Source organism: Symphalangus syndactylus, chromosome 15 (genome assembly GCF_028878055.3).
Source record: "Symphalangus syndactylus isolate Jambi chromosome 15, NHGRI_mSymSyn1-v2.1_pri, whole genome shotgun sequence".
NCBI classification, from domain to species: Eukaryota; Metazoa; Chordata; class Mammalia; order Primates; family Hylobatidae; genus Symphalangus; species Symphalangus syndactylus.
The window spans coordinates 92705181-92766020 of record NC_072437.2 but is presented as its reverse complement, the minus strand read 5'-3'; the positions used below and the strand labels follow the sequence as shown (position 1 = coordinate 92766020).

General features: G+C 44.7%; 2 protein-coding genes across 11 annotated transcripts; one reads left to right on the top strand and one right to left on the bottom strand.

The window, feature by feature from the left end:
- The first annotated feature begins 13613 nt into the window (after positions 1–13613).
- On the top strand, positions 13614–28678 carry MTIF3 (mitochondrial translational initiation factor 3). Of its 10 annotated transcripts, XM_055244261.2 has the most exons (8): positions 14072–14161; positions 14307–14373; positions 19126–19194; positions 22401–22564; positions 23229–23293; positions 23860–24320; positions 27046–27203; positions 28428–28678. In XM_055244261.2, exons 6-8 carry the CDS (start codon positions 23861–23863, stop codon positions 28644–28646), a joined length of 837 nt encoding a protein of 278 aa, XP_055100236.1. In that variant the 5' UTR covers positions 14072–14161; positions 14307–14373; positions 19126–19194; positions 22401–22564; positions 23229–23293; position 23860; the 3' UTR covers positions 28647–28678. The 10 variants fall into 10 exon arrangements, with proteins under 10 accessions (XP_055100229.1, XP_055100234.1, XP_063475339.1 ...); XM_055244259.2 differs by lacking the exons at positions 14072–14161; positions 14307–14373 and adding an exon at positions 13625–13715; XM_063619267.1 differs by lacking the exon at positions 14307–14373 and having other exon boundaries at positions 13812–14161.
- Positions 28626–40011, bottom strand: GTF3A (general transcription factor IIIA). The gene is given in 10 exon segments (XM_055244253.2): positions 28626–28888; positions 29129–29188; positions 29287–29516; positions 30100–30180; positions 31772–31845; positions 33949–34037; positions 34609–34705; positions 37381–37481; positions 39636–39899; positions 39901–40011. Coding segments are annotated over 10 exon segments (1272 nt in total). The 3' UTR covers positions 28626–28723.
- Positions 40012–60840: the final 20829 nt, after the last annotated feature.

Here is a 60840-nt window from a genome sequence, read left to right as displayed (position 1 = left end):
CAAAGCCCAAGTGAGAGGTGACAGCGTGCTGGCAGTCCTCATAGCCCTCGCTCGCTCTCGGCGCCTCCTCTGCCTGGGCTCCCACTTTGGCGGCAATTGAGCCCTTCAGCCTGCCGCTGCACTTTGGGAGCCCCTTTCTGGGCTGGCCAAGACCGGAGCCGGCTCCCTCAGCTTGCAGGGAGGTGTGGAGGGAGAGGCGTGAGTAGGAAATGGGGCTGCACGTGGCGCTTGCGGGCCAGCTGGAATTCCGGGTGGGCGTGGGCTTGGCGGGCCCCGCACTCAGGGCAGCCGGCCGGCCCTGCTGGCCCCGGGCAATGAAGGGCTTAGCACCCGGGCCAGCGGCTGCAGAGGGTGTACTGGGTCCCCCAGCAGTGCCAGCCCACTGGCGCTGCGCTCAATTTCTCGCTGGGCCTTAGCTGCCTTCCCACGAGGCAGGGCTCGGGACCTGCAGCCCGCCATGCCTGAGCCTCCCACCCCCTCCATGGGCTCCTGTGTGGCCCGAGCCTCCCCGATGAGCACCGCCCCCTGCTCCACAGTGCCTAGTCCCATCGACCACCCAAGGGCTGAGGAGTGCCGGTGCACGTGCAGGACTGGCAGGCAGCTCCACCTGCAGCCCCGGTGTGGGATCCACTGGGTGAAGCCAGCTGGGCTCCTGAGTCTGATGGGGATGTGGAGAACCTTTATGTCTAGCTCAGGGATTGTAAAGACACCAATCAGCACCCTGTGTCTAGCTCAGGGTTTGTGAGTGCACCAGTTGACAACTCTGTATCTAGCTACTCTGGTGGGGCCTTGGAGAACCTTTGTGTCGACACTCTGTATCTAGCTACTCTGGTGGGGACGTGGAGAACCTTTGTGTCTAGCTCAGGGATTGTAAAGGCACCAATCAGCACCCTGTCAAAACAGACCACTCGGCTCTACCAATCAGCAGGATGTGGGTGGGGCCAGATAAGAGAATAAAAGCAGGCTGCCCGAGCCAGCAGTGGCAACCCGCTCGGGTCCCCTTCCACACTGTGGAAGCTTTGTTCTTTCACTCTTTGCAATAAATCTTGCTGCTGCTCACTCATTGGGTCCACACTGCTTTTCTGAGCTGTAACACTCACCGCGAAGGTCTGCAGCTTCACTCCTGAAGCCAGCAAGACCCCGAGCCCACCGGGAGGAACGAACAACTCCAGACGCGCTGCCTTAAGAGCTGTAACACTCACCACCAAGGTCTGCAGCTTCAGTCCTGAGCCAGCGAGACCACGAACCCACCAGAAGGAAGAAACTCCGAACACATCCGAACATCAGAAGGAACGAACAACTCCAGACGCGCCACCTTAAGAGCTGTAACACTCACCGCGAGGGTCCGCGGCTTCATTCTTGAAGTCAGACCAAGAACCCGCCAACTCCGGACACATAAGCTCTTTCCCATGTTGTCAGGGAGCTGCTGTTCAAGAAACATGCTGGTGGGAGGCAGGGCGGGAGGACCCTCAGGCCCAGGAGAGCTGCTCAGTGTCCACCCCTCCAGGAACGCCATATGCACACCATGTTGAGTTTGTCTGTTTTCCTAGGGAAGAGCAGCAGAAATGGCAGCCACTTGGCAGTGCAAGTAGGTGTCATCTAGGGCATACTGCCAAAACTTGAGCTTTCTTGAAGCAATATTCTAAGAGGAATGTTGTTTACTTCATTTTCCTCCTCATGTGCCTCAGACTTTGGACAGCAGTGATCAGAGCCGGACCATCAGTTTCAGTTGTGGATTATTACCAATACTCAGCAGAGACCTTTACCAGTCACCCTAACTCAATCATGTTCAACCAGAGCTCTCATTATCCTAATAATGAAAGTCACGGAGCCCTTTTTCCTTTAATTTTTTTGAGACAGGGTCTTGCTCTGTCACCCAGGCTGAAGTGCAGTGGCACCATCATAGCTCACTGCAGCCTCAGCCGCCTGTGCTCAGACAATCCTCCTATCTCAGCCTCCCAAAGTGCTGTGGGCTGGGCATTATCCTAGTAATGAAAGCTTTGGTTGAACATGATTGAATCTGCTCTATAGATTGAGAATTTTATGCCATTTATTACATAGTCTGCTTAAATTAATTTTATATAACAAACTACAGTGATAGGCGTTGTGAGGTTCATTATTATTTCTCTTTTCAGGAAGGCTGGGTGGAAACCCTTTTCGGCCTGGACTCTTCAGTTTACACACAGAAGTCAAAAATCCTCAGATTAAGTATTTTAGAGAGACCTGGGATCAAGAGATTGACTCTCTTACATTTGTGTATTCCTTTACAGTTTCCAAAAGAGTTTATCTTTTTGACTGTTGCAATTCCGTGACATTATTATCTCATTTTATGGATGAAAAAGCAGGGGACAAGACCATCAAAATTACCTGCTCAAGGACCCATGGCAGGTGAAATATGGAGTTGGGAAATAAATCCAGGTCCTCTGATTCCCACTATGGAGTTCTTTCCTCCACACTAGACACAATTTTGAGAATAAAGGAAATACGGTATAAATATTCCTTCACAGTAGGTGATTTCCAGGATCACCTTTCTAACGTATTTTTGAGATGTCAAGGAAGTTCTGGAATTATACTCACTTTAAGAAATACCTAGGTATACATTCAGTTGAATAAGAATATATTATTATTATTATTACACAGATAACATAGGACACTATTTTTTAGCTACCATTTACAGAGCAGTAGCTAACAGCATACACTCTGGAGACGGATTCCCTAAATCCTGATCCCAGCTCTGCTACCTATTAGTTGGGTGACCTTGGACAAGTTACTCAATCTTTCTGGCCTCAGTTTCCTTACCAATGAAAGGATACATAATAAAAACAGTACTACTAAATTATAGATCTTTTAATGAGAACTAAATGAGTCAGTATATGTAAAGTGCTTGGAAGAGTGACTGACACACATGGTAAATACTGTATGCATTGCGTGCACATGGATGTGTAATGTTATTTATTAATATATGCCCTGAAGCCATTTTGCTCTTAGGCTGGGGCCAAGCGGGATCTGTAGGAGGCCTTAATTTAGAGTGGACTCCTGGGCGTTGAGGCCCAGTTTTCTGATCCAGAATTCTCTTTCCCACAAACAAGACAGAATTCCTCCATCAGAAAGACCAGAGAGGTAGTGCCCCTGAAAAGGCATGTCAGGAATGGCCTGACCTAGCCCTTGTCATAGAGGCAGGACAAGGCCAAAGGCCCCCAGGGGGAGCAGACATGGGGGAGCCGTGCAGGTGGGGAAAGGCCAGGCAGTTCCTGCTGGCTGAGCACCGTAATCTGCTGCAGCTCACTTCCCTCCAATGTGTACACGTTGCTGGGTCATGGGAGGTGTGTGGCTAAGTGACGGTATCATTTCCAAGAAGATGGTGAAGCTGAAAATTAGCCCGCCAGCAAATGTGCACAGCACAGAGTATACAATACTACCACCCAGAGCACCATGTGGTTCTGGGCCGCGTGTGGCTCCAACCACAGGCTGCTGGGCTCAGAGGGCTGCTTCTCCGGGTTGATGGGACCCTGGTGTCCCCTGTCCCAGGGCCTTTTGCTACCTGTTGGTGCCAGCTGACAAGTCCTTTCTGTTGGCAGTTCCTGTCCTGCACAGATTTCTCATTTGTAGCTTTCCAACGGCTGTGTGTGCTGCCTCCTCAGGAAAGCCATGGGTCATTTGTCATGGAATTAGGGACAAAGGTCACCAAATCATTTCGCTTCTTTCCTCAGAAGCCTAATTCGCATTTAGTACAGTATCTTATGGGCAAGTAAGAATTATTCAGTAGTAGCACATGCACCCCCACACCCTAAACTAGAGAGACAGGACGTTCACTAAAGAGTTGAATGGAAGAAAAGAAATTCTAGAGGATTCTAGGACAAATTTCCAGACCCATCTTCTACAGAGCACCTCAGACACTCCAACACTTTACTTAGGAGTAATTTGTATAGAAAGTGCTAGCTTGGCCGGGCGTGGTGGCTCATGCCTGTAATCCCAGCACTTTGGGAGGCCAAGGCGGGCAGATCATGAGGTCAGGAGATCCAGACCATCTTGGCTAAGACGGTGAAGCCCCGTCTCTACTAAAAATACAAAAAATTAGCCGGGCGTGGTGGTGGGTGCCTGTAGCCCCAGCTACTCAGGAGGCTGAGGCAGGAGAATGGCGTGAACCTGGGAGGCGAAGCTTGCAGTGAGCTGAGATCGCGCCACTGCACTCCAGCCTGGGTGACAGAGCGAGACTCCGTCTCAAAAAAAAAAAAAAAAGAAAGTGCTAGCTCTAGTCCAGCCCCTCTCATGAGAATATTTTAGACAATTGCCAGTAAAAAACAGAAATCTGTATTCTTGTGAAATAGTAAGCTTTATTGTGTGTGTTAACAAATAAAACAAATTCCATTTGCACACCGACGGAATTTATAAAATCTCTCTCACCAAAATGGATATACAGTCTAATGCAATATTAGCTATGTTTTCATTTTCGTTTTCTGTAATATTACATCAGCAGTAAGCAAAATAAAGTTATGACATCTTTTGAACATAAATGTCGTGAGAATCAACTGTTTTTCTAATTGCTAAGGCCAAAGTATAAAATCTGAGCACCCTCAATCCTGTGGGATATGGACTTCGCTGGGGAAAACACACCGCAGATGAGCCAGCCAAAGCCTGGCTCCAGGTCCAGCTGGCTGCCATGTGGCTCCGCAGACCTCTCCACATGCTTAGAATTCTCTACTGCCCTGTGTTTTGTCTTTGAGTTTGTTACGTAACAGTGCTAATCTTTCTCAGCCCCAGTTTTGTCCTTTTGTCCACACTTATTGCCTTTGCCTGGGAAAGCGGTTCTCACCCTGTAGGAGCAGACACACACACACGCACATGCACACACACACACGGCAAAGCTCATGTGTGGGCCCTCCTGCCACGCTCCAGGTGTCCAGGAAGCAAGCGAAGGTCTCGCCTAACTAGGTTTGGGGTAAGATGCAGCTCCTGTGATGCCAACTGTCACTCAGCAGTTCTCTCACCCATTAAAGAAGCAAGTGGGCCAGGCACCGTGGTGCACTTCTATAATCCCAGTGCTTTGGGAGGGTGAGGTGGAAGCATGGCTTGAGCCCAGGAGTTTGAGATCAGCCTGGGCAACATAGTGAGACCTCTTCTCTACAAAAAAAATTTAAAAATAAAAAATTATCAGGATGTAGTGGCATGCACCTGTAGTTCCAGCTATCAGGAGGCTGAGGCAGGAAGATTGCTTGAGCCCAGGAGGTCAAAGCTGCAGTGAGCTATGATTGCGCCACTGCACTCCAGCCTGGGCAACAGAGCAAAACCCTGTCTCTAAAAAATTAAAAAAGAAAAAAAGAAGTGAACGAGAGGCCAACTACGGACAGAATAACTTCAAATCCATTCTAATTTGCAAAAAACAAAATCAAGTAAAATCAGTGGCAACTTCTATGACTTAAACTATTAACACAAATGACACACACACACCAGTGTGTCATGACATGATGGTTGAATGTGAAAGGAGGTGTGATGAATTGCCAGTGATTATAGATTATAACCTTTAAGTGATGCATCATCATGTGAGGCACACATTTTGTTTTCATTAGCCCACATTATTCAGTTACATGCTCTCCTAGTAATAATTTGAAGTTGCAGTTATAATTACTAAAGTAAATCCATTTTATGGTGTCTGCTTTTGACTGTGAGTGTTAATACCAAAACATTTGTCCAAGTCAGTCATAAAATCTGCCTGTTATACACAGAAAATGAAAGATGTGGTTAGACTGGATTTTCTTTTTTGAGACAGTCTCACTGTGTCACCCAGGCTGGAGTGAAGTGACACCATCTCGCTCACTGCAACCTCCGCCTCCCAGGTTCAAGCGATTCTCCTGCCTCAGCCTCTGGAGTAACTGGGACCACAGGTTCACGCCAGCACATCTGGCTAATTTTTGTATTTTTAGTAGAGACGGGGTTTTACCATATTGGCCAGGCTGGTCTTGAACTCCTGCCCTCAACTGATCTGCCCACCTCAGCCTTCCAAAATGCTGGGATTACAAAAGCGAGCCACCACGCCCAGTCTAGACTGGATTTTCTAACACACTGTGAGCCAGATCTGATCTTTCTGACTTGGATGTAGAAAGCTCAACCAGAGTTACACATATGTGATCATTTAATAACCCTTTCGACAATTATTATGATTATATTGAATGTAGGTTGCAGATTATTGAGTCTATAATATAGTAACTAATGCAAGCAAATCCAAAGACCTCACTGTTTCTCCTTTATGAGACACAGACTTTCTCTATGACTTTTTCATAAATTATTTAGACTTTCTGTGCTTCTAATTCAGTTATTATATGTTACTACAGTCATGATACTTAACACAGAAGTTTATTTCAACAAAAACCCGTATTATCTCAGCAGAGCTTCCCATGGTGATTTAGGAAGTTTCCTCTTAACACTGTAGTAAAACACCTAGTGGCATCTATGCAGTACTGTCAACTCAGCCAGAAAAAGAAGAGGAAGCCTCTAAAAGACATAAAGGCCTACACCAAAGCTTATATACTCTACTCAGAGACAGCCTGTTTTCTCTCTTTTTTTTTTTTTTTTTTTTTGAGACGGAGTCTCGCTCTGTCGCCCAGGCTGGAGTGCAGTGGCGCAATCTCGGCTCACTGCAACCTCTGCCTCCCGGGTTCACGCCATTCTCCTGCCTCAGCCTCCTGAGTAGCTGGGATTACAGGCATGTGCCGCCAGGCCTGGCTAATTTTTTGGTATTTTTAGTAGAGATGGGGTTTCACCATGTTGGTCAGGCTGATCTCGAACTTCTGACCTCAAATGATCTGCCTGCCTCGGCCTCTCAAATTGCTGGGATTACAGGCATGAGCCATCATGCCTGGACTGATATTCCTAGTTCTTAAAAAATATCATACCATACTTCAGAAAGCAAGAATGTCTGTAATACACTATATAAAATACTTTCATTCATAATGGTAAAAATATAGAAGTTTGTATTGATTTGAGAGGTAAGCTTAGGGTATCTGGAAGATTGCCTTATATAAAACATCTTATTTCCCAAATAATACTTAAATGAGTCCTCACCATACCTGAAACAAACATGTTTTCAAATGCAGATTATAGTTCAGCACTTAGATGTGTAGATTACATTTTCCTTGCTGACCATCAGGTAGAAACATGGGTCTGAAAACCCAAGTTCAGCATTTGAAAATCTCAGCTAAATGAATGATTAAACTCATTCAAAAGCTAAGCCTCGTATTTATCAGAGAAATGCAGCTAAAAACACATAAGGCCTTAGTATGATGCGGGATACTGACTATCAGTCCTAGGTAATCATACATTTCCAGTTGAAGATCTGGAATTTACCTGACTCTTTTTTGAAAGCCCGATTTCCATAACAGTTCAGTTCTTGAACAGAAAATTCAGAGTAACAGAATTTTAAGAGCGAGCATAAAGGACATACACAGAAATCTATGGCCATCTTTCTTTGCTTACACAGAAATGCAATAAACAACTAGTCCTGCCTGGTATTATGTTCTAAATTTGAAGAAATGCACCTACAGAGAAGGTCGCTTTGATAATTTTGAATAACTGGGAAAAGTTTACTAGGATGGCCGAGAGAAAAATTCACACAAAGAATCTTCTAGAAGTTGGAGCTCTGCATCTGACTGCTGAGCTTTCCTCCATTTCCAATAGAGATTTTTTTTTTCACAGATTATTTTTGACTTAGCCAAGCAGGGATCCTATTTCAAAGCTCTCAATTTGGAAATCATGGAAGCTTTATAAAGTTTTCCACCTGCGTCTCTTTTTAGGAACACAGTTCTTTATTCTCTAAGGGATGAAAACCCTTACCATATAAAAACTTTGTTAAGCTGTCACTATCAATAGGCGGAAAAAAATAACAGTGGACAAAGAAGAAACAAATTGCATCTTCGAATAAGTTTTCTTGAAGCTCTTGTTAAAAGCTATAACCTCTGATGTTAACTAAATTTAACCCATTCTGACCCTCGTGGCGGCCCTTAACCTCTTCTTTCTTCTGTTTCCTGTGGCTGCTGGAGAGAACTAGCCCAGTTATTGGAAAAGCGTTCTCTGTAGCACACAAAGGCCCAGCCTTCCTGCTACCGCATCAGGAGGCCCCGAGTCGACCGAGGGGTCAGCACCTGTGCCGAGAAGCAGGTGACAGTGAACTGCCTGCATCCTTCTTGGGCAAGCTGTAAGAGTGTCCACCCTTCAAATATCACACTGCAGTTTCAGGCATTCAAGCCACCGAAGTTTAGATTTTCTTTGTGAATGCAGACTTTACACAAATTAATCTATTGCTGTTCAACTGACTGTAAAATTAGTAGATTTACTATTGCAAAAAAAAAAAAAAAAGAAAAAGAAGAAAAACTAAGAGCTTTCACTTTCACTTTGGTAAGGTCAGAGATGTGTCCTAGGCTGCTAACAAAGCAGGCTTTAAAAATCTTTGTAGCAGAACCTAGCAACTTGCAAGGTGAAAAAGCAGCAAAACAATGACTCCAACGTACAGTGGAAAGTCTACTTCCCTATACAGTAAACATCTGAAACTCCACGTTTGAGGAACTTTCCAAAATGGAATAATTTGCCTTTAATTCCATTTGCCTCAAAGATGGGAAACTGTGAGAGCACAAATTTATTTTATCACAAACATTCTATTTGCTGTCAGTCCTCCCCTCCTTAAACAGCCTTGTAACTACAACATCTTACGTAGGTATTTAAAAATAGTATAGGGTTGCATTCTTTTTTTTTTTTTTTTTTTTTTTGAGATGGAGTCTCCCTCTGTCATCCAGGCTGGAGTGCAGTGGTGCAATCTTGGCTCACTGCAACCTCTGCCTCCCGGGTTCAAGGGATTCTCCTGCCTCCGCCTCTCAAGTAGCTGGGACTACGGGCATGCACCACCATGCCCAGCTAATCTTTTTTCTTTTTCTTTTTTGTATTTTTAGTAGAGATGGGGTTTCGTCATGTTGGCCACACTGGTTGAACTCCGACCTCATGATCTGCTCGCCTCGGTCCCCCGAAGTCGTGGGATTACAGGCATGAGACACTGTGCCCAGCTGGGTTGCATTCTAAATGTAAAATACTAACTAATCATTTGGTCCTGTTTTGCTTTATCTACACAGTAGTCAGCATGGTACATTTTGTACTAGCTCTTTGTTGTTCTGCATGATGTCCTATGATGGTAATAGAAATTATTTTCATTAGGCCGGGTGCGGTGGCTCACGCTTGTAATCCCAGCACTTTGGGAGGCCGAGGCGGGCGGATCACAAGGTCAGGAGATCGAGACCACAGTGAAACCCCGTCTCTACTAAAAATACAAAAAAATTAGCCGGGCGTGGTGGCGGGCGCCTATAGTCCCAGCTACTCGGAGAGGCTGAGGCAGGAGAATGGTGTGAACCCGGGAGGCGGAGATTGCAGTGAGCCGAGATTGTGCCACTGCACCCCAGCCTGGGCGACAGAGCGAGACTCCATCTCAAAAAAGAAAAAAGAAATTATTTTCATTGTTTCAAAATGACCAAAGTTAACTGAATCACCCCAAAACTCAACACCTCTGAAATGGAAAGACATGTCTCTGTTGTGTTCCAGATGAAACTTTTGAACCTATTTTCTGCTTCTGCAGTTGCACAAGAGACTTTTCACAGAAGATAAGTGGATCTTCCATATACAAATATTTTTATTTGGCAGATATGAAAGCTTTTTAAAAATTTATTACAATATGTCATTCATTTTAGACAAACTTATTTTGCTGATTCACAACCACCACATTTTAATAACTGAGGCCATCATATTCTGACAAATGATTAATCCGTTATGGGAAATCTCACTCATGGTAAGGAAATTTATTTTGAATCTAGCAAATAGTTTGAGAGCACACAAACGGTTATAACACAGATGTGGTCAGCAGATGTTCTCCAGCTCTACTGCAGAACCAGACTAAGTAGCAACATGATGGATTTAGGTTATGTAAAGAAAAAGACTCCCTGTCTTATAAAACATTGAAATGAGAAGATAAATCTCCTTGCCTCGAGTTTTGTTTTGTCTTGTTTTAAACATAGAGATGTTTTACATGTTTGGAATGGATTAATTATAATCCTGCCTGAGGAAAATGGTAGAGATTTCATAAGAAGGCTTTTGGCTTTAATAGTTTCTAACAGACAATAATAGACACACAATATTGGGTTGAGAGTATCTTCAGGAAGTTTTGAACGAGTTACCTAACACTCAGCCAAAGCCTCTTTCATGCCTTGTTTCTATGACTCTTGACAAGTCTGTAAACATCAACTAAGGAGAGCATGGACCCTTTTGGCTATTAAACTGGCCTTGTAATGACAGAGTTGCTGCCGTTTAACTGCTCTCAGCTACATTTAGTTGGCACTACATTAGAATCTCACACATAATAGACTTCAATTCCCCCAATTTTAGCAAAACTGCCCATGTAAGAGTTTATAATCTGGAGAGGGAGGAGTATATAATCTATGAACAATTATTTGTTGAAGAATATGCTGGATATCTGAACCCACATGGGCTTTAAAGTTTGAAGATGCTTCGTATCTTCAAAATAAACCCAGGACTTTGGCTGGGCATGGTGGCTCATGCCTGTAATCCCAGCACTTTTGGGGCTGAGGTGGGTGGATCACCTGAGGTCAGGAGTTCGAGACCAACCTGGCCAACACGGTGAAACCCCGTCTGCACTAAAAATATAAAAACTAGCCAGGCGTGGTGGTGGGTGCCTGTAATCGCAGCTACTTGGGAGGCTGAGGCAGGAGAATTGCTTGAATCCAGGAGGTGGAGGTTGCAGTGAGCTGACACAGTGCCACTGCACTCCAGCCTCAGCAGCAGAGTGAGACTCCATCTCAAAAAACAAACAAACAAAACAAAAAAAAACAACAACAATCAGGATTTTTATTAGTATTAGATGTTTAAATGAATTGTTACAGTCATTGTGGCATTATAAAGACGCAGCCCAGTGTTCATAACTTTTTAAAGAAATCACCCACAGACTGATTCTTTTGTGGATCAGATATGTTGTACCTCAATGACCTTGGGCTAAGCAAGTAAATTTCACATACAATCCTGTTTTGGAAGGTCCCCTCGGAGTTGGGGAAAAGTGGGAGGACTTGGAAAGCTAACAGGCAAAGAGAGGGACAGGATATTTTCATTATTCCTTCATCAGAGCAAATCACCCATATATTCATTGAAAGAGAAAGTTCGTGGGCATGCTATGGAAATTGATGTAGAAATTACTATGTGGTAGAAAACATAGGCATTTTTAGAGTCACCATGATTTGAGTCTTATCGAGTTACATTTTTGAGGGGGTTAAATTATGTGTAGAAACGGTAACAATTGGGAAAGCTCTACACATGTCTCAGAGTCCTCTTCTATGTACATAACAGAGTAGTTTATTAAAGATCTGTGGCATAGTAATAGCATCTCCCCAAACCAAAGTCTTCATCTTTATTCAAGGATCTTCAAAGTCTGCCCCCACCAAGCAGAGCTCAAGGCTTTCAATGACTCTTTAAAAGCTGCCAAGTGGCCAGGCGTGGTGGCTCACACCCGTAATCCAACCACTTTGGGAGGCCGAGTGGAGTGATCACCTGAGGTCAGGAGTTCGAGATCAGTCTGGCCAATATGGTAAAACCCTGTCTCTACTAAAAATACAAAAATTAGCCGGATCCAGTGGCACGCGCCTGTAATCCCAGCTACTTGGGAGGCCGAGGCAGGAGAATCGCTTGAACCCGGGAGGCGGAGGTTGCAGTGAGCCGAGATCGCGCCTCTGCACTTCAGCCTGGGAGACACAGTGAGACTCCATCTCAAAAAAAAAAAAAAAAAAAAGCTGCCAAGCTCCATTTCGGCTGGAGGTCAAAGGAGAGTTCAAGGGAAAAGATAAAAAAATAGCTTCTCTCCGTCTGTGGGCATGTCTGTAATTGCCATCCCATCTCTGCATGTCTCCTCCCAGTAACACTAAAGCACCATCTTCTAGGTGTGGAGACATCTCACAATGAAGTCTAGAAAGCTTCCTAAACCACCTGCTCTGGACACAGCTGCCTTCAAAGAGGGACTGCAAATGGATGCTGGCCGGTAGCTTCAGTTACCAGTGATTAACTTGGTGTGAACCTACCTGTGCTATTACCTTAGCAAATTTTAAGTCTTTAGTTTGGGCATTAAATGTTTCAGTTATTTGTACATACTTGACATCCTTTAATGTTTTCATGGACTCGTAACTTTACTGTTTCTCTCACTACTTCAGTCTAGCAATGCAAGGAACATTTAAAGTTTGCCTGGGTTTGGTTTTTTTTTTTTTTTTTAATTCTTGATTCTGCTACTAGTTGTGCGACCTTGGGCAAATTTGTTTCAGTTCCCTCATCTGTAAAATGGGTAATAATAGTAATTGGCTCATAAGGTTGTCCTGAAGATTAAATAACTTGAGATATGTTCAGTGCGTAGAACAGTGTCTGGAACATAGGTAAAAGCAATCATAAATGTGGGCAATTATAATTGCTGAGCACCTAACTATTTCCCAGGTATAAAGCACATTTTCTAATGTGCTTTATAATGCCACAATACCTGGCATTATTGAGCACCTAACTTTTCCCAGGTATTGTGTCTATCCCCGAATCTACGTCACACAAAATATCTTGGCATTGAGAAATAATTTTGACAGAATAAAATGAATCCTTAATTCTTCTTGATTAACTTGGAAATGGCCAAGATGCACACCTGGACTTTCGGTCTCACACAAGAGTTGTTTCATCACCTCCCTATCTTAACAGTGAGCGTCGAGCTACCAGCAGCTAAAGAGGAAATGGAGATTTCGTCTTTGCTCTCAAAGAACTATTTAAAGCTTTAGTAGTTTTGTCATCTGTAATATAAGACGTAATGCTGATTCAAGGAGTTAATGAGAAATAAGACAACGCCTTCCAGTGGACTAGTAGCCAATAAATGTTAGATTCTCTTCGTACCAGGAATCCAAACATTCCAGGTATGAAGCCAGATTAGGTGGCTTCACGACTGTGGACTCGCAGTCTGCCCTTGAGGAATTTCTTATTGAAGAAGAAAAGGAGGGAGGACAGGCGGCCCACCCCCCCAGCACCCGGCTTCCGAGCAGGCTCCACGGGTCCGGGTCCGGGTCCGTTTTCCCCTTCGCCAGCTGGGGCCCCGTTCGAACCTCTCCCAACTACAACGCGGAGGCTCCGACGCCCCGGCCCCAGCTTCGTTTTGCCTCCGGGAGCCGCGCGCCACCGGGGACCCGCGGGGAGCCGTTCGCACTCCGAAGCTGTCTGCTCACCTGCAAATCGGAGACAGCGCCCTTTCACTCACGATCCTTACAAAAGACGCTTATAAAACATTTTATTCAGTGTTACATTAAAAAGACGTTTATGAAAGCTATTTATAAAGCCCTAGTAGGAGACCGAGATTGGTGTTAATGTAACTGGAGGAAGGGCTGCTCCGATTGCTGCAGAAATTCGACATTAGCTTTCACCGCACCTGCGGAGCGGCGGGAGCCAGGTGAGCAGCACTTTCCCCTCAGTGACTTCCTCCGCGCTCTCCGCATTTTCGGTCGGCGGAACTGAATCCCAACAGTAGAAAAGCGCAGCTCCGCCCATCACCTTTCCTTTAAAGGACGCGGATGAAGCCCCGCCCACTACGGAGAGCGAAGGGGACTCGTCGCGGAGCCGCTGCACTTGCGTCCGCTAGAGTATACCAATCGCTTGCCCTAGCACAGGTAATGCTAAATATGAGGCGTGCGGAGCGGTGCGCGGACCGGCACCGGGAGGGCGTGGTCTTAGGGGGCGCGCCTGTAAAGGAAGCACCTGGAAGGTCAGGGCCACCCCGTCCCGCCGGTACCGAGGGCGGAGAGGCTCCGCAGGTCCTGCTGCGGAGTCGGGGGGGTTCTGCTGGGCTGTAAAGCCATTTTCAGCGAGACCGCTGCACGAACTTCCCAGAGATGTTACATCTAGAGTCGGCGCCGGCCCTACTGAGCTTTTCTAGTTCCGTCCCGCCATGAGCGCCCACCTTTGTGCGCACGCACGCACGCAGCACGTCGCTACGTCCCGTCTTTAGCCCGGACGCTCCGCGGGTCGCCTTCTGCTGGTGGGCGTCACAGCCGTCTTACCCGCAATCGGGTCGGGGGCTCCCGGAAGTGCTCCTGCCGCATACTGCCTGGCACAGGTGGGACAGAGCGAGCCAGGCGAAGGGCGCCTGCGCAGGACATGCTGGACAAACGCATTGTTCTTGCTGCCTGCTGCCGCGGGAGGAGGCCTTATGGGGGAAGGTCGCGAAGTGACTGGGATTTTTTTTCTCATTTGTCATTTAGTGGGCTCCGTGGCTTAAGACTTGAACCAAGTAAACCAAGTTCTCTTACTGAGAAGTGTCAGTTTCAAGTACGTGTTGTGAAAGGTCTAAGCCTTAGAAAAGTAGAGGGTGGAGAGAAGAATCTGAAAATCGACTACTGTTTATTCTTCCAGGCACAACACAGTAACGAATAAGTCCATTTTGTTCCTGCTTCGTAGAGTTTACGGTCTAGTGATGGAGAGCAGTAGTACTAAGATCATCACAAAACTGTAATTGTAATGAATGTTTTAAAGGAAAGATAAACTGGACTGTAGAAGCATTCAGTGTTAAGCTCAGTAAATTGGGGAAGGGATGAGAGAACTGGCTTAGTTTGGGAGGTAATCAGAAGAATGCGCTAGGCATTGATCTGACGTTTCCTAAACCAAGGACAAGAGTACTGTATTTCAAAAACCGAATGGCCAGTGTGGCCTAGGCATAAAGAAGAAACTGGAGAGGTGGGAAGGGCCTTTTGGCCTGGCGAAGGTGTAGATCTTTAATCTCGGGGCAGTTTTATTTAAGGTGAGGAGGGTCCTGGGTGTAGTGACCTCAGTGCAGTGGGAACTGGTTGCCAGGGCTCGAGCCGAGTTAGGAGACTGGCAGGAATCCAAACGAGGTGGTCCATGTTTTAAACTGACGGTGGTGACTGGATACGGAGAGGACTGGATGGATTCGAGTGGGGTTTAGGAAATGAAGTCGATGAGGCTTGGTGTTGGGTTGACTGGGAAAGTGGAGGCGTCAAAGGTGTCTTGGAGGTGACTGGAGGTTGTAGATGGGTAGTGATCCCATCACTAGAGTTCTGGAAGAAGACTAACATAGGATTAACATAGGAGAATAAGTTTTTTTTTTTTTTTTTTTTTTTGAGAGAGAGTCTCACCCTGTTTCCTAGGCTGGATGCCTAGGCTGGAGTGCGGTGGCACGATCTCAGCTCATTGCAACCTCTGCTTCCCTGGTTCAAGTGATTCTCCTGCCTCAGCCTCCCAAGTAGCTGGGATTACAGGCTCACACCACCAGGCCCGGCTAGTTTTTTTGTATTTTTAGTAGAGATGGGGTTTCACAATGTCAGCCAGGCTGGTCTTGAACTCCTGCCTCAAGTGATCTGCCTTCCTCACCCTCCCTAAAGTGCTGGGATTACAGGCGTGAGCCACCGCGCCCGGCCGTAAGTCCAGTTTTTAATACAGAGTCTTTAGCTCTGGGTTTAAAAGCTTTTTAAAACATATGGTTATTATTTCAATTTAATAGCTAAAAAAATATGGTTAAATAGTTGGCCAAAGATATATGTTGGCTTTTTCCAGTGTTCTAAATGGGAGTTCTAGCACGTAAACAGCTCAGCCTTATTATGGAGAGTACGCTATGTGCTCCCTATGGAAGAGCAAAACCAGAGCAAAGGGAGGGTAGCATGAAGGCTCAGTAACGGTAGCGCAGGTCCTCTGGGATTAAGGCTGCACTGCTCAGGCCAGAATGGGGCAACTGGGACAGTTTGCAGGCAGAAGCAAGGACTTTATGAAACTTCTTTAGAAGGTGCAAAAGAGTTCTTAGGGTCATGAGAATTGGCAAAATTAATTTCACAGATATTTAGTCCACTAGAATCTATGCAACTTTGATCCAAACTCCCAAGAAAGAACAGATAACAGTATGAGCTTGTGAATATCAGCTATATGAGAAAAGCAGTGAGTGAACAAATAATAGAAGTTATTTTCGTCTCTCCAGTCCACATGATTTCAAATGCATGCAAGCAATTTTTTATAGGACAAGAATGCCCACCCACCGACCCCTCATATCTACTAAACCACATATTTAAATCATGTTCCAGGAAGTTTCCTTGCAAATATTTTATCAGTACTTCCAGTAGAATGCAAAATAATGAATCATACAGGGAATACAGCTGTCCTTTGGAGCAGTAATAATTGTCTTTTTTTTGGTACAAGAATGTTCACAGCAGTTATTCTTAAGAGCCAATAAATGAATAAATAAATAAATAAAACAGCCTAGGTGTTCATTAACAGAAAACTAGATTTAAAAACTGCGATATATTCATATACTTGGAGGACACTTCTTAGAAATAAAAAGGAACAAAGTAATGATCCGTGCAACGTGAATGAATCTCGAAACATGCTGAGATGTCTTACAACAAAGAGTAGATACTGTTTGGTTCCATTTATATGAAGTCTTAGGACGACTATGATGGGAAAAAATCAGAACGATAGTTGCCTCTTGGGGATGGAGATTGACTTGGAAATGGCAAGAGGGAACTTTCTGGGATAATGGTGATGTTTTGTCGATAGGAGTTTTGGTTACAAAGGTGTATGCACTTGTCAAAACTCAGATAAATTCTGAGTAATCATCGAATTAAAAATGGATATCTCATACTATAAAGTTATGCATTGTAAGTAATTGACATTAAATTAATTGGCTTTTAGAATATTGTGGCTGTCTCGGAGAGTATAGTTGTGGGAGTGAGTGCAGCAAATGCACCAGGATTATCATGAGAATGTAAGCTTTTGTTTCTATTTTGAGTTAGTCTCCTGGCCTGTTCAGCCTAGTGTTGTTTACCTCACAGAGGCATCAGAGATTGGTGAGGGTAGCCCAAAGTGCATGGCACCTTGGGTTCCTATTTTTATTCAACTTTGAAAGGTTAGGGGCAGTCCCAGGCATCCTAGCTCAAACTACCCTTGACCCCACTTAATAGTGTTTTCTTACTCTTTTTCTTAAAGTTCATCTTTTTTTTTTTTTTTTTTTTTTTTTGGCCTAACCCAGTGGTTCTGAACAGGATAGGGAAGAGGAAACATCTGTGTTTTGAAAAGCATCCCCGGGTGATGCCGACAGGCCCTGGTTTCTGAGAAACACCGCCCCATTGTAGACCAGTTAACTTTTAACCGTTCACTAGCAAAATACTGTACAAGTTCTGCCTCAAACTGAAACCATCACCATTTGTTTTATTCTTCTGAAATTTTTATTTCAGTAGCTTTTGGACTGCAAGTGGTTTTTCATTACATGGACGAATTATGTAGTGGTGAATTCTGAGATTTTAGTGCACCATCACTGGAATCGTGTACATTGTACCTAATGTGTACTTTTTTTATGCCAGCCTCCTTCCCATCTGCCCCCATCACCATTTATGATGAGACTTTTAGACTTGAGTTTAAGGAAAACTAAATGAAGAAATAAAGGCACTACGCATTACAAAAAAATCGGAATTTTAAGTTTATAAAGTTCCTTATTTATGGGTCACTTTGATATAGGCTTAAAACGAATAAAGGGAATATTTTTTAAAATTATGTGCAAAGCCAGAATGCCAATGTATTAAATTACAGTGAAATTTAGAACTTACACAGACTAGAATAGTTACATTGGCATTACTAGTGAACCGTTCCTCCCTCTAGGCTATTGATTTGTTCTTTAAAAACGTATTAATTATTGAACACCCATATAACCATAACCTAGATTCAGCAAATGCTGCCATAAGTGCATTGTTTATATTTTCTGCTGTATGGTTTCAAAGCAAGTCATAGATATCATGACACTATCCTAAATACTTCAGCATTTGTTTCTTAAGAATTCCATTTTCACACCTAAGAAAATTAACAGGCGGGTGCCGTGGCTCACGCCCATAATCCCAACACTTCAGGAGGCCAAGGCAGGTGGATCATTTGAGGTCAGGAGATCGAGACCAGCCTAGCCAACATAGTAAAACCCCATCTGTACTAAAAATACAAAAATTAGCCAGGCGGTAGTGGTGCACACCTGTAATCCTGGCTACTTGGGAGGCTGAAGCAGGAGAATAGCTTGAACCTGGGAGGCGGAGGTTGTAGTGAGCCGCGATTGCCCTACTGCACTCCAGTGTGGGTGACAGAGTGAGAACCTGTCTCAAAAAAAAAAAAAAAAAGAAAAAATTAACAATATGTCTCTAATAGTATCTAATACCTAGTCCCTATTCAGATTTTTCCCCTCATCCCCAACATGTCTTTTCAGCATAATTATGTCTCCTTGATTTTTTTTTTTTTCGCTCAAGAATAGCTTCCCTCTTCCCTTTTCATTCCCAATGGCATTGGCTTTTTTAGACACTAACCAGGTGTCTTGTTCCATCTAGATTTGTCAGATTGTCTCCTTGTGGCATCTTCTATTGTTTCTCTGAGTCTGGCCCTTGGATCCCCTGGAAACTGGAAGCTAGACCCTGCATCAGGTTCAGGTCAAACCTTCTTGGCAAAGCTGCTTAATGGAAGGTGCCATGCACTTTGGGTAGCTTCCCATCTGGAGATGTGGCAAGGATGGCAGGTTGTCCCACTGTTGGAGATGCTGAGCCCGACGTTGGCTTAGGATGACAAACGGCTGTCTACCCTCAGCAGAGTGTGCTTTTCCCTCTCGGTCTGAAAGTAATCTGTGTGTGACCCTTTGGCATCAGCTCTCTTGAGTCCATCCCTGCCTGAATCAGTAGTTTCATTGGGGTTGGAAAAATGGTGATTTTCTTTCTTTCTTTTTTTTTTTTTGAAACAGGGTCTTGCTCTGTTGTCCAGACTGGAGTGCAGTGGTGTGATCAGAGTTCACTGCAGCCTCAACCTCCTGGGCTCAAGTGAACCTCCTTCCTCAGCCTCCCCAGTAGCTAGGAGTACAGTTGCGTGTCAACACACCTGGCTAATTTATTTTTGTAGAGACTGGGTCTTGCTATGTGTCCCGCGCTGGTCTCGAACTCCTGGCCTTAAGTGATCCTCTTGCCTTGGCCTCCCCAAGTGCTGAGATGACAGGTGTGAGACATCGTGCGTGGCATGATTTTCTAATTACTTTTACTTTTCTTTTGTGTTTATTAGCTGTCGTTCTTCTCTACAGAAGAGCTTTTCCTCATCAACTGGGGATGATTACAGTTCTTCCTAAAAAAGGTAGGATAAATGCTCAGTTCTTTATATTTAATTATCAATTTTCAAAGTAAAGAATCAAGATAATAGTCCCATGCAGTTGTGGCAAATTACCATTTTCATAGATTTTTGTATATTCAGTGTATTGAAGTGAATGACAGTAATTATGCCTTACTATTTAAATTACACCAAAATTGACCAGTGGGAGTCTCTTCACGTTGCCAAACTGTAAATGACATGTAAACAAACAAAATCATAATACCATCATGGAAATCTGAAAGCTAAATATTTGATGAAATAAAGGAACGTCTTTTAATTGGGATGTTATTGTGAATACTAAAAAGATTAAGGAGTACCTCTTGGAGATACATACTATTTCCTGAAAAAGTAGGATTTACTTTGAAAGCGTTCCTGGATGGTTGGGGGGAGATAGTTGAGGGGTAAAGATGAAACCTAGGTGCTGTTTATTATCCAGTTCTTTCTGTACGAAGTTAAAAAGTTCCCTAATAAAAAGTTTTTAAATTATGAATTTATGTTGATAGCTGCAATTTAAATGTAATATTACAGATTGTTTTAACTTTGTATTTATATTTTTATGTATAAGGGCCTGTTTTGAAGAAACGTGTATTTTCAGTTTTGCTGATTTAAAGCCAGTATTTAGTATTAAAGCTTCATTGCAATGAATTGCATTGTTTGCTGTATACATCAAAAAAATTGAAGCTTCTTAAAAATTTAAACTAGTGGCAAAGAACTTTAAAAGTTATATACTTCCAGTGTTTTTCTTTTTTTTTTTTTTTTTTTTTTTTTTGAGAAGGAGTCTCTCTCTTTCACCCAGGCTGGAGTGCAGTGGCGCGATCTCAGCTGACTGCAGGCTCTGCCCCCCAGGGTTCACGCCGTTCTCCTGCCTCAGCCTCCCGCGTAGCTGGGACTACAGGCGCCCGCCACCTCGCCCAGCTAATTTTTTTTTTTTTTGTATTTTTAATAGAGATGGGATTTCACCGTGTTAGCCAGGATGGTCTTGATCTCCTGACCTTGTGATCTGCCCACCTCAGCCTCCCAAAGTGCTGGGATTACAGGCGTGAGCCACCACACCTGGCCCTACTTCCAGTATTTTTCTACTCTTTCCCTTTCCTTTGTTTCCTTCTTGGAAAGTGTTTTTAAAGCTTTTTAAAAAAAGCTACATCATTTTTCTGAAATAGTCTTTATTTTGTAAATAAATAAAATTTATTTTCAAGTATAAAAATAATAGTTATAAAATACTTATAAAAACTTGAGAAATACTGGCAATTAGGAAAAATAGGGGAAAGAATTGCTTTTGTCTTCAACATTTTTATAAATTTTTTTCCATCTTTTCCTATATCTAGTTATTTTGTGTGCTTGTTTGAAAAAAATCAAACTTTGAAATTTTTTATATTTTAATATGTTGATAATTTATTAAACAAGGCACTTTAGCTTTTATTCATAACTACTAAGGGAAAAAGATAGCCAATATTGAGTTAGTATTAAAGCTTAATTGCAGTGAACTGTTTTGTCTACTGTATATATCAAGAATATTTGAATTTATATATATCTGTTTAGTAACATGATTTTACATGTGATAACTTCTACATCGTTGTCGCTAATACAGACTTTGGAAAGAAACAACACTGATTTTAGACATAAAGTTTATAGAGCAGGCTTGTGAGCAGGAACTTAGAGTCCCCTAGCAGAATACCTAGTGACATTTGGGACTGGATGCTGCTGCTAGTTTTCTGATGATAAGTGAAAAAAAAATCTTCTCTGATCTTTTCAGATTTTTCTTCCTTTTTGGTGGGGGCTTCCTCCATTCACAAAAGATCTGACTTTTTATTAAACAGTATGTCAGTGATTTAAAATCCCTTTGCTCCCACCTTAGAGCCTTTACAGCATCTACAGCTGGAGCCACCAGCTGGTTAATAACCATAAATCAATGCATGTCATACACTGTGGATGGAGCATCTGGCCACAGATCCTCACCATTACTGACGGGCATCTGAAATGCCAGCTAGAAATGTGAAGGGTGTAGCTTGTAGGCATTCGTGACACATCCGAAGGCGTAGAGGTTAAATGCCAGCAGCCCCGCCATAGTTCCTTGGCTGTTTCCTTCGGCCCGTGCATTCATTCGACATGTACACGCTGAGCCAGGCTCTGAGCTGTAGTGCCGGGGAACACAGCAGTGACCAAAATGGACAAAGTCCATGTTCACATGAAGATTTCATTCCAGTGAGGAAAGATTATGAACATATATGCAAATAAATATAGAATGTGTCCAGCAGTGATAAATGCAGTAAAGTTTTTAAAAGGCAAGGTAATGGGTGTGAGAGTGTTGGAGTGTGCTCTTTTATGGAGGGGTCAGGGAAGGGCTTGCTGAATAGGTAGCATTTGAGCAGAGACGAGGTAAATGAACCATGAGGCTATCTGAGGGAAGAGTGTTCCACGGAGAGAGAACTTCTGGGTGACAGGACCCAGAGGAGGGGTGTGCTCACTGTTTACAAGGAACAGCAAGGAGGCTGGAACAGAGTGAGCCAGAAGAAGCACGGTCGGCACAGGCCAGTGGGCATGGTAGAGAGCTTAGCTTTTACTTGGAGTGAGATACTAGCCAGGGGAGGGTTGTGGGCAGAGGAGGAACGTGATCCGACTTATGCATTTTTAAAGATTGCTCTGTGTGCCCTAGCAGTAATAAACTCTAGGGCGTGAGGGCAGAGGCAGGAAGAGCAGTTGGGAAGCTGTTACTGTGATGCAGTTTTACTGTGATGCAGTTGAGCGTTGCAGCAGTTTGGGAGTGGGATGATAGCAGTGGAGAAGGTGAGAAGTGGTTATACTGGTTGAACGGTAGGTTTTGCGGATGGGTTGCTGAGAGAAAATAAAGAGTCAAGGATAACGTTGGTATTTTTGGCCTGAGCAACCAGAAGAATATGTTGCCATTACATGAGACAGGGAAGGCTGAGGGAGGAGCAAGTTTTGCGTGGAAGGCAAAGCATTGAACTTTGGACACATTAATCCTCAATGACTATTACATATCTAAGTGGAGAGGTTGGGTAGGCGGTTAACCCTACAGGTGTGGAACTCAGAGAAGAGATTGGCACCAGAGCTATAAATTAAGAGTGTTGGGTGTTACCAAACTAGGTAAAGAGGGTGTTGAGAATATGCATGTCCATCACTTTCTGTTTAATTTACCATATTTTTTTGCATATCACTCTTGAACATGACAGGTGAGAGATCAGTGGGTTGTACAGCCCGGTGGGCTCAAAGCCAGGGACCAGAGGGAACTTCCAGTTTTAAACACCCCAGGAGATTCTGGGACCATTCTTTGAGAAGCACCCTGAAGACACCTTCTGTTTTCCTCTTTCATCTTTGACAAGTCACACCTCTCCAAGTTTGTGATTCTCTTAATTATTCTTAGCATGCCCTAGATGAGATGAATGGGTCCTCTCGGCACTCTTTCAGCCTATACTTCTAAGATTTACCAAATGCATGAATGGAAGGACAGAAAAGCAATTAAAAAATGAATGTGCCATTTGTAAGTGCTTCAAATTCAGTCTCATAACCATGAAGTAAAACCACTGTCACCATACGTGCCTCTGTTAACATTTGGTAGTAATTAATACCTGCCTTACCTTGAGAATGATCTTTATAGTTTATGAGGTCAGCACTTTGATTTGTATCACAGTGTTTTCTGACAGTCTCAGTTATTCTTGCAGTGGGCTGGCTTCCTTCCTGGAGAGGTCCCTTTCCTATAGTGTGTTCCTATCTGCTATATACCATCAGATGTATTGAAAAATTGTTAACAGTTAATTATATTAGAAGTTTATCAATTGGTGTTTATGAATCACCAAGCATTTTATGTACTGCATCCTCATAAATAAACCCCTAAGATGATATTCGCTTTTGGAGTGGGCACTACAAGATGCATGAGAAATACAGTTGACCCTAGAACAACACAGGTTTGAACTGCATGGGGTCCACATATATGTGGATTTTCCTCCACCTTTGCCACCCCTGAGAGAAGACCAACCCCTCCTCTTGCTCCTCCTCCTCAGCCTACTTGATGTGAAGACAATGAGGATGAAGACCTTTATGGTGATCCACTTCCACTTAATGAATAGTAAATATATTTTCTCTTCTTTGTGATTTTCTTAATGACATTTCTTTTCTCTAGCTTGCTGTATTGTAAGAATACAGTGTATAATACATATGGCATACAAAATACGTGTTAATCAACTGCTTATGTTATTCATAAGTCTTTCAGTCAACAGTAAGCTATTAGTAAGTTTTCGAAGAGTCAAAGTTATACACAGATTTTCAACTGCACAGGGGGTCTGTTTCCCTAACTCCCAAGTTGTTCAGGGGTCAACTAAGTAGTCAAATGCGATCATGTGTACAGAAAAAAAAAAAAGTGAAACCAAAATGCTATGTAAATCCGGTTTATTCTAATAGCCACTTGTCTTGGGGACAGTACCACCATGAGTTAGTCTAGCCAGAGTCACCTGCTAGTCCACTTTATCAGTGTAGACTTCCTGTGTGTGGATCTGAAAGTCTAGAGAACAGCATTTCCCTCACACTTGCAGTTACAGCCTCCACAACCTCACACACACCCTGCCATGTACCACAATGTCAGACCAAGGGAATAAGTGATTGAATTTTAATGAACTCTTCTTACTACTTTCTTAGGATGGCTGCTCTTTTTCTAAAGAGGTTAACACTACAAACTGTCAAGTCTGAAAATAGTTGCATTAGATGTTTTAGTAAACACATCGTGCAAAAGACAGCACCAGCACAGTCATCCCCTATTGCTTCTCCCCCAAGACTCTCCTTCCTAATTCATGCAAAAGCCTTTAATACCGCTGAAGACACCCAGAATGAAGGAAAAAAGAAAAAAAAGAATAAAACAGTTTTTAGTAACGTTGGAAGAAAAATTAGTCAGCGAATTATTCACTTATTTGATGAGAAGGGCAATGATTTGGGAAACATGCACCGAGCAAATGTGATTAGACTTATGGATGAGCGAGACCTGCGACTGGTTGAAAGGAACACCAGCATAGAACCTGCAGAGTACCAGCTCATGACAGGATTGCAGATCCTCCAGGAACGGCAGAGGCTGAGGGAGATGGAGAAGGCGAGCCCCAAAACTGGTAGGTATTTTGCTGTTGGCTCCCTGAATCCTTTAAGGGCTACAAATCAGCAGTTTAAATTCTAGCATTTGTCAAGGTGCCTGTGACAATAGGGAAATGAGAAACTAGAAAATCCACGATTCTACCACCATTCCCAGTCTGTCTTTCCTCCTTCATCCTGCACTTACTCCTGTTCCCTTTTTTTCCCTGTTTTTCCATAATACCCTGCCCGTTGTCTCTTCCCTTTAAACCTGTGTAAAATGTGGGAGAAACCAGGCAAACAAACCAAAGTGAAGAGAACTCTTTCCCCTGCCCTGTGGCCTTCTCCCAATGCCGCGGCAAGCTGAGTAGCTGATGGGTGAAACGGAGTGAGATTGGGAGGGGTACGTTCAAGTTCCCTGCCCTCTGCCCTCTGCTGGGCCACTCATTTAACCTCCCTCCTTTTGTTTTTCTTCCCCTTCTTCAACTCTAAAGTGGAGGTGTTCGGTTAATTATCTGGAGGCACCTTTTTATTTTTTTGAGACGAGTCTCTGCCTGCCGCCCAGGCTGGAGTGCAGTGGTGCGATGTGTGCTCACTGCAACCTCCGCCTCCCAGGCTCAAGCGATTCTCCTGCCTTAGCCTCCCCAGTGGCTGGGATTAAAGGCGCCCGCCACCACGCCCAGCTAATTTTTGTATTTTTAATAGAGAGGGGGTTTCACCATGTTGGCCAGGCTGGTCTTGAACTCCTGGCCTCAAGTAATCTGCCCTCCTCGGCCTCCCAAAGTGCTGGGATTACAGGCGTGAGCCATTGCATCCAGCCTGGAAGCACCTTTTAAACTCTAAAGTGATTCACAGAGCATCTTCCATGCCAAAGCATTTTGTTACAATATCGGTAGCAACACTCTTAGATATACAACCAGTCACTTGACAAGGCACTTGTCATTTAAGCCTCACAGAAGTCATGAATTGGATATTAAGCAAAGATGTTTGTTTTTCATAGTTCCTAAACAGTGCTAATCATTATGAAAGTTCAGTGGATGGCGCACGGGGACAGGCATCAGATGACTGCTGCCAGCACTGCATCGTGAGGTTGTGTGCCTTCAGAAAACCACGTTATCTGCGGCTCAGTTTTGTAATGTCACATTTAACAAGGATGTTGACTGGAAAACAATATTCAGAAGAGACCAACCAGGGAGGATAATGACATCAAACTATGTCACTTAAAAAAAAAAAAAGTTACTGGGCGTGGTGGCTTACGCCTGTAATCCCAGCACTTTGGGAGGCCAAGGCAGGTGGATGGCTTGAGCTCAGGAATTCAATACCAGCCTGGGCAATATAGCAAAACCCCATCTCTACAAAAAATTTTAAAATTACCAAGGTGTAGTGTTGCAAACCTGTGATCCCAGCTACTCGGGAGGCTGAGGTGGGAGGATCACTTGAGCCTAAGAGGCAAAGGCTGCAGTTAAGAACCATTATCATGCCACTGCACTTCAGCCTGGGTGACAGAGCGAGACCCTGTGTTTAAAAAAACAAAAAACAAAAAAACTGGTCTTGCTCTGTTGTCCAGGCTGGAGTGCAGTGGTGTGATTTCGGCTCACTGCAGCCTCTTATCTACTGGGATCCAGCAATCCTCCCACCTCTGCCTCCCACGCAGCTGGGACCACAGGCACACACCACCATGCCTGGCTCTTTTTTTTTTTTTTTTTTTCTGTAGAGACGGGGTCTCGCTATGTTGCTCAGGTCTTGAACTCCTGAGCTCTAACGATCTGCCTGCTTCAGCCTCCCAAAGTGCCAGGATTATAGGCGTGAGCCAGCACACCTGGCCCCCAATCTTTATGATGAACCCTGGTGCATACTCTAGGGTATGTGAACCTAAATGGATCAAACTGCTCTCAGCAGCAGCGTATGCAGTTTCTCTACCTCCTCCCTCATTTGTCATTTTAATGGTGAGAAATTAATGTGTATTTCACTATCTTTTTTCTTCTGTGAATTGCCTGTTTATATTCCTTTTTCTACATAGATGGTTTTTCTTCCTGATTTATAGGGTTCTCTGTTGTGTATGATGCAAAAAACCTTATCCCAGTTAGATTTTTCACTTTTTTTTGCCTTTTTTTTCCTTAATGAATTCCTTCCCCTATCCTGAGATCACAAACCATTCTGTCTTTTCTTCTATTTGTTTTAAAGTTGTATTTTTCAACTGTAGAACATTAGTACATCTGGGGAGACCTAACTTTTTGTCATCTATAAACTCAATTGTCCCAACACCTTTATTGAGTAGCCGGTTTCTTCTCTATAATTTTCCAGTAGGCAGGATTTCTGGAGACAGAGGGCATGAACACAGGACATAGGGACCCTTACCTGTCCAACAGTCTGGCTGACCCCTTAGTAGCAAGGAGAGCATCTCAAAAGGAGTGGATAGAGCACTCCCAGATGCCAACCCACAGCTGATAGATAAGGATATTAAGTGCACCATGAAGCCGAACTTGATCCTTTAAACGACTGTCTTTTGGTGTTCTTTCAACAAACGATGGTTAACAATAATTGGAAGCATTTCAGATTTTAAGTACCCTTCCAGGGCAGGTAAAAAATTGGTACCTTTATGTTTATCTCCCCCATTTGAAAAGACATTTACTGGTCTGTGAAACTGAAAGCCAGACGAGAAGACTGTCAGGTGGCAACCTAGGATTTTGCGACGGGCATGTTGGGAAGTTCAGGGTTCACAGTGGACTAGTCAGTAGTCCTTGCACCCTATCTGTTTCAAACCAGGACCAACCCTGAGAAAGGAACTGACTTTGTCTTCAAATATTGGACAACATGATTTGGATACAAAGACTAAACAGATTCAGCAGTGGATTAAGAAAAAACACCTAGTCCGGATTACTATAAAGAAAGGAAAAAATGTGGACGTGCCAGAAAATGAAATGGTAAGTAAAGAAGGTACAAGCCACTGCTCGTGCTTTTGGTCTTCTGATCTAAAAATACAATTGTAGGCCAGGCGCGGTGGCTCACGCCTGTAATCCCAGCACTTTAGGAGGCCAAGGTGGGCAGATCATGAGATCAGGAGATCGAGACCAACCTGGCTAACATGGTGAAACCCCGTCTCTACTAAAAATACAAAAAATTAGCCGGGCGTGGTGGCGGGCGCCTGTAGTCCTGGCTACTGGGGAAGCTGAGGCAGGAGAATGGCGTGAACCCGGGAGGCAGAGTTTGCAGTGAGCCGAGATCGCGCCACTGCACTCCAGCCTGGGTGACAGAGCAAGCATCTTCTCAAAAAAAAAAAAAAAAAAAAAAAAATTGTAGAAAATCTGAAATATAAAGACAAAGTGACTGGTAATTCTTCCACCCAGTGATGTTAACAGCTTTCTGGTTTGCTTTTCAAAACTAAGCATACTGTAGATATAGTTTCCATTACAGTGTATTTTGCCATATGAAAAGTTTTATTCTTTAAAAGCAATATACTATTGTTTTATAAATTGTAGAATAACCCTTAAACAGGAAAATTAGAAACTTTATAGATTGATCTTGTTTCTTCTTTGTACTTATGAGGGGCATTAATTACGTAGACTGTCTTGTAGAAAGTGTGTAGTTTCCAATCCCATAAGTTTATGGAATACCTATTTTGCTTTTTTTTTTAAAAGTTAGATAACTTTATCATCCACTAAGGGTATCCTTAGTAATCCAGCTCCACAGTAGGGTCACTTAAGCATAGGTCCCAACCCAGCTGATTCAGAATTTCTTGAGCCCAGGTATCCATTTGTTTCAGTCACTGAGAGAGACTCTGTTAGGGGCAGTAGAGAGTGTTGGGAACTGCTTGGCTGACACCTTGGGGATGAGGAGGTATTTTGCCAATGCCCAAGCCAAGTGCTTTCTGTTTGGGGGAGAGGGTAATCTGAGCCAAACGTAGCCCCTTAGTGCCATGACAAAGTGGAGATTTAAAATTAGGAAACATTCAGCATGTCAGTTTAGTTACATGGTGTTATTGTACAGATTTCAGTCAACTTAACCAGATACATATGAACTGATTAGCTAATCACTTAACCGACAGCAGCAATGCAAGGGTGCCGGTTTTTGTGAATGTTCAAGCAGAACACTAGAAAGCACCAAAGCCTCTGATTTTAAATTAATCTTTGGCTGTTTCCCTTTTTTAGGAGGAGATATTTCATCAAATACTCCAGACTATGCCTGGAATAGCTACATTCTCATCTAGGCCACAAGCTGTTCAAGGAGGAAAAGCTTTAATGTGTGTTCTTCGTGCTTTGAGCAAAAATGAGGAGAAGGCCTATAGAGAAACTCAAGAGACCCAGGAAAGAGACACTTTGAACAAAGACCATGGAAACGATAAGGAATCAAATGTTCTGCATCAGTAATTTTAATAAAGAAAAGTATGCTCTGAGAGAAAGCTCGCTCCTCAGTCTGTGGTCCTTTAAACAAAGCAGTGCAGTTCTTAGCTGAGGGTAAGTACTGCAACTGTTGAGAGCATCTTGTCTTCCACACAGTTGGGTGACTCTCCGTTTTGACACAAAGATAAGCCTTGCCCTTGTTTCCTTTTGGGAGGGATATATCCACTGAGACGAGAGGCCAAACTCCGTTTTTCACGAGATTTTTTGACCTTTGGGAGTAAGGAAGACACACGATTAGAATTCAAAATCAAAATTGTCTGAGTTAATTTTATGATAGTCGTATGTACCAGCAGATATAGTATACAACATTGCTTTATGAGGAAGTAAAGTCTTCAACAGTAGTGCAGACTCAAACAGTAAAGCAGCTGAAAAGAATTCCAAACAGACTCCTTCTGGCTTTAAACAATTTCCACTTGAAAACTAAGCTTGCCTAAGTAGTTTCAACTTACTTTGAGCTTCATTTTCTTCTTGTCAGGATCATGTACAACAGCATGCCTAGTGAGACTTTGCTACAATGAAAGGGAAAGTTATTAATTAAATATTAATATGAAAACCGTGTTGTGAAAGCATAGACTATAGGACCATGAGTATGAGGGTGAGTGCTTACTTTCATTGCAAATGTTTTGCCACAGCCAGCATGTTCACACACAAAAGGGCGGCTTTCCTCATGGAAGGAGAGGATATGGCTTTGGAGATTAAACACAGTTGTGTAGGTTCTTCCACAGCCTTCTCTTGGACAGCGACATACATCCCTTTCTGGGGCATGAGTTTTCATGTGTTGCTTAAGGTAATCTTTGCGTTTAAATGTTTTCCGGCATACTTCACATAGTATTTCCTCTGGTGGGGCAGAGACAAATTTCACCAATTTCCCCAGATATTACCATTTAGAAAAAATACCTAATATATAAGTAACATTCAGTGCCTGAAACCTGATCACTATATACAAATCAGAAATTCCCAAGGAAACAACCCCAGTTTTTATCACCTAGGAAGTTTGTCTCAATTCTCTGAAGTTCTTAAATGCCACACAGTCATTGTTCACTTGTCAAGAGGCAGGGCTCTCAGGAAGGTGACTGTGGGGAGGTACAGAAAATGAAACAGACCAAAGAGTGTCCTTCCTTGTCCCCCAGTATGCAGGGTACTGTTTCCCAGGCGGTCCCACAGAACAGCAGTGCCTCCCGAAATTCTTCACTACAGACCTGCCACCGCCTTCAGCATGCTAATTGTGCATGGTGGGGTGGCTCAGAGACCTGGCACAGCTCTGCTCACCTTTCCAACAACATCATACCCAGCACTTCACAAAATATCATAGAGAAACCCTTTTACTTTAAAGCACACAGCATTTCACTCTTGAAAAGCACTAAATCAGTTCTGTGGGGACAAACATTTACACCATGCCTGCCATTCATGCCTGCCTTACCTTTATGGGTTTCTCTCACATGTTTCAGAAGTTCCGTCCATGTTTTTGCCACAAAGGAACATCCTTTTTGACATACATAGCCTATTAAAAAAATCGGTGCATTGTCTGTCATGCATACTCAGCATAAACACTGACCATAACTAGAAAGGAAACTTAGGTGCCTATATAATTTTCCATTCCCCGCCTAATAGTATTTAACTCAGCCTCTTGAGGTGGGAATAAAAACTAAAAAAAGATTGACGTTATAGTAAAACTGAACAGTGGCACAGCAAGGTGTCTCCCTTTAAGGATTTTTTTTTTTTTTTTTTTTTTGAGCCAGAGTCTCGCTCTTTCACCCAGGCTGGAGTGCAGTGGCGCGATCTCGGCTCACTGCAGGCTCCGCCCCCCGGGGTTCACGCCATTCTCCTGCCTCAGCCTCCCACGTAGCTGGGACTACAGGCGACTGCCACCTCGCCCAGCTAATTTTTTGTATTTTTTAGTGGAGACGGGGTTTCACCATGTTAGCCAGGATGGTCTCGATCTCCTGACCTCGTGATCCGCCCGCCTCGGCCTCCCAAAGTGCTGGGATTACAGGCGTGAGCCACCGCGCCCGGCCTCCCTTTAAGGATTTTGCCTTCCTGTGAAGCAAACTTCACAGAGTTCCCATCTTCTCAGCGTGATCACGGAACTGGCAAACTTCACAGGAAGGATGCCTTTCCCTCTTGAAGTGTTCTCAGGAAGTTGGGTGGGCTGTGTATGGACTCCCAACTGCTTTAACCTCGTATCTCCATGTCTCATTTCCCTTCTCCTGCCTGCTCTATCCTTGCCTCTATTTTCCTCGGCAAACACTCTGCGGTCAGTCCCTTGTCCGTGGCACACCACCAACTTTTCAGTAGTGTTACCATGCCCACCTCTGGCTTCCTCTAGTCTGGCCATCTTGTAAGTGTCATACTGCACAAAAAAAGTAGGGTACGTTACATTTTAACTTTATCACAAAAAAAAAAAAATTTTTTTTTTTAAAAGAGTACAGCTAAGGAAGAAAATAAACTGGAAGGACCCAGAGAAAACACTGAATAACAATGTGCAAAGCACTAAAATGGGATTAATAAGTATACAACAGCAGGGCTGAGTTCCACCCAACTAGAAACTAAAAACAATGAGGCTTAAAAAAAAAAAAAATCCTAAATTCTAGGACCTAGGAAATTGAAATACAGATTAACAAAAATCCCTCAAGGAAACAGATCATAGATTCAAATAGTTAATATAATCAAGTCTTTTTTTTTTTTGAGAAATGTAACATCTGATGGCTCTCAAAATGTCACACTATTATCCAAGCCTTGTGAATGGCCAACAAGGAAAAGAATGGCACAGGCAGTAAATATTAATAGAAGAGGTTAAAAATGACAGAAGCATCAAAGCCATGGCTGGAGCATCAGCACATTTGTCAGTGTAATGTGCAACCAGGTGCTTGTTGTGAACAAACAACACGTTACATGTGAACAGCAATGATACAGTAGTGGAAAAACAGACATATACAGTGCCTCTTTGGACAAGAGTGTAAGACCCAAATAAGCAGGATGGTGTCCCCTACCACAGGGTTCCCATCTTTTCAGCATGATCAAAGAACAGATTCAAAGGCGCCCAGGATTTGGCATCCCCCTCAGAGGAGCACACCCAGGCTGTCCGTACACACCCTCGTGGGCCTTGGCATGTCGTTTCAGCTTGCTGGGTGATGCAAAGTGTTTCCCACATCCTTCCTGGGTACACCTGCATTGGCAACACATGAGGTATTAGCCAATCCATTTTCACAGAGAACTCCGCTCAAGGTCAATGGCACTTTGTCCTGTTTCTCCCACCAAAGTCTTGCCTCTTCCCATAACCAAACCCATGTTAAAATGTAGACCTCATCACAGGTGAGATTCAAGTTATTTGACCAGCTTTAGGGCAAAACAAACTGTTGGAAAAAAAAGTCACGTTACTTTTTTTGACCCATTTAAACAGTTTTCATCTTTGTACCTCCGGAAATATACTCTGCTTTCGTGGCTACAAAGATACTTCAAGAGGTTATCTGACTTGGCTTAGGTAAACCCCTAAGCCATTCTGAATCACTTATGTCTAGCTTTCCTAATGATGCTGCACAGGGGGTGTGCAAGACAGCACAGCAGTAGATGCATCTGCCTCTGGTGAGCAATAAAAAGCACGGGCCCCCTCTGTGCTAAAGCCATCAGCAGCAAAGCAGCAGCAGCAGACCCAAAAGCAAGGATAGGCAGGGTCACTGCAGCAACTCTAAGGCACAGGGCAGCCTGTGCAAGCCAAGGGAAAGTGCCAGATGGCCAGAGCCATGCAGAGAGCCGCTGGCCCTTTTGCAGGTCTACCCAACTTGTCCAGCCCCCCTCATGTAACTCAAAAAACCCTAACTGCAGATAAACCCAATTACTTGTTTTGTTCTACAGGAAAAGCATAATGAGCGTCTCCATAATGACATTTCATATAGTTGCACAGGCTCTATTTGATTAGTTAAGTAATTTCTCAGCCTTTAAGCTTAACCACGACTAGAATAATCTCAAAAATTATTTTGAAACACATTAAATATTTCTTTTAGAGCAAAGTAAACCTTTAAAATGCTCCCAATATATAAATGTGCATATGCAGTACATATTAACAGAAAAATGTTGATTAGGAAGCTTTCAGAAGATTTGTCCCACCGTTGCTTTAAATTTCAATGGCTTTTGGGGTTACAAGTGTTTTTTCGTTACATGGATGAATCCTATAGTGGTGCTGAGATTTTAGCGCACCATCACTCAAGCAGCATACACTGTACCCAATATGTAGTCTTTCATCCCTCACCCCCCTCCCCAAACTCCCCACCCCAAGTCCCCAAAGTGCATTAAATCACTGTCTTTTTGTCCTCATAGTTTAGTGCCCACTTAGTGAAAACTATGGTATTTGGTTTTCCATTCCTGAGTTACTTCACTGAGAATAATGGCCTCCAGCTCCATCCAAGCTGCTGCAAAAGACATCATTTCGTTCCCTTTTATGGCTGTGTAGTATTCCATGGTGTATATACATCACGTTTTCTTTATCTGCTCATTGGTTGATGGGCACTTAAATTGGCTGCATGTATTTGCAATTGTGAACTGTGCTGCTATAAACGTGTGCATGTGTCTTTTTCATATAGTGACTTCTTTTCCTTTGACCAGACTTCAGATTATACTACGAGGCTACAGTTACCAAAACAGGGTGGTACTGGTTTAAAAATAGGCATTTAGACCAATGGAACAAAACAGAAATAAAGCCAAATACAGCCAACTGATCTTCAACAAAGCATATAAAAACATAAACTGGGGAAAGGACTCCCTATTCAATAAATGGTGCTGGAAAAACTGGATCCCTATCTCTCACCTTATACAAAAATCAACTCAAATTAAGTTTATGACCTGAAACTAAAAATTCAAGAAGAAAACATTGGAAAAACTTCTGGACATCAGCCTAGGCAAAGAATTCTTACTAAGACCCTGAAAGCAAATGCAACAAAAATAGAAATAAATAAATGGGACCTAATTAAACTAAAAAGCTTCTGCATAGCAAAAGAAATAACCATCAGAGTAAACAGACAACCCACAGAGTGGGAGAAAATACTAGCACATTATGCATCCAATAAAGAATGTATATCCAGAATCTACAGGGAACTCAAATCAGCAAGAAAAAAACAAATAATCCATCAAAAAGTGGGCAAAGGATATGAACAGACATTTCTCAAAAGATATACAAATGGCCAAAAAACATGAAACAATGCTCACCACCACCCTTGCATTTCCAATCTTATTCACACCTAGAATCCAGGCATTTTCAGCCACATGAAGTACCTACTTGAAGAGAGGTTCATTGGTATGCTGGCACTGATGGATTTTCAGCTGCTGATGTTTCTTAAAGGTCTTCTTACAGTCTTCAAAACTGCACTGTTAAATTGTAAATTGTAAAGGCTCGTTAGTCTTATGGAAAGTCAAAACAAAATCAACAGTTCATAACAGAATCCTCAAGATAAAACAATTTTGGAGATTATATAAAATTTCTGCTTTCACCCATTTTGTTACTGTAAAATTCTGCTTTATCTCAAAAAGGTCTGAAGAATCATAATACTTGAAAAAGCAAAACTGTTTCACTTGGAATAGTCTCCCAATACACTTTAATTTGCACAATGTTTGCTTCCAAAATAAAACCTTTATCATTATGATGGCATTAAGTAAATTCAGACATTTGACAGACAAAATTTGGTTGACGAAAACTTTATTTTTCACTTTTATTTTTTAGAGACAGGGTCTCTGTTACCCCAAAATTTTTTGTTTTGTTTTCTATTTTTGTTTTTTTTTCAGAGACAGCATTTCACTATGTTTCCCAGGCTGGTCTCAAATTCCTGGCCTCAAGCTACGATTATAGGCTTGAGCCACCGCACCTGGCTGAAAATGTCAGAAACATAGGCAGTAAGTGTAAAAATACTCAAAAAATTTAAGCATATAAAATCATACTTACTATATATTGTTTTTGTTGATTTTCATGTTTGCGTTCAAAATGTTTCTTCAAGTTTGATTTTGTGTTGAATTTTTGATCACAGCCATTAGCTGCACAACTGTAAGTTATACAAACCAAAATATTACTAAACCAAGGGAAAAGAAGTTTTAAAACACATATATCTTCCTACTTTATAAAAGCTAATTATTCCAAAGAATAGTAATACTATAAAATAGTCTTAGCGAATTCCAGAGTGTTAAGCCATACCACATAGACCTCTCAACCTGACGACTATCATGTAACAAAATGCTTTTTCATATTAGGCTTCTGAAATTATACACACTACATCAGTCATCTTTTATACACACTGGGCAGATAGGAAGGTGAAATACACTAGTCCCAAAAGCCTACACTAGGCCTAAATCATGCTTAAGATAAATTATTCTCAGCTTACAATCTGACAACCTTAATGCTGCTTGGCATGTCATTATAAACTGGATTTCCAGAAAGGCCTCAATAAAACTTGTCTTGGCTTATCATTAGAGGTAAAACAGATACTTAGAGCAGAACCATAACCATTATGTTCTCTGGCTTATCAAGCCATTCTAGTTCCCCTTATCTTGACATCTTGGCTTTGAATGATCTAAATCCTCTGCGAAGCCTTTTCGTTGTTTTTTTTTTTTTTTTTTCCACAAAAGAAAATTTGTGCCTCTTGTGGTGAGCCTTCGTAAGCTTGAGGGATGAAGCAGGACTTCCTTTCCCAGCCTCAATCTTAGCCATCACTCACTGATAACCCTGAGGCAGGCACTGTCCCATTCCTAGGGCCATGCAGAGACAAACAAGCCAGCATTGACCATGGGAGGCACAGTGCAGAAGCCCACAAATGGGAGGGGCGCTGTGGCAGAGACTCTAGAAGCCCCCCTAACTGCAGGGACAGAATGCTGAGTATTAGCTGGGCAGGTGGCCGACAGAAAGCGCACTCTCCGGTCTCCCCTGCAATTAGGGCGGCTCATGGCTGAGTCCAGCCCATCCTGCTCAACCCCCACAAAGTCTCTAAATAAGGGGGCATGCCTCTTATGCCCTTTCTTCCTTCCTGCCAGTGGCATGCTTATGCTACAGCTGGGCCCCAACAGGCATCACAGTGAGGTTAAAGCCCAAGGTGAGGATGGCAGAGACCAGTTAGAAGGGGCTCCAGAGCTCCTGCCTCTGTATTTCTGTATTTCAGTCACACAAGACAAAGAGCCCATCTTGTTTAAGCGTCTCTTGTGCTGGGTTTCCTGCCATTCTTCACTCTAAACCTGACACAGGCATCTAACCCAACCGAGTGTGGGGCAGGAGGACAGGCCAGGAAGAGTCCTGACAAGACCCAAGTGGGAGTGAGAGACCCCGGCACACTTGGAGAGGGGGCTGGTTAGTTAGCACAGCTGGACCACCACTTCATGCCTGCAAGTCAAGCAAATGGGGCAAGATAAGCAGAAAAGGGCCAAATCACGCAGGTCATTGTAGGACACACTTGGAACCTGGACTTCACATGTAGGCCGTGCTTGAAAGCACTGCACAGCTTTAAGGGAAGCACACGGGAGGGCACTGGGGGAGAGGGCTGGCCTGCAGACTGTCATTCCAGCCAGAGGAAGGGACTGAGATAAGACAGTGGCTGCTGGATGTGATGGGTCAGTTACAGGACCTGGCAACCCACCTGTTGCAAGGGATGGGAGAAAGAATGGAGAGTCCAGGGAGCTGCGTTATCTTTGCTATGGGTCACTGGACAGACAGCGAGGCTACCTCTCCAGACAAGAACATGAGAGAAGATCAAAGAGAAAAGTGAGCTCAGTTTGACTGTGACAAACTTGGGCCACGTGGAATTTTTTTATTTTTTTATTTTTTTAATAGAGATGGACCTGACCATCTTGCCCAGCCTGAACTCCTGGCCTCAAAGCAATCCTCCCACTTCAGCCTCTCAAAGTGCTGGGATTACAGGCATGAGCCACCACACCCAGCCTACCACATGGAATTTAAGAAGACACAGAGATAGCCAAGTAGCACTGTCCAGTGAGCAGTGGGAAACGGGGATCTATAGCTGAAGAGGGGCAGGGTCTGGGTTAGATCGTGAGCTGGAAGAGTCATGTCCAGTAGTTCCTGGTTGCATGGCATTTCCTACCATCCCCACCCCCTACTTGGCCAGGATCCCCCACTGCTCCCAAAACAGATGACATTTTTAGTTTTGTTATGTAACTTTTAAGACTTCTTTACAAATAGGAACAAATACAAATATAGTTGCTTCCTGCCTACCCAACACCCACTACTCACCCCTCCCCCGCCCCCTAGCTTTTTCACACACATACAGGTAGCCTAAAGAGGGCTCTTCTGCACCTTGGTTTTTCAATTAAAGTGCCCTGGTGATTTTCTCATGGCTTTGCAGAGAGCATCTGCATTCATTTTCCTGGCTGTAGGGTATCCCATTGTGTTGCTATACTTTAGCTTGTCCCCACCCATGAGCATTTTAGCTCAGCCTCCTGGGTAGCTAGGATTACAGGCACAAATCACCACCCCTGACTCATTTTTGTATTTTTGTACATACGGGGTTTCACCATGTTGCCCAGGTTTGTCTCAAACTCCTGGGTTCAAGTGATCTGCCCGTCTCTGCCTCCCAAAGTGCTGGGATTACAGGCATGAGCCACCACGCCCTGCCAGGCTTCACATTCCTGATCTCGTGAGTTAACAATCAATCTTCTTACTGGGTCTATATGCCCAACACAACCCACTTCAAAAGCCTAAAAACAGGTCTCTACTTACACAAACGGCTTTTCTCCAGTGTGAGTCAGAATGTGGCGGCTCAGATGGTAGTCCCTGATGAAGGCCTTGCCACACCCTTCATAGTCACAAACAAATGGTCTCTAGCAGGAAAAAAGAAAAAGCATGTCACTCCTGCACTAGTTAGTAACTCTGGTATTATTTAAAAGCTTAAACTGCCCAGTGTTAAGGCCACAGGCTTCCTATGAAGAGGTGGTTTCTACTCAGTAAGAGCTGTGCACCCGCTGCAAGACGCAGTGTTCCTGCACAAAGTTACACAACATAAACACCACAACTTCTCGCAAAGTCACTATACAGATTTTTGTTTCATGAACAGCATTTAAAATAAGCAGGCATAGCATTTTTAACCTGCTCCCAACCCGGCAGCAGGCTTTCACAGCAACCCCCTCTTAAAGACGCCCTGGCCGTTAGCATGGCTTGTCTGCATGGATCCCTGCCACCGCATGATTTAACATGTAAAAAAACAAGCCTAGGGCAGAGGAACGAGGGGGGCCTGTCTCGTCCCAGATAAGCCCAGGGTCTGTGCTAAGATCATGCCAAGCAGAGCTTTAGGAAAGTGTGTCACACCTGAAAAAGCTCACAGGTGCCAGGGCGAAGCAAAGAAAACAGCTCAACACCCTAAATGCAACCACCTTTTATGACCCAGGAGTTGGGAGGGGGTGACTCATTTTGAACCTATAGTAAAAGCCAAACACACACCCCAAATAACCAGTTTGGTGCATCGAACTATGAAAAGCATACTACCAAGGCGTCCAGGAGGGAGGCACCAAGGCCTCCATGAGAGTACTAGGAGCAAAACAAGCAAACAGGAGCACAGTGAGCTATATACCACCAGGGGCGGAGCCACAGAACCTTGAACAGCGGCAGGCGTGAAGTAGGCTCAATAAACATTTGTCAAATTAATCTGCATGAGAGATTTGGGACAACAAAGATGACTCCAAGTTTTTCAACCCGTATTAAGGAAACTGGTAGCGCCAGTATCCAAAATATAGCACACTGGTCTAAAAGGAAAGGCAAGCTCTTACATGGATTTACTGGTAATACAGAGCCCAGAATTTAGAGGCTAGAACGGGCAAGAGAAGGGCAGAGGGGCAAAGCATAAAGGATGTTATGAGTGGTGCCAGTGGCTATGTAAGACTGCAAGAGGGAGCTGGGCGGGGTGGAAAATGCAGAGGGCAGAAGAGACCCAATGAAAAGGGCAGACGAGGAAGAGGAAAAGAACCAGAGGTCTCGAGGAGGAAGCGGTCGGCCTTCAGTGCTGGAGAGGGTAAGGAATGAGGCCTAGGAGGACACCTGGAGAAGGTGGCCCATAAATTAGAGGAGGTGCAAGGGGCAAAGGTATGGACTGCAGCCCAGTGGTTTAAGAAACTAAGGGCTTTAAGCTGAGGCAGTGTGAAGCCTAGCTCTGCCAAAAACTGGGAAGCTGGGCCGATTCCTTGACCTCCATGACCCTCGTTTTCCTCACTTGTGTGTGACATGGGCTGCCACGTCATATCATGGTATCTGACATTCTCCTGCCCTCAAAAGAAAATCCAAACTCCTAATGGGCCTACTTCTCAGACCTCATATGGTGATCTCCGCACCTAAACACACCCACCTGCCTCCCACCCTGAGGGCCACAGGCTCCCTTTGTGTTCTCTCTGCCCAACTCAAATGTCTGCAAGGCTAGCTCCTTCCTTCTTATACGGCTCACACAGAGAGGCCTTTCCTGACCACAACACTGCATGCCATTCCCACCTATCCTGTGGTCGGCTCGACACAGGAACGAAGGTCCACGGCAGCAGAAACCCTGGGTTTGCCTGTTTTGCTCACTGCTCTCTCCAGTGTGGAGTTATGAAGAAATGAGCACATGCTGCTTTCACGGCCCCCGGTACATGTAACCCATCTTCTGTACCAGCTCTAGGGGCCAGCATTTGACAGGTGTCTAGTAGTGGTGTGCCCCCTCAAACCTCGCACTTATTTGCAGATTACGGGAGGCACTTGACTGGCCGAGACTCACGATCAAAGAAGGGGAAATGATTGTTTAGTAAGCCCCGAGCCCCTGGCATGGATATCAACGTCGCAGAACGAAGGTCCTGGAGCTTCTTGTCTACTTCCTCAGCTCCTTCCCTAAGTCCTGGATATCAAAGCTGAACGCGCCGCACAACGGGGCCTGCGGCCCTGGCCACGACTGCAGTGGCTACCCGGGGGCCACGCGCCATCCCTAGGCCCAGGGTTGGCAGCCTCGCCCCCCTCACCTCCCCCGTGTGCTTGCACAGGTGCGCGTCAAGCTTCCAGGCTTTGCTGTAATTGGCGCTGCAGTCAGGGAAGGAGCAGATGAACCTCCTGGGAAGCGCGGGGCGCGGCGGGGTCGGAGCTGGGCTCTCGCCGGCTGCGATGAACGCGTCGGCGATGGTCAGGGACGACACCGACTCGGTGACCATGGCCGGCGGATCCAGGGCGCCGGCGCCTCCAAGCCCCGAGCCAGGCGCGCTGCCACGTGCCGAGACACGTGCCGGGAACCAGCGCGTCCGGAGCACTGCTCCCGGCGGAACCTTCGCGGGACGCCGGCACACTTCCGGAAGCGCGCGCGGTCACCAGGCCCCGCCCCACGTCGGCGCCGCTGCTGCGCATGCTCTGGGAGATCGCGCATGCGCCAGGAGGCCCCGCCGCGGCCCACCCTGGATGAGAGGCGGGGGCTTCTGCGTCCTCGGCAAATGCCACTGCGTTTCACAGGCAACTCAAATCCCGAGGCACTGCTTAAATGGGGCTTGTTTCCTGTCCTCCAGTACACTCTGGCAAGCACTAGCCTTACATAATTTAAGTTAGCCTGTCGCCACATTACTAGTGTGTCCTGTGTGGTTTCGTTTCCTTGCATGCTCTACGTACTTCTGCTGCAAGTCCCAGTTCAGAGGTTCCTAAGCTCGGATTCACGTGGAGAGATTTACAAAATTCCGAAGCCTAGAGCATACTTGGACCAATTAAATCACAATTTCTGGGGGTAGGAAACAGGCATCAGTATTTTTGGAAACTTCCTAGGTGATTTCAATGCGCAGAAAAGTTTGGGAACCGCTATCCTGGCACAACAGTGCGCATCTGTAGTCCCAGCTACGCGGGCGAATCGCTTGAGCCCAGAGTGAGACTCCGAGCTCTAAAAGAATAAATACAGATGTCTCCCCATCCTACCCTTCCCTACCCCCGCAAACTGACCAAGTGGTTGAAAAAAAAAAAAAAAGGAAAAATTTGGGAACACTGCCCTAGAGCCTTGATGACCTACTTGAAACAAATCTCCAGGTGATTCAGTGCATATTAAAACCTGAGAAGCACTTTTGAGAGGCCTAAATAGAGTATCTTAGTTTATGAGGACCACATGCCTAAAAAATGTCCTTGGATACAGATAACTGGCAGGATGACTTGTGGGATATTCGCCAGATCCATATTTTTCACATCCTGCATTATTCCGAATCATTAAGCCCTTGTCGGAATCTGATGAACAGGTCCCTGCACAGCAGTGCAGTTCTGGAAACAAGCCAGGGCTTAACATCAGTGCTCGTGAACTGAGTATTCCAGTTCATAAACACTCCTTCGCCTCAGTCTCCTCATCTTGAAAGTGGGAAAGTTGATAACGCCTGTCTCGTCCTCCGTGTCAAGATAACGGGGCTGTGAGAGAGTGTCTATGCCTTGGGTCCACCTGTTGCTTTCTTCATTTGCCACTCTAGCCCCTGTCCATGGATGGGAGAATTCTACACCCATCCCTCCCACAACTCCGGAATTCTAAAATGGTTTCCCTTGCGCCGGTTCTGGTTTTCTCCTCCCCATGCCTCATGCCCAGGGCCAGGGTGCACAGTAAATCTCTGAGATCCTCCTTTCTTTTGGCCTTTCTTGGCCACTGACCCCATGCAGCATAGCCACACTCATGGCTTCCCCCTGCCCTCCTGACTTGTCCTGTCTCCTTGGACAATCGTTCTTCCACCTTCTTAGGTTGGTGCTTAGCCCTGTGTGCTGATGTATTATAGCAGGCGAGTGCGGGCTTTCAGCCTCAATCCCCTGACATTGAATTCCAACTCTAAATTTACTAACTAGGATTTTGGATAAGGGCTCTTTGAGTTTCTTTTCTTATCTTTAAACTGAGACTGTTAATACCCACCAGTAAGGGTCATTTTTAAAATTAAATGAGATTCTATTAACCAATAGTTTTATTTATTATGTGCCATCCCCTGTGCTAGACACATTTACCACCAATCTACAGCTCTTCCAACAACTCTCCACGTAAAGCAGCTAATAGCATCCAGGTCACTCTGTATACTCAACAACTTTTGGTCTTTTTTCTTTGTTCTTTCTCACCCTGTGATCCACGGCTCCACCTCCTTTCTGTCTGCAGTTTGCTTCACAATGTGTTTTTCTTTCTTTCTTTCTTTCTTTTTTTTGACAAAGTCTTGCTCTGTTGTCCAGGTTGGAGTACAGTGGCACAATCTCGGCAATCTCGGTTCACTGCAACCTCCGCCTCCCGGGCTCAAATGATTCTCCTGCCTCAGCCTCCTGAGTAGCTGGGAGTACAGGCGCGCACCACCACATCCGGCTAATTTTTGTATTTTTAGTAGAGATGGGGTTTTACCATGTTGGCCAAGCTGGTCTCGAACTCCTGACCTCAAGGGAGCCATCCGCCTTGGCCTCCCAAAGGGCTGGAATTATAGGCGTGAGCCACCGCGCCTGGCCCCCAATGTGTTTTTCTAATTTCTAATTTTTCTAATATCCCACATTTCTAGATGGCAACTGGGGTTTGGTTGTGTGTGTGTGTGTGTGTGTGTGTGTGTTTTACTTGAATGTCAGGCAGTCAACTTAAACTCAACATTCTTTGTAAGTCAGTCTCACTGCCTTTGTCTGGCCACACCTCTTTTTGCCCTTTTTCTCTCTGTCAATGGTGGCATACTTCTGTCTCCAGCCACGAAAACTTGTAACAGTGGTTCTCAACCCTGGCTGCACATTAGTCACCTGGAAGCTTTTGAAAATGCTGTTGCCACCATACCAGTAAAATGAGTCTCTTATTCAGGGTTAGAAACCATTGACAATATCACCTGCTCTCTCCTCTGCACTTCCCTAGCTGGCTTCTGCACCTGTCCTATCCATTTTCCTCCTTCCCCACCTCTGCTAGGCTTTTCTTTGCTCCAGGCCTTGACACCTGTAACAGCCTGTCAACAGATTTTCCTGCCTTTACACTCTCCTGCCTTTGGTCTCTCTTGCCTATAGCTGCCCATGTCATCTCCCTAAAACACCTGAGACTATTTAGGTTTAAATTTACAAGATCAGTATTTGCAAAGCATTTGTATTCCTGCTAGCTATTAGTCCTACAAATCAGGTAACAATGCTCAGGTGGGACATGGAAGCCCAGGGTGCAGGCCTCCTCCAGGCCCCTTCCTACCTGAGGCTCAATTCCAGGCCCAGATCAAGTTCTGCTTCCTCTAGATAAGCCTCTCCTGGTGACTGCCACCTGTACCCGCCTTCTCTTCCTTTGAACTTTTGTGGCCATTTCTTTCTATAGTAATGCTGAAATGTGTTGGGCTATTTTTAACTATTTAGGCACATAATTTCTTATTTCCCTGATCTTGATTTAACCTCTATAAGGCTAGGGACTGGAAGATACTCTTTTCGAGTCCTCAGTAGCAAGATGACATGCATACATGAAGGGCTAACCTTATTTGTTAGTTGAATGAACAACTAGGAACTCATTGTGTGAAGCCTTAAATATTTTACATGAATGTCTTCAGCAAGGAATCTTTTGTGTGCAGGGAACATAGTTCCATTCAAACTAATCTAATGAAAAGGGAGTTATTGTAAGGACACAAGGGGATCTCGCGGGACCAACTACAGAAAGGCCTCAGGGTGGGAGAGTTGTCTGCAAACGCTTTGGGTCTCAGTCTGTCACCGTTGGGATCTGCTGTCCTCCTTAGTCTCACTCCCCCTTTGCTCTCCAGGCATCTCTTAGACTGCTGCATTCATGTCCTGTGTGCACATTTGTGTGTGTTGCTCAGCTCTCCCTCCCCTGACCTTCCCTTTCCTCCCTCCTGCCCACCTACCCTCCCAGGTTTCAAGTCCTCGCAGGCCCAGGCCTCTCCTCACCTCTGCCTGTCTCTCCACTCTTTTCTCTGCAGATCAGCTTCGTCTGTAAGGCTGAGTTTCTGCCTCTGTTGAGTGTAGTTTTCTGAGGGCTTTGGCTCCTCCCAAGCAGCCCAGACCTTATGTAATCTGTTCCCTTAACTCCCCATGGCTAATGACCCCCGAAAGAGAACCTTTGGCCCAATAGGGGTTCAAGCTCTTCCCCAGGCCCAAACAGCTTCGGTCTGGAGGTGATAAAACTGTGGGTCATGAAGGTCAACCTCGAAGGTGAACTTAAACAGGACTATGGTGTGCCCGCTCAAGTGAGTAAATGTCATGTACTAGCTTCCCTTTGCCATGTGGCTTTGTTTTGCCCGTAAAGGGGGCTGGAGATATTTTCTCACCTATTGTCTATGAGTCCATCCACATGACGTGCTTCCATTCTGTAAGTTGGAACCGACGGTGTGCAGGTTCCAAGCCTAGGCCTCAAGAGACCTCACGTGTTGCTCCCTGTGCTCTGCCATTGCCACAAGGACCACATTTCTGCATTAGTCTGTCTCAGGAAGAAGACAGATGTGAGGGGCAAAGCCGAGCCATCCCAGCTGAGCCTGGCCTCCCATCAGCTGACCATCAGCCAATCCACAGATCTGTGACCATAAATGACTATAAGCCAATAGCTCTAGTGTAGTTTTGTTATGCAGTAATTGTGTGGCAATAGCTAACTTCTACACCCTCTTTGCTGGTGCTTCCCCTCAGCCAATATATATGCTCAGGTCTCTTTGTCTTAGCCTATTTTGCATTGATATAAAGGAATACCTGAGGCTGGGTAGTTTATAAAAAAAAAAAAAAAGAGGTTTATTTGGCTGATGGTTCTGCAGGCTGTACAAGAAGCATGGTGCCAGCATCTGCTTCTAGTGATGGCCTCAGGAAGCCTCCACTCACAGGGGGAGGGAAGGGGAGCCGACATCACATGGTGAGAGGAAGAGAGCAAGAGAGAGAAGAGGAGATGCCAGGCTCTCTTAAACCAGCTCTCGCTTGAACTAACAGAGCAAGAACTCTGAACTTGCTTCCGAACTCACGGCCTACCTTGCAATGGCATCAAGTCATTCATGAGGAATCTGCCCCCACTACCCAAACACCTCCCATGAGGCCCCACCTTTAACAATTTGATCCCTTTGAATTTGAATTTGGGGATCAAATTTCAACCTGAGATTTGGAGGGGAGAAATATTCAAACTATATTACTCTTTCTTCTCTTAATCAGACAACTCCCTTTTATGCCTCTCATAGTCATTGCTGGATCTCACTCCTTCCCTTCATGGCCAGGTTCACAGAAAAGATTAGTCCATACTCTTCTTCTTGTTTTCCTGTTCACACTTTCATCATCATCACAGAAATTTTAAGCATATACAAAAACATAGTAGTACAAAGAACCCCTTTGGACCCATTATCCAGTTTCAACAGCCAATTTTTTGCCATTCTTGTTTCATCTAACTGCCTCCAGGCCCAATCTATGACTCACAGACCTCAATGTCAGCATATTCAAAACTGCTCTCCCCACTGACCTCAGGGTTTCCCTGTCTCCATGAGCAGTGCCACCATCCACCCAGCTGAATGAACCCATGGCCCCTTCCCTTCTCTCACCCTTGCATTTATTAAATGATCTGTCTCTGTTGATTTTATGTGCCCATCTTCAGTTACACCCAAGGGAGGCTCTGGTCCTCTAGTTCCCATAGTCAGCTGTGATTCCATCAGAAAAGGAGTGTCCAGAGAGCAAACCAGCCACCCCCCCAGCCATGTGGAAAGAGTCCTGCTCAGGGGCCATTCTCTCCCAAATGGCTCCACATCTCCCCAGTTCTCCCATTATTCTGCCAAGCCTGGGCCTTCTTTCTATACCATCTGAGTGGGTGTGATTTTATCATGGGCATAGCATGTGGAAATCCACGTTAGCCTCCTCCCTTGCCACTATCCAACTTATGAACGAAGTTGCATCAAATAGAAAGCCAAGATCCCTTCCAGCTCTGACATTCTGATTCTTTGATAGGAAATAGGGAGATGGTGAGACTTTTTTGAGCTGGAAGTTGGCAAGATAAATGTGATACTTCCAGCTCTAACATTCTATGATTCTATGATAAGAAAGAGGGAGGTAGTCATAACTTTTTGACTCAGGGCTTGACAGGATAAATATGGTACTAAAGCAAATGAGGATACAGAATAGGATTAGGAGAGAGTCGTAGAGTAGGAAGGCACACTGCTCTCCTGACGGTATCATCATCACCAGCGTAGGAGGTCTGGACTCCAGGGGGTGACCATGGAACCAAAAAGAAGGAGGCAGGTAGAAGAAATTTGAGTGTTTCCGTTAAATGGCAATTCAGTAATGGTGGTGGCTGAGGGCACGGGCTTTGGAGGTTGATAGACCTGACTGAATCCTGGCTCTGGCATTTACTATTTGACCTTGAGCCAGATATTTAATCCCTCTGGAGTTCAGGTTTTCCGCACAATGGAGATAATATTTATGCCACATGGTGGTCGTGAGAATTATATGAGATAATTCATGAGAGGTGTTTAACAAAGCCCAGCACATAGTAAGCAATCAAAAAATAGTAGTCTATTTGTTTTCTGTTGGATTACAGAAGGTTGAGACTTGCATCTCGCTAGCACACGCTCCTCCTTGCCTCCTTGACCTTCTTGGCTTCCACACTTTGCTTTAACCAGCTACCCTGTTGGAGAAGTCTACAAGGCAAATAATTGATGGTGGCCTCTGAGCAACAGCCAACTAGGAACAGAGGCCCTCAGTCGGGAGCCCAGGAGGAACTGAATTCTGCCAGCGATCATGCAAGCTTAGAATTGGCTTCTGCTGCAGTCAGACCTTCAGGTGAGACCCTAACCTGGCTGATTTCTTCATTGCAGCCTGGGAGAGACCCTGAAAGAGAATTCATTTAAGCCATGCCCTGATTCTGGGCCCACAGAAACTGTGAGATGATAAATGTGTGTTTGGTTTAAGCCACTGCATTTTAGGGTAACTTGTTATGCCACATAACTAATACACAGATTCCAGGCTTTTCATGTCACAAAATGACTCTAGGCCTGGTGGTTCTGAACTCACTCACATGGAGGAGAGAGCATTTGAACAAAGCGGGTTCTGGCAGGGGGTGGGGCTCTGACACAAAATCCAGCCATTTTATAAAATGTCTTCCTAACCATAAATCAGATACAGTAAGTCCTCACTTAATAATGTCAGTAGGGGCCGGGCACAGTGGCTTATGCCTGTAATCCCAGCACTTTGGGAGGCCAAGGTTGGCAGATCACTTGAGGTCAGGAGTTCAAGACCAGCCTGGCCAACATGGCAAAACCCCGTCTCTACTAAAAATACAAAAATTAGTTGGGCATGGTGGCGGGCGCATGTAATCCCAGCTACTCGGGAGGCTGAGGCAAGAGAATCGCTTGAATCCAGGAGGCAGAGGTTGCAGTGAGCTGGGATCATGCCACTGCACTCCAGCCTGGGTGACTGAGCGAAATTCCGTCTCTAAATAAATAAATAAATAAATAAAATAATGTCAGTAGGTTCTTGGAAACTGCAACTCTAAGGTAAATGACTTTGAATGAAAACATTTTCTTTTTGCCATCAACATTATAGAAATGACCTTCTCCAGGGACCAAAGGTATGTCATTTCACTTTAAGTCGTGGTTTTCAAAAACCTATTGACAACATTAAGTAAAGACTTACTGTACACAGTGTGACAAGAATGAGTGTAGTTATGATGATAACTGCACAAACTGTCTCGAATGTGGACTGTCCTGGAAAATTCTCCAATGGGTGGTCCCTTGTATGCCAATTTTCCTGTTATCTCCAACATTATCTCCTCCCGGATGGATGCGGCACAGCCAAGGTGGTTAGTGAGAGCCATTGTCCATGCAGGTCAGGCAAGGAACCAGGACGTCACCACAGAAACACACCTTTAACTAAAGAAGCAGACCACATGCTCTGTTTCTCCTCTTATAGGCCACATGGCATGGTAGAAAGACCTTCAGATTGGACCCTAATTGCCATTTGTGACTTGAGTCTGACCTTAGGCAACTCTATCCAGCCTGCACGACCTCTTGTACAGAATGGAGGAGACCCTGCCTGCCTCACTCACTGAGGTGTTACAAGCATCCCATGACTTCTTGGCAAGTTAACCTCTCTCTGCCTCATCAATCGATGATAATGGTACCTACCTCCCAGTTTGTAAGGATTCAACAAGAAAATACATGTGAAGGACATAGCAAAATGCACAGCAGAGAGGAATTGCTCAGGAAATGTTAGCTCTTTGCATTGTTATCATTATGATCTGCCTGAACACCTTTGTCAGTGACAAAGTGCCAACCATCTGTAAATGGTTTCCGACAATAGGTTCTCAAATATTGGCCCAGACAGAAAGTGAATGAGTGGATGAGCACCATTAAGTTGGTAAGGTGAGCTGGAAGACAAGGGGTTAAAAAAGTGCTCTCCACTTTGCCTCTGGATTCAACAAGAAAGATTCTCACTTCTAGGCCACTTTCCTGCTATATCTCAGTCTCTCAGGAAGCCTCAAGGACTCACTGATTGTCTAATCGCCCAGTTAGGACAGGTCCCCCAGGCTGTCACCTGTGCCTTTGTCCTGGCTCCCAGCTGAACTCATCAGCAGATTTCTCACCCTCTCTCAGGGTCTGCTCTTTGAATGCTCCCCACCACTTCCCTTGGATGTTTGCTTATCTGGAATCATCTAGCGGGTGGTGTTTAGACACAGTACCATCTTGCCTTCTTGATGATGGGCTCATCTGCGATTCTGGCCTGGCTTCTCTAATTAGCCCTCCTCATCACGTTTTCCTGCAGCTGTAATTGACCCTGTGGGGTACCGCCACAGGCCTGGGCTTAATCACTGCCATCCACTTCAAATCCATTTCAGTCTATGGTGGCCAGATTCCATCTAGTAAGCGAGGCCTAATTGCTCTCTGATTACCCACAGGGTCAGGTGCTTCAATGTGCACAGTTCCATCCACAGCACATGCAAGATCCTTGTGTTCACTAATTTCCTCTGAGAGCTTTTTACTCTGAGCCACCAGAGATGCCCCTGGCAGAGGTGAGCAGTCACCTTTAGGGAGCCCTCACCCCATTTCTGGAGGCCTCTTTGGCTTACTTTAGGGGTAGAATCCATCCATCTCTCCTCTCCTCCTGAAGAGGATGGGGAAGCCCAGGCTCTCAGTGCAGACTACCAGGTGCCTGGTGGCCTCCAGCCCCTGCAGGGGGAGACTTAAAACTTGACACAAGTTCTCTCCCTCTTGGAGCTTTCAAACTAATGGGTTTGTTCATATTTGCTCAAAACAGTTCATTTTGAGGAGATTCCAGCCTCTATGTTGACCTCAACAGCAATGTAAGACGAAAGAGATGAGGAACGTACAGGCTGGTCCAGTCCTTTCTTGCTTGTCGCTGGGGCCAGCTTCAGAGATAGGAACCATCTCTCTTGCAGTGGAGGGCTGGATGGAGAAGAGATAGAAGAGGAAGGATTTCTGTTCTCCTTGGGACATCTGGGGTCATGTCTGAGAACTTGCAGGATGTATCCTGGAAAACCACTATTCTACTTTACGCGATGATACAAACTTGCCCCAGAATCTCAACAGGACTTCTATAAATACTCTCTTACCTATGGAGAAGAGAAAACAGCTGGTCTCAAATGTTCCTTCTTCTAAAAATAGGGATTAGAGCAGATGTAGGCACAGTTGCTAATTCTCCTGACTGTGCACTGCCCCTCCCCATCCAGAGGGAGAAAAGAATTGAAAAAGGGAACATGCCTTCATCTACTCACAGCTGGAATGGGATGGGATGAAGTGTTTCCATTCAGCTTTTCTCCTTTGCAGTCCTTTTGTCATTCTTTTCCCCAATGGGGATATATGTGAGTATTTCCTTTAGCAAATGTAGAAAAAAAATACAGCATACCAAAAGCTCTTCCTTTGTCACCCTTACACTGCATCACTGTATCACTACAACTGGAGGACCATCCCAGGGCCATCTCCCCAGAGTATACACACAGAAGCAAAATATATGTCATGCAGTTTCATGGACTTCAGACCCCAGGTTCAGAATTCCTGCTCCCGAGGTGAGTAGAAAAGGATCTTTCTTTCATCCTTCCTTTCCTTTCCTTTCCTCTCCTTTCTCCTCTCCCTTCTCCCCTCTTTCAAGACAGACTCTCGTACAGTAGTGATCATGGCTCACTGCAGCCTTGAACTCCTAGGTTCAAGCAATCCTCCTGCCTCAGCCTCGTCAGTAGCTGGGACTACAGCTGCATGGTTGTCTTTTAAATTTTTTTGTGGAGATGGGGTCACACTATGTTCCTCAGGCTGATCTCAAACTCCTGGGTTCAAGTGATCCTCCCACCTTGACCTCCCTTAGTGCTGGGACTACAGGCATGAACAATGGCACCCAGAAGAAAAAAATTTTTCAAAAGTAACTTAAGGCAGCTGAGGTAGAATGGGGACAACAACATGATTTGAAATTTTAGATCTTGCGGGGGGCGGTGGCTCATGCCTATAATCCCAGCACTTTGGGAGGCCAAGGCGGGTGGATCACGAGGTCAGGAGTTCAAGACCAGCCTGACCAGCATGGTGAAACCCCGTCTCTACTAAAAATACAAAAAAAAAAAAAAAAAGAAATTAGCTGGGCACGGTGGCGCACACCTGTAGTCCCAGCTACTCAGGAGGCTGAGGCTGGAGAATTGCTTGAACCCGGCAGGCAGAGGTTGCAGTGAGCCAAGATCGTGCCATTGCACTCCAGCCTGGGTGACAGAGTGAGACTCAAAAAAAAAAAAAAAAAAAAAAAGACAAATTTAGATCTTTCAGTTGGTCTTCATTGTCACAGTTTAAGTCCTGGAGCTGGTGACTATTTCCAGCTCAGTACCCTCCTTCAGCATCCCAAAGGTGGGTGGCCCAGGCTCCTCTGGAAGGGAGCGTGTCCTCCCATGGGATCGTTTGTGACAAGGAATCCTGTGCGTAAGCAGGTGGTTGTCTTACTCGTGACTTCACCTCCCTCAGCAACTGCCACAGAAAGACATTTGCTTATGGTAGCAGTGACAATGGAGTAAACCCGTGTGTAAGGGCTTCGGGTTGGTTCTTTCAGTTTTTTTCGTTTTGTTTTGTTTTGTTTTTTTGAGATGGAGTCTCGCTCTGTGGCTCAGGCTGGAGTGCAACAACACTATCTTGGCTCACTGCAACTTCTGCCTCCCAGGTTCAAATGATTCTCCTGCCTCAGCCTCCCAAGTAGCTGGGATTACAGGCACGCACCACCACACCCAGCTAATTTTTTGTATTTTTAGTAGAGATGGGATTTTGCCATGTTGGCCAGGCTGGTCTCAAATTCCTGACCTCAGGTGATTTGCCCACCTCGGCCTCCCAAGGTGGTGGGATTATGGGTGTGAGCCACTGTGCCCGGCCATCTTTCAGATGTTTTTTGGGCATCTCCATGTGGCATGCTGTGCCAGTCCCAAGGTGATGCTCAGGGCATGTGCCACAGAACCTTCCAGCCCCTCGCTGTCTATTAAAGGCATTGAGACAACTGGGGCCACTGCCATATTAGTGGTAAAAGGTATTTAAAACATTAGAGTGTGAGATCATTCATTTATAGCAGGATTGGTAAAGAGAGACTTCATGTGAGCTTTGTTCATATCACATACAACCTTTTAATTAAGCTTCTGTTTAGTTTATTTTGCTTAATAAATGAAAGCATGTAAATCTGGGAGAAATTTAGGTTATAGTCCTCTGGAGAAAATTAAAGGGCCAGTTTTTCTCTTTCAAAGTTATTTTGAGCAAGAAGGAGTTTTTTGTTGCTATCTGTATTTGCAAAAAAAAATACTTTCTGAATATTATAATTGTTCTACAATTGACTTTACTGAAACACTACTGTTTTTACTTGAATAAATTATATAGGAGTGGCAATAAACAACAAGAATTAATCTCCAGAGTGTAGCCCACTCGTAACATTAATGCCCACCTAGAAGTAGTGAGTGGCTGTCTCCATGGAATGAATTTGGGGGTTCAAGAAAGAACCCTACCCCACAATCATTCCTCTCCTTCAAGCTTGAAGGCACACAAGGTGTTGGGTACCTGGAAAAGCAAAGCAAATCTTCCTGGGAAGCTGCACATTAGCACCCACCAGCACAGATCTCTGGGACCCCCTGTGGTTGAACAAGTTGGGTTTATTGCCAATCCCATGTGATGTACAAATCTGGAAAAGCCTGGCTGGGAGATGCACAGTGCAGCATATTGAACTATATTTTAGGACTCGTAGGTATTTCGAGGTCACCACCCAAACCCTCTCAGATCCTCTTACATCTCAGAGGTATGTCATCAGCCTTCTGGGTGCCCTGGGGTGCAGGAGACTCTCCACCTATGGCCCTTGGTGCCCTTGGCCCTCTCCATCTCAGTGCCTGGCCCTACCAGAGGTGCTGGAGGGAGTGACAAAGCCCGGCAGCCTTGCCTGGAGCTGGAGCAGGGTCTGGTGCAGTCTGGGATGTGCTTCTCCCGCCCTTACCAGTTTCCCCTGGGAGCACTTTCTTAGTAAATCACTTGTGCACCAATCTGCATCTCAGGATCTGCTTCTGGGGAACTCAGAGTCAAATCATTTTGTAAAGCTTATTGTGAAAAACAATGTGCCATCATCCCCTGGATTCCCTTCAGTTTCTTGTTCTCCAGAAGCAACCATTCATTCTACATTCATTTTAGCTTTCTTCCCCCTATGTTCCTTCAGATCTCTAAATAACATTCCTATAGTGCTGCTTCCTGCTTTTTCAGTTTTAGGCATTCCTATTGATTTTCCTCTATGCAATATGACAGACAATTAAGTTCCCACCCTCCATCCCCACCCCCACCCTCAGCTCACCTCTTTCTCTACATTTTCCTAATATGATTATAAAACAATACTAGGGGCCAGGCTCAGTGGCTCACGCATGTAATCCCAGCACTTTGGGAGGCCAACGCGGGCAGATCATGAGGTCAGGAGATCAAGACCATCCTGGCCAACGTGGTGAAACCCAGTCTCTACTAAAAATACAAAAATTAGCTGGGCGTGGTGGCACGTGCCTGTAATCCCAGCTACTCGAGAGGCTGAGGCAGGAGAATCACTTGAACCCAGGAGGCGGAGGTTGCAATGAGCGGAGATGGTGCCATTGGACTCCAGCCTGGGCAACAGAGCGAGACTCCATCTCAAAAAGACAAAAAACGAAACAAAACAATACTAGGTTACTCTTGATAGAACTTACTACATTCCAGGCATTGTTCTAGGCATTTTACATGTGTTAATTCACTCAATACTGCCCCAAGCCCTAGACAATAAGTTCTGTGATCATCCCTGTGTTACAGATAAGGAAACTGGGTCACCGAGTGGTCAAGCGAATGGCCCAGTCACACAGCTAGTAGGTGGTGGATACAGATTTGAATATAAACAGTATGCTTTCAGAGTCTATGCTCTCAATTGCCACATCATACTGCTGGGATTATGCCATAATTTTAGTTAGACCAGTCTTCAGTATTTATATGTACTAATATGATTACATCAGTGCTATGTAGGTGGTAAACTGTGATTTCTCTTTCCTTCTTGAAAAACTTTTTATTTTACCCAGAGTTTAAAATTATTTTTTGTTTGTTTATCTGTTCTTTTGTGTCTTATAAATTTATCACAAATTCAACTTATCTGAATCGCAGCTCAATATCGCATCAGGTATTTGACCAATTTTACCTTTGGGAGAAATTTCTCCTGGAGCACTTCTCAAATTCCTGACTTCAGGTGTTCTGCCTGTCTCAGCCTCCCAAAGTGCTTGGATTACAGGCATGAGCCACCACACCTGGCGTCTCCTGGAGCACTTCTGACCTGTTCCCATGTGGACTGGGAGCTCCCAGAACCTGCTGCAGAGCCCTCATCCTGGATCCCCTTTCCTCATTTTCCATGGGCTTCCCTTTGCCCCTCTCCTATTTCCTGGATCCCAAGACTTCGTCTTTCCTGGTTTACCATTTTGTCTTGGTGGAATGCTCTGTAGCTTCCTGGGGATGGGCGGAGTCAACACAGGAAGGAAAATTTGGGAAACCTTGTATATCTAAAAATGACTTTTGGTAAGGTGCAGTGGCTCATGCCTATAATCCCCGTGCTTTGGGAGGCCGAGGTGGGGCAATTCGCTTGAGCCTAGGAGTTTGGGACCAGCCTGGGCAACATGGCAAAACCCCTCTCTACCAAAAAAAAAAGAAGGAAAGAAAAATTACCTGGGTGCGATGGCATCCATCTGTGGTCCCAGCTACTTGGGAGGCTGAGGAGGGAGGATCGCCTGAGCCTGGGAGGTCAAGGCTGTAGTGAGCCATGATCACACCACTGCACTCCAGCCTGGTGATGGAGACCTTGTCTCAAAAATAAAAAAAAATAAAAAAAAAATGTATTTTGTCTGCCTACCCTCATAATTCATTGATTGCTTGACTGACTATAGAATTCTAAGTTTGAGATATCGTTTCCTCAGGATTTTGAAGGCACTGCTTCATTGCCACCTAGCTTCCAGCATTCTGCTGGAAAGTCTGAAAACATTTTGACTCCTGATCCTTTATATGTGCCTCTACTGGCTTTGTTTTTTCTCGAGCACTCTGGAAATGTTTAGGATCTTCTCCTACTTAGTGTTCTGAAATTTCACAATGATGTGCAATGATGTGTCTTGGTTTGGTCTATTTCATCCATTGAGCTGGGTACAAAGTGGGTTCTCATGATTTAGAAATCTGTATCTGTAGTTTTAGGAGATATTCTTGAATTACTTCTTGGATGATGCCCTCTAATCCTCTAGTGTTCTCATCTTTTCACTAGAAAATGTTTCACTTCTTTTTCTTTTTTCTTTTTTTTTTTTTGCTCTATTTTCTGGGAGATTTCTCCAGCTTTATTTTCTAACCCTTTTATTAAGTTTTTAAAATATTCTATAATATTTATCATATTTTTATGTTTTAAAATTTCTGCTATGTTTTAAATTTAAAATTTTTTAATTTAATATCTGCTTGTTACTTTTTCATAGCATCATGTTCTTGTTTTATGCATGTGCTATCTTCTCATCTATTTGAGGATATTAATAGTAGTGATTTTGAAATTTGAAACTCCCTACATGATCTGTTTCCTCCACTTTGCATTCTTCTCTTCATATTGGTCCCTGTCTTACATCAGAGAATTCTTCAGCTATTTGGTGATCTTCTGAGACTCCGAACATACCACCCCAAAATACATAGGAGATTAGAAGATACCACCCCAAAAATGTACTTCTTTGGCATATTTTGAGCTGATTATTCTGAGAAACTGCAGATACAGGAGTAGTTCTGAAAAGCTGTCCTTTTGTAAATGGAGGTAACATCTAGAAAGAAAATCTAGTAAAAGTATCTGTGTCAGGCCTGGCATGGTGGTACACACCTATAGTCCCAGCTACTCAGGAGGCTGAGTTGGGAGGATCATTTGAGCCCAAGAGGTTGAGGCTGCAGTAAGCTATGATCACGCCCCAGCCCTCCAGCCTGGGTGACAGAGCAAGAACCTGTCTCAGATAAACAAACAAACAAAGAAACAAAAAAACTTCTGTCTCTTATAATGTCATAACTTCCTTTAAAAAGTGAAAACAAAAAAGTACCCGTATCAGGAAGAGGGATGCTCCAGTCAACTTTTATTACCTGAAAGACCAGACAACTTTTATTACCTGAAAGACCTTTTATCTGCACAAGACAACCTTTGTTCAAGATGCATTTCCACCCTTCTTCCTCCCATACCTTGTTGCCATCTCCTGCTAGAAGCCCCGAGGCCCTATTTCTTTCTGTAGCTCAGGATGGGATATAAGCTTCGGTCATCTGGCCCTTCTTCAAGTCTCATATATTGTGGGACTGCTGTGCATATGTACATAATTAAACATGGTTTTTCTCCTGATAATCTGTCTTATGTCCATTTAATTATTTGTAGCCCAGCCAAAGGGTGGAGGGAAGCCCTTTTTCCCTCCCCTACAGATCCCTGGCTGCTTTCTCATATTTAATTAAAAACTAATTGAAGCGCTGGACTCATGAGTGATGACCAAGAGCTGGGCCGTTTCACTGGGAGCCCCGGTGTCTGTAGGGCTTTCCTCTCCGGGTGGTCACAGCCCTCAAGTCCCTGCACATTGCGTTCTTCTGGCTGCTAGTTGTGGGGAAAGAGAGTGGGGGTTGCCCTGTTCATTGTATAAACTTTTCCTTAGTTTCTGTACCCTCAACTGTACCATTCCCATCAATCCAGAGACCCGGTGCTTTTATGTCTTCATTTGGTATAACTATCTCCAGGCTTCTTCTGGAAAGAGAAAGGCGAAATTGCCCGCAGTGAGGAGTGAGGGCATTTGTGTGTGTGTTGTTGCATGTTGTAAGACCTAAAATGTCATGTGCTGCATAATGTCTTAAAGCCTCACAGGGCCCCAAAGGCCTGACTATGAGTTTCCTTGCTCTGGCCAGATATGCTCCCCCAAGCAACAAATCTCCTCCACCTGGCCAGTTCCCCGCTCAGCCAGACCAGCAGCACTCCACCTGATCCTCCACCTAACAGGCTTCACCTCCTTGCCAGTCTGTGGAATTATTTAAACAAACCAATCGCATCCTCCCGTGGAAACCAGGGAGCACCTCACCCTCCTGTTACTACAAAGCCTCCTCCCACAGCCCCTACTGGTTTATTCCAGTGCAGTCGCTGAGTGGCCCTGCACAGTGTGTGGCATCCTCCTCCCCTGGCTGTGAGTGTGTGTGACTGATGAACTGTTGTCATCTCATCAGCCCAGTGCTGGGTGTCATGTGTTCAGCCATCTTATACTGTTTAGGGCAGAAGATCCCCCCTCACTAACATGGTAAATAGAAGAGAATCAGTACAGAGTATGTGTCTCTGTGTATATGTATGCATGCATGCACATGTGTGAGGTGTGCTTAGGGGTCTAACTACTTCTTAAACAGATCTTCAGTCAGTTTTCTATTTCTAGCACCTTCCCTCTTTTAGAGAAAAGATGATAAATGCTGGAGTCAGACTGCCTGGAATTGGATTCTAGTTCTGTCCCGCTTCCTGACGGTGGGGTCTTGGCAAGCTATTCTACTTTTCAGTACCTCAGTTTCTTCATCTGGGAAATGAGGATAATAACAGTGCAGGATTATTGTGATGAGTCAATGACACTACATGCAAAGGGCTCACTTTGGGCTCCTTATAAGAGATGTTGGACTGAATATGAGCATTTACTTCTGCTTCCTCTGAACCCTCAAATAAGTAATGGTGAGGTCCTTTTTCAAAAAAGCATATTACCCCAGAAGGACAAATGAACCAGAGACAAGAGACTGTAGCAACAACATTTTTGGATGCTGGAAAGCAAAAGTTGGATGGTAACTGATTGAGCAGAGGTAAGAAGCCATGGGGAGAATTGAATAAGTTAACACATACTAGGCACTGCAAACAGTCAAGTGCAGTAAAACTATTGTGGAAAGCTTTAGGTTGGCAGAAAAAGAAAATATTTTGAAGAGGCTGAGATAAGTCCACAGACTTCCTGAGAAAAAGAACTGACAGCAATTGGTACTGCCTGGGAATGGTAGGTGAAGAAATGGGAATAAGGCTGACTTATTCCCAACTGAAAGTAAGTTTTGAACTACACAGGGTTGGGGACTTTGGAAAGGAATTATCTTAATATAAATAGACAAATGAAAGAATATTAAAATTATATAAAGCTTGACCACCCTTCCATGCAGGGAATGAATTTCAGGCAGTGCACCCTGAAATGGAGGTGGATACAACCTGGAATTGACACTGACTTCCACGGGTACTGCAGCCTCCACCGGCACACCCCAAATTTCTAAGTGCAGTTTCAGGCACTGCTCTAAGCACTGGGAAGACAGTGATGAACGAAATAGGCAAAGTCCCTGCCAACACAGAAGGATCCAGATGCTGGTGGGTTTTTTTTGTTGTTGGTTTTGTTTTATTTTGTTTGACAGACAGGGTCTCACTCTGTCGCCCGGCTGGAGTGCAGGGGTGCGATCTCGGCTCACTGCAACCTCCGCCTCCTGGATTCAAGTGATTCTCCTGCTTCAGCCTCCTGAGTAGCTAGGATTACAGACGCGCACCACCATGCCTGGCTAATTTCTGTATTTTTAGTAGAGACGGGATTTCGCCACATTGGCCAGGCTGGTCTTGAACTCCTGACCTCAGGTGATCCGCCCGCCTCCCAAAGTGCTGGGATTACAAGTGTGAACCACCACGGCCAGCCCAGATGCTGTTTTAACCTCCAACAGAGGGAAGCCAAAGGCACCGGGTGCTTGGGGGAGAGGGTGGGAAGGAGAGGGTTTCTCTCAGCAAGGAAAGGAGGCTGAAGTCACTGGTTCAAACCAAATGTCCAGTTTCGACAACACCATTGCCCAGAGTGTGTGTGCTACTTCACAACCATGAATTTGTCCTGCCACCCATGTGGTTTCTGAGAAGAAACCACCACAGAGCCATCTTGTGGTGGAAAAAAGACACACAGGTTTCACTATGAACACTTTATTGGATTTTATATGGCATTAGCAGGTGCAAATACATCTGCATGCTATTGTACCCTTGAATCCTCCCATATGGTCCAGCAGCATTTTAAAGTGGTCAGCAAATGTTTACAGCAATCTACACTTGTCCCACTAACACATTTACCACAGGTAATTAACTTAACTACCTGATAAAAATGTAATTGGCGTGTTGTAATGCAAGCTATTGTCTGAGAAGACTTTGAATGACAGTTACTTACATTTGCTTCTTCGTTATCTTTATAGGCACATAATCAAATCCAAATTCGATCATTATTCTGTGATTTGATTAAAGTAAACAGTCAAATTGGGTAATCATGGTCCAGAAAGATTTATTATTTGCCTCAATTATGTGGTTTGGATTTTTATATTGTTAGAACATAATAAGAAATTAGTCTGATTGCTCTCTCCATGCTGTCAAATGCTGTGCAGCCACACCCTCCACATCAGGGATAAACCTGATTCAGCAGAACTGATTTCATGAGGCCGTGGAATATCAATTTGTATGATTCAAGGACTCATGTTGCCTCTCCTGGAAGCATCCATCATTGCATCTGAGCCATTTAGCACATTGCAAACAGCAACAACACACACTGAGTTCAATGACACCACAGAAAGCATCCCCACCAGCACAGGGGACAGAATTTCAGTGCATGGATTGCAAAGCAGCTGCTGCCTGAGCATGGCTCCTCTGCTGCTCCAAGCACTAGTGTCACCTGCGGATATACAGCTGTTATAAACAGCTTGAACAACCATGAAAAGCCTCCTCAAGCTGCTTCAGCTACGACTGGTGATACACGTGCACCACCAGTCTTTATACAAACTTCAGCCCTCAAATGAGCAAATAGCCTCCATAAGCTCAGCAGACGCCCCCGTCTTCAACACTCATAAGAGACACTTCAAAAATGTGACTTTTAAGGGTTCTTCTCACTCTGCTTAGAGAGTGCTCAGAATTCACCAGGTGCTTCCACAGATTTGGGCAACTTTGCAGTGGCCTGCCCAATAACGAGGCCTTTGCTGAGCTGTGTTTATGAAGGCCATGTCTCAAGACCACAAACAATGGAACCATAAGAGCCTCAGTTTGGTGCCAATGTTTCCAGGCACTAAGTCACAGCCCCAAACCCAGTCCATGGGGATACTCTGCTACAGATGACTTTGGCCATGCCCTGGAAGTTGGTTAAGACAGAATTCAGTTCAATTTTTGCAGGTGGTGGAGGTTGCAGTGAGCTGAGATCACACCACAGCACTCCAGCCTTAGTGACAGAGCAAGACTCCATCTCAAAAAAAAAAAAAAAAAAAAGAATTCAGTTCAATTTTTAAAACAACTGGTTTTTCCCATTTCCTTAGGGAAACCTGGAATGTGTTTCCTGCTCCTCCACACCTGTCCAGCCTCCCACCCCGGCGCCAACCTGATCATTGCCCAGCAGACGCGGAGGCGCCTGCCCAACCTCAGCCCTGTGCCCACGAGGGCCTCAGAGCCTGCAGACTTCCTGCCAGGACCTGCTGGCCTTGCCCACGTTTTAGCTCCTGGCTCTGCTAGTCTTTTCCAGCTGTCTCGTGGTCTCACGTGTAACACTCACATCTCCCCAGTGAGACTGTAAGTGACGTGGAGGCAGCAAGCAACAGGTGTAGAGCAGGTCGTACGATCTGTGTGTTCGCTCAGCAAATATGGAACGCCTGCTCCATGCCAGACCCTGCTCTACACCCAAGGAAGACAGTGATGAACAAATAAACCCATCACACCCTAGGTGCACAGTCTGAAGCATGCTCCCAGGTCACCCAGGACGGGAATAAAATCAGAGCCTTCAGTGATGCAAGGTAATCAGACCCCTTGGCTTTCGGTTTTACCGTGCATCACTGTGAACTGATGTGCACGCCTTAGATGGCACATTTCCTGATGAGGGACAGGCTCCAGGAAGTCCATGGGGCTGCTAACATCTTAGTAATCCAGTGGTTCTCACAAGATATGCAGCATTTGTCCCACTGGGGGGACTTGATGACCGTGAGCCCTGCAGCACTCACCGCAACACAGTGCCCAACAGCAGGAGGAAGGCAGGGGGCCATTTGCACTGCTGATTTCAAATTACCCTTAGCAAATATGGTTCACTTTATAGAGCAAACAGGATCAGCCAGTTAATCTATGGAGCAAGAGAGAAAGAACTTTACCCATAATTAATGTTTTACTACCTCTCTCAGAAAGCGTAATCTTTAACCCCCAAATCAACTCTAAAATGAGGCGAAGGAAGAACAGCTCCTGTCAGTCCCGGTGCTGGCTCTGTCCCTCTGCCAACGCTGTTTCGATCTGGAGAAACAAACAGAAAGATAAGCTCTTTACAGCACACGGAGAAGCAGACCCACAATTTCCAGATCAGAGGCAGCCTCGAGTAGAGTGATATATGGCTGTCTTCCTGAGCGCTGCCCTGCCTGAGGCCGAGCTAGGCCCCAGGAGTCACTGGTGGTGAGGGAAACACTTCCATGTGCCTGGAGAGCAGTGTGGCAGGAGGTGGGCCTGCCTAGAGCTGACTGCAGAAATTCTTTCGTGGACTTAGCTCCAGCAGCAACTGACTACCTCAAGGAGTTAATGCTTCCACAAATATGCCAGACAGTGCCAGTAACTACTGGCAAGGATCTCATTTAGCGTAAGGATAGCATTGACTCCAAAGTTGAAATCAAACTTGGTGGTCATTAGAAATGGCCTTAGTGAAGTCCAAGCCAGGAAGAGAGCTGTTCTGTGTAAGATATCAGTGATGCGGTAGAATTCTCTAGAGCTAGTACTGCTAACCCAATGCCCAGCCTGCCTCTTGCTAAGCAAATCACTGAT

Bases quoted from the DNA above. Each gene is read 5' to 3' on its own strand.
- MTIF3 (XM_055244254.2), top strand. From the start codon at position 23,861: ATGGCTGCTCTTTTTCTAAAGAGGTTAACACTACAAACTGTCAAGTCT. The intron at 24,321-27,045 runs GTAGGTATTTTG...GTTTCAAACCAG, and splicing joins GAAGGCGAGCCCCAAAACTG to GACCAACCCTGAGAAAGGAA. The intron at 27,204-28,427 runs GTAAGTAAAGAA...TCCCTTTTTTAG, and splicing joins ACGTGCCAGAAAATGAAATG to GAGGAGATATTTCATCAAAT.